The 72,089-nt window shown below is 33.5% G+C and overlaps 1 non-coding gene and 1 pseudogene across 1 annotated transcript; both read left to right on the top strand.

Moving 5' to 3' along the window:
• The first annotated feature begins 23,344 nt into the window (after positions 1-23,344).
• Positions 23,345-23,542, top strand: LOC149528902 (U2 spliceosomal RNA). The gene has a single exon (XR_016359402.1). It is a non-coding gene; the product is annotated as a U2 spliceosomal RNA (small nuclear RNA).
• Positions 23,543-58,527: 34,985 nt separating this feature from the next.
• On the top strand, positions 58,528-59,647 carry LOC149528901 (GATA transcription factor 4-like; annotated as a pseudogene).
• Positions 59,648-72,089: the final 12,442 nt, after the last annotated feature.

The raw sequence follows: 72,089 nt of genomic DNA, 5'->3' as shown, positions 1-72,089 counted from the left end.
AAGGGTTGAGATTAGGTGCAGGAACTGGTATGGATGAACTCCTAAATATTGCCCAATCTATAAAGAATGTTATTTCTCCAAAAAAAATAGATCATTTACTTAAAATGGATGTGGATAAATTGAGAAGACTTGCAGCTACTATTAAACCATTAAGTTTTTCTAAGAAAAGATCAGTGAATAAGAAGATAAGAGAAATTATGACTCAATTTGATAACACTGAAACACTTGAATAAGCTCAGTTACTTTCACTTTTTCTTACACAAAAGAAGTTGCAAGAGGCATTGAAATTGTTAGGTGTAGACACAACATCAAAGAAGAGAAGATTTTCTAGCATGCAAACTGATATGATTGAAAATGTTAAACAAGGTTTGAGAAACATAGGATAATACTCTCAAACTAAAGATAAGTCTATGGAAAGAAAAGTGATGTTGATGTCTGTTGTAAATAAGAATATAATCCAAAATAGAAAAATATCTTCAATTTTGTTTGAAATGGGTTTTGGTAGGAAAACAATGAGAAAATATGTTAAGGGAAGATTAATTGTGGATGACAGTACTATGGATAGAAATTGGACAATCATGTGTAGAGCACCTAATTCTAATAGGATTGAAGAGTCATTAAAAAATTTAATCATATCATTTTGGATTGATAACACTCATCCTTCATCAAATAGTAGAGATGTTATCAGGCATAGGATTGCATCTGGTCAATATGAACATCATACAAAACATTGGTTGGACACAACACAACATGAGTTATATGTGTCATTTTTTAGTGAACATCCTAATGTAAAAGTTGGGCAAACATTGTTTGAAAAATTGAAGCCATACTTTGTGAGGTCAAACAAAGTGTTTGAAACATGTTGTTGTCATCATAATATTGAGTTTGATCTCCACTATCAGGGATTTTGAAAGTTTGTAGAAGACACATATGGTTTTCATGATGTTCCTCCTAGTAAGAGGAGTGAGTTTATATCATCCATTCTATGTGACAAAATAGAAGATCCAGCTGGTCAAATAAATTGCATCAAAGGATTATGTGAAACATGTGGTGAATTGGATCTATTTCCTTTGAAAATTAAAAATATTGATGCAACAAAAAAATTGAATTGGAAAAGTTAAAAGTATGTCAAGAATGAAACAAAGTTGTGAAAAGAGACAAAAAGGTTGGAATATGTTGAAGAGGAGTTACCTATTCTAACATTTATGAACAGATTTAAGAATTTGATTCAACCTTATATTGATCATGCATTTTTTGCAAAGTGGCAAGCACAATAGTTTCAAACTTTGAGAGATAATTTCCAACTTGGAACGATTGTATGAGTTGTTGATTTTGCAAAGAACTATTCCTTTGTTCTATAGAAAGCAATTCAATCAAATTATTACTTTTCTAAGTAGGTCACTATTATGGTACATGTTTGTTATAGACATGCACAGTTAGATTTGGATGGTGTTCAGATTACAGTTCAAGGATAAGTAATTAAAAAGGAATATCATTTCTATATAAGTGGTGATAAAGAACATGACATTCACTATGTTGAACATTACTTCAATATCTTCTTTTCTTATTTGAAAGAAAGAAACATAAATGTTAATAAACATTATGTTTGGTCTGATGGATGTGCTACAAGGTTCAAATCATCTAGACCATTTTATACATTATGTAGATATCATTGCAATGAGAATATAAAACACATATGGAATTTCTTCGAGAGTGGTCATGGAAAAGGTGAACATGATGGTGCTGGAGCTTGCATCAAACATGCTCCGTGAAAGTATCAAATGAATTATCAAGGAGTTCATGTAAATGATTCACATGATGCTTTTGAATTGTGTAAGACACATTTTGCATTAGATGAGGTCGGGACACCATCAACAATGAATCGATAGGTACCATATAGAGTCTTTTGGGAGATAACAGGTATGGATGTGTGCATCTATTTAATTTTTATGCAATTAAGCTATACAATTTTATTGTTAAGTTTTATTTTTCAATTCATTGAAGTTTAAATTTAATTTTTCCATTTTTCAATTTAATGAACTTTTAGGTGTTAATAGAAAAAGCATGCATGGTTGCAAAAGGATAGGAAACACATATTCCTTACATTTTGTCATGAGTATAGATAATTGCAATTGGACATTGAAGATAAGAGAATATTCATGTTTTTATGATAGTTTCATTGATGTAGATTATGAAGCATGCATCAATCAAGCTTGTGGATACACGGGTGCATGGATTTCAATACCACTTGATGTTACTGATAAATTTCATAAAGATGATGAAAATTTTGATGATATTCCATTGATTTTTGATGATTATGATCATATCTCTGGATTGGTAAAAGTGGGTAAGTATCATAAAAATTAATTTTAACAAGGGTTATTTAATTATCAATTTGAAATGTGTTATAAATGTATTGTACACATACACATGTATACTTGTTATGCAGGAGATATCTTTGTACTGATTGCTAAGCTTGGAAATTATGAAGGTGTCAATTATCATTTATTGTGATGTACTGTAGAGACAAAAAAGTTATATGACCCTGAAGAAAGTGATAGAATGTTGTTTCGCATAGGTAACTTTATATGAATAAATAAATAAATATAGGTAACTTTATATTTATCAAATTTTAAAATACTTAAATTTGTGGTGCAGGTTCTATTGTGATAGAGGGAACATATTTGAAGCAAGACAAAATAGTCCAACATGGAATACACTTTTTTGATTATCAACCTAACAATAAGGTTTTACAATATAGCCACCCAATCATTTCTACTAGGCTTTGTCTACATCTAGTCAAAGTTAAGTATACATGTTGCAAGTGGAGACTAGATAGTGAAGATCATGAGAAGATATTAAATGTTATAAGTGTACATCATGGTTGAACTAACATTTGAGATTTATTCTATAATAATTTGAATATCAACTTCTTTTCAAACTATTGAATTAAATGTGTTTTTAATTGTACGACCATAGTCTTAGTTATCATTAGTTTATTAAAAAACTATATAAATTAATAATATTAATTGTACCATGGATGAATTTAATAATTTAACAACTTGATATAAATAGGCTAAGTTAGTTCAAACTTACAGAATCATTATCTATAGATATGTATTGAAAATAATTTAATATGTTACAATTCTTAAATATCAACTTCTTTTCAAACTATTGAATTTCATCTTGAATTAAATGTGTTTTTATGTACGATCATAAATTCTTAATTATAATTAGTTTATTAAAAAATCATATAATTTAATGTTAAATTAATTGTACCATGGATGAATTTAATAATTTAACAACTTGATAAAAATAGGCTAAGTTAGTTCGAACTTACACAACCATTATCTATAGATATGTATATATAAAAATTTAATATGTTACAATTCTTAAATATCAATTTCTTTTCAAACTATTGAATTTCATCTTGAATTAAATGCATTTTTAATTGTATGATCATAAGTTCTTAATTATCATTAGTTTACTAAAAACTATATAATTTATTAATAAATTAATTGTACCATGGATGAATTTAATAATTTAAATTCATTTATCAACTTTTTTTCAAACTATTGAATTTCATAATTGAATTAAATGTGTTTTTAAAATTGTAAGATTATAAGTTCATAGTTATCAAATGTTAGTTTATTAAAAAACTATATATTTTAATTTTAGAACTTTATTACATCTACGATCATACTCTTAAAGTTTAAATTAGTTTAAATTAATATGCTTATCAATTTTCTATTTTGTAAAAGTTTTCTAAAATAATGTATTGGCTTACCTAATTAGCATATTTTTAACCACATAAAACTAATATTTATCTTTAGCGGGTTAGTAATTGATAATTTAAGAAATATGTATCTTTCTAACTTCCTACTAATTGATATAACAAATTTGCATCTTTAATCAAGTACTAATTGATTTACCAAATTTATAAATCTTTAGTCCTTCTAATTGTTTATTTCATATAATGATTACAATTAAATATAATGATTTAAATTTACAATCTAAATCATTTGGGTCAATTTAGTAGTTTTAAGCACCTATATTAATTCAATTCAATCACCCTATTTAAATTATTATTCCTTTTCAAAAAATTTAATTAGGTTCATAGATCAATTTGGAACTTTTTTGAATATTTAACTATTGAAGTATTTGTATTTAGAGACGCTAATTTGATTATTTTATAATGATGACAATAAAATCTAATGTTTTAAAGCTATAATCTTATTGATGAAGAATGTTATACTATAAGTACTATAAAAAAAAATAACACACATGTATATATACATGTACACATCTCGAGATCATGTTTTATAGCTAATACACATATACACATCTAAAGAATAAACATCTATAGATATAATATATCTCTACAATTGAAATGCATACATATGCAAACTATAAATCTCAAATGAATACACATATATGTAGCAAAATATAAAAATTCATATATACATGTGACCATCTAACTACTGAAGTACTCAATAATCAAATAAATAGTGAAACATATGTATACATGTATGTCATCAAGGTACTAAAATATACATATGTGTATGTAAACTATCTCCAATATATAAATGCATCAAAAAATATATAAAGATCTACTACTAGAGGGACCCCTCAAGATGCATACAAATAGAATGACCCTCTGATCAAGTCTCCTATACATCCTCTCATTGAGGCACATAAACTGAACCCTACAAATATATATACATATGCATACATTAGAGTTCTATCTAAACATATATATACACATGTACATGTACATTCAAATTAAATAAAAACTTACATATATATAGATATATATCTAGTTTGAAAGATTTCAATAACTTTAAACAAACTATTTAAAACTCAAGTACCTAAGCACTACCGAGTGCCTCAATAGAATCATCTCTCTTGCATACATGATGCCCTGAACCAACTCTACATGTAACCATGTGCTCAGCGACCTGTGCCTGCATGATTTATTATAGTTAAAGATTAAATCTTATATATGTATATCTAAACTAAATTTTTTAATAAAATCATATTTTTTAATTTCATATATTTTTAAAATTAAAAGTAAATCATATATGTACCTAAGTCTCTAGAGGTGGAGGATGATCAATAGACTCCATCGTATCATCTACTGATACACCTGAGCCTAAAATTCCAACACCTACTGAACTACCCTCAGCACCATGTCCAACTGCTAGTAAATCTAAGTGAAGTGGACTGTGTAACTGGCTGGTAATGGTGTAGAATCAATGTTACTAGGTCATCCGAACAAAAAGTCCATGTACAATGAAATATCTAGGCTCGAATTAGTATCAATCTCAAATAGGCCTTGCAACTGCTCACCAAAATCATCAAGGCCCTTAGTTGTGATCTGGACATCTTGAACTTGTATGCCTAAGTCATCTGTAGAGTATTGTGAGCCTGGTACCAAATGTTCAAGTAAGTCATCTATAGAGTATTGTGAGCCTGGTACCAAATGTTGTGAGCTACGCATAGGTGTATCATCTATCACTAGTGTGGTGGCCTGTGTCTATGGGACTATTTTAGGGCTCTAATGTTGTCTAACAACATCCATCATTGAGTGAACTGGAATCCCCTATGTATAAAAAATATAACTAATAATGTGCAACATATCCTCCAAAAAATATAGTACAAAATCTTATGTCTAATGTCGTGAAAGACCACGAACATCACTTGGTAGTGGTAGCCCAACAACTCTATATGCATCATTAGAGGAGGTGCCTAAAGTGCTACTAGATGCCTTTGAAGATGGTTGACCAAGTGGACAAGGATGTTGACTATGAATATAATGACCAATAGAATCAGATGTTATACTAGCAGCCATAGATGTAATGTGTCCAATAGTGTCAATTGCTCCCCTTTGGGAAGCAATGACAACTCTATCTACAATAGGCACATGTGCTAGAGTCCTGGAAGGCAGTCTCTATCCAACAAACTATCTGACATCTAGAGGTGGCAGACGATGTGCACTATGATACTAGTCATGATCTACTATCTAACCATGCCCCTATCTAGAATAATCAGAAATATCCAAGTAGTTGACGTTGAGCCCCATGCAGAAGTCAGCATACAACTACTATGCAAAATAAAGAGTTATCTGGTTGTTATTAGGATAACGACCATGTGCAGCTAAAAAATAAGGATAGATCATGCTAGAAATAATAGGATCTCTACATTGTGTGACTTGGTAGCCTCTCACCCTACCCTATGCTCCCTCATATCTTGGAAAGAGCTCTCTTTAGATGACATCTTTGGGGGCCACCCTCTTGATGTCATCAATAGATGCATCTCCTGAAATCTCAGCCCTAAGCTCCCTAGATATGGAAGTTAATATGTCAGGAGTAAATGAATGGTGAGCTCTAAATCTAGTTATCAGATCCTATAAACTCCTACATATCATAGCACATATGTCTCTATAAATACCATCATCAGAGGACAATATGAATTGTTGTAGTCTAGAAACTTCCTGCTCTAAAAATGAAAATAAGGCATTGATATCAATGTATGTAGGTGGTGTAGTAGGACCTCTAGCAATAGCTATAGGTGTAGCCTATCCTAGAATAGGAGCCACACCAGGTGCCATAGTAGGACCTACACCACCTAGAGTTGCACCAAGAGCTGAAACATGAGCCGCATGATGAGCCCTACCTCGAGATACACCATGAGCCCCACCACAAGCTACAACATGAGCCCCACCATGAGTAATATGACAAGATGCACAAGGAGCTAGAACAAGAATTGCATCAAGTGCTACAATAAGAACTGCATCAACCTATGTCGTAGCAAGAGCCATAGCAAGAACTACATCAGGTCTCACACCATGAGCTATAGCAAGCTTATCATGTGAAGCCATATTTGTAGAAATGTATCAAGAGCTAAACCATCTACTATACAAAAAAATAATTATTTTTAATTAAAAATTATACATATAATTGAATGTACATCACACATGCCTAGATAATCTGTAACATGTACATATATGATCTGATAAAGTTTAAATATATATGATTGAATGCATATACATACATACATGAGAACTTTAGAGTTAGAGACATACATTCATATCCATCCATACATACATACATACATACATACATGTGATAATTTGAGTAAATTCATTATGTTGAGACATCACGTGTGGTGCCACAAAGGTTGGTCACATGTGAATCCTTCTAAATTTAGTCTTTAAATGTGTAATTAATTATAAATTTGAACACATTGGTCCATAAACCATCAATTAAAATATATATAAAATAATCTAACATGATCTCAAGATAAATTAGATCTTATATTATCCCTTAGATGAAATATTTGGAGTAGTTAAATTCTAAAATATATATAATAGTTTTTCTATTTGTAACTATTGATTACTAGTTGTATAAGAAATATAAAGGGTTCATCTTATTAGATGTTTAAGTAATATGTTTTTATAATTTACTAAGAAGTGCAATTCAAAACATTGAAAGTTATATGAGACCTTGATTCAAGTTTTCAAGATTAAAATACATTAATATATTATGGTCCATTGTGTTGTTTTTATAAGGAATTAATCATATGGTTTATGAGTCAATCTCATTGACCCATGTTTCAAGAGTAGTGATTCACATGAATCCATTTCTCACGAGAATGTCTTCTAAGTTTATCTTGATATTATGACATGTTTTGAAAAGATTTTCTATATTTCATTTAACAATAATTTATTCAAAATAAACTTTCAAACATGAAAATGTGTTAAATTAACTATATATATATACTTATTATTAATTAAAAATTAGCTAAGTCTACTATACACTTAAAATACATTATTATGTATTATGACATTGTACGTTATTTCTATAAGGAAAATACAAAAAATCTAGCTAATTTAAAACATTTTGAATTAATAATAAGTAAATATAATAAGTAAATAACATAAGTAAACTTAGATTTTCTATATTTCATTTAACTTAAAGATAATTTTCTTACCCTAAAATTTAACATGTATCATTTGACTAAAGATGTTGTAAATTATAATTTAGATTTATGAAATAAAAAATGCACATGTGAACTCAATTTTTTATCATACTAATTTTTTAACCATGTATCTCCAAATTTTCATATAGATGTTCAAGTTTAGGTTATCTCGAGGAAAAAAAAGTCAACTTTTGACACCTTTTTTAATCCCTTATTCTCAAGCTTTTATCCAAACTAGTTTTTAAATCATTTACAAGAATCTCAATTGATCTTTTATCAAAAGATATGTTGTTCAAGGTCTAATATGATGGCTAAATAATTTGTTATTAATGTTTCTAATAAGGTTCAAACAACCTTTGGGCTTTTATGATTTTGGTCCTTATGATTCAAATTGAGCTTTTGTTAGGAATCAAATTAGGGTATGGTTATCATGAATGTTAGGGTTGGGTTAAAGTTTATGGTTATAGTTTAGATTATATTATAGTTAGGGTTAAAATAGGGATATATTAGTTTAATTAATGTTATGATTTAAGCAAAATTAAGGTTAGAGTTAAGGTTATCAAGTAGGATAAGGTGCAAATTAGAGGGAAAGTCTTTGATTTATAGTTAGGGTTGAAGAGAACTTTAAAGTTGAGAGTTTGGTTATGCGTAGAGTTAATTTATTGTTAGGATTTTATTATACTTTGGGGGGTATTATGAGAGTTAAATTAGGGTAACGAATGTATCTCAAATGTAATATTATAATTTAGGATTAAGGTCAAATTGTTTTAATTTTATGTAAGTTACGCCTCAATTAGGTTTTGAAATAGGGTTTTAGTGTAAGGGTTATAATTAGGCTCAATTTTAGGGTAAGATTTAGGACCTTATGACATTGTTAGGGTTTAAATACGAGTATAATTTAGCATTATTTAGGGGTTAATATTAAGGTCCATGGTTAAGAATTTAGGATAAGGGTTTAGCATATAAAGTTTATGATTTGGTTCAAGATTATGATTTAGGATAAATTATCAATGATTATAATAAGGGTTTAGAAATTAAATTTTAAGATCAAGGTTAGGGTTAGGGTTTGGATAATGGTTAGGGTTAGGGTTTGGTTAGGTTAGGGTTAGGGTTTGGATAATTATTTTAGTTAAAGTTTAGGGTTAGAGTTAGGATTATGGTTAGGGCTATGATTTAGGATAGAGACCATGATTAGGGTTAGGATCATGGTTGGAGGTTAGAGTACAAATTATAGTCTATCAATTAGGGTTAGTATTAGGCTTTAGCATTTAGGATTTAGGGTTATAGTTATGATTAGGGTTAGGGTATGGGTTTAAATTTCTATTAGTATTATTTATAGGGTTAGGATATGGGTTGACATTGCTATTAGTATTATTTTTAGGGTTATGGTTTGTATTAGGGTTAAAATTTATGGATAGGATTATGATTAGGGCTTATAATTTAGGATAAGGGTTGGGGCTTATCATCTAGTATAAGGGTTTACCATTTACGATTAGGGTTAGAATTATGGTTTAGAACTTAAAATTAGTTTACAGCTTTTAGAATTAGAGTTTAGCATTTAAATTTAACATTTTAGGATCTTAGTGTACAAAGATTAGGGTTTAGTATTTAGGGTCCTGGTTTAACATTTATGATTTATGATTATAATTAGGATTCTAGGTTATCAGTTTACATCATTGTTAGAAGTATGGATAGAGGGTTAGGGTATGGTTTTACATCATGTTGTTTGAAGTATGGTTAGAGGGTTAGGGTATGGTTTTACATCATGTTGTTTGAAGTATGGTTAGAGGGTTAGGATTTGTATTAGGGGTTAGATTTTGGATTATGGTTTTAACATGCAGTTTTAATATTTATAATTAAAGTTAAGATTAAGTAAATTATGATTTACAATAAATAATGTTGGGGTTTATCATTTAGGTCTATAGTTCAAATTGTGATTTAGGAGTTATGGTTGAACATCTAAGATTAGGGATTATAATTTATGATTAGGGTTTTGCAGTTAGAATTATGACCAGGTTTAGTATTTAGAACTATTGTTTAGCATTAAGGTTTAAGAGTTAAAATTTAAGTTACATATAATCTTTACATGTTAGATTAAATATAATGTACATTCTTTATGTTTGTATATAATCAAGTTATATTCTTATAATTAACTTTTATTAATTAAATGTCTTGTATTCTTTAGGTCATACATGTTCTAAGTTATATGTTCTTATGTATGTATGTATGTATGTATGTATGTATGTATGTATGTATGTATGTATGTATGTATGTATGTTATATTCTTACCTATGCAAATTAATCTACATTCTTATATATGTATAGTTTAGGATCTCCCCTTAAGACATGTCATTGAATTATATATAGTTAATTATATACTTAGATTAAGGCATTAAAAATAATAACATATACATAAACATGAATATTGAAAACATACATGTGTCTATATTTAACATGAACATATTTACATGTACATTTATGAAATAAAATATACATTAATCTACATTCTTGTGTATAATTTAGGATCTACCCTTAAGACATGTCATTAAATATAGTTAATTACAATTAGTTATAAGACAAATTAAGATCAATAGTTAACATATGTACATATAAAAATGTGAATTTATTGAAAACATGTACATGGACCTACTTTTAACCATGAACAAATATACATACATCTATGTTCAAAATAAAAAATATATTTTAATCTACATTCTTACATGTATAATTTAGGATTTGGACCCTTAAGACATGTCATTTAATTACACTTCTAAGATTAAGACATTAAGATGAATTTGACATATACATAAACATGAATATTGAAAACATACATGTCTGATATAAGGCATTAGGTGAACTTGCGAACTTGCAAATTTTTTTGCTGATTCAGATCTGTCCTTTTTTGGCTCCAAATTTTCTCTGGGCTCTCCCGGCTAGCATGGTGGCAATGTCAGGGGGATTTGAGATCAACAGTAGCGGACAAGTGGATGTCCCTGTGTGTTCGATGGCTGTAGGTGGTATTTCTAATTTTGGTTCAGTTACATTGCAGATCCCTTCAAATCCTCCGGTGGGAAACTTGGTGCCTCTTGTACATCCTTCCTCTGCATTCAACAATAATGGTGACCTTGTGGTTTCGAACTCTACCATCAAAGCCAAATCATTCTCTAAGGCAGTTACCCATTTGACCGCAAACATTGATGCCAATGCCAAGTTTTTTGTTAATGGTTCTATTCACAATGAGGTCGCTAACAATGGTAAGAGCCCTCTGATTTCATTGGTTTCATTTTCTTTGTCTCCTAATTCAGAAATGGTTGCTGAGATTGTTAAAGAAAAGAATAGACTGAAGGATTGTGCTATTTTATTTGCTGCAGTTGAAATTGATAAATGCCCATCGCGCAAGTTCTTAGATGATTGGTCTCATAATTACTGGAACATTAAATTAGGGTATCATATATCTTCTTTTAGACAAATTCAAAGAGGTCTATTTGTTATTTTTTTTGCTAATCAGGAATCTCAAAAAGAAGTTCTGAAAAAACAATATTGGGTGGTCGGTTCGACCTCCTTCCGAGCATTAGCTTGGACTCCTGAAGCCATTCATGAAGAAGTTTTAGCTCTATCTGCCTCTAGATGGATTTTGGTTAAGAACATTCCACCATTTCTTTGGCATTTTTTGCCTCAATTACTGGAAACCCTAGGCAAAATTGTTTGGATGGATGATACTGTTAGACTTGTTCCTCACATGGATGCTAGGGTTCTAATTTCACTCCGTCCTGGTAAAGAAATTCCATTGGAGATCTCTATTAGTGTGTTAAATGATAACTTTGTGTGCCCTATCGAAGTTTTGGGTGGTTTAAATGCTTGTTTCCTTTGTAGGAAAGAGGATCATCACAGAAGAGATTGTCCTATTATTAATAAAAATTCTTCTAAGCCTTCTAGTACCTCAACCCCTCCTCCTATCCCCTCTGTTGATCATTCGTTAGTTGATCCTCCTGCTAAGAAGGTTCCAAATTCTTCTCATAGTATCCAAAGTGTCTCCCTGCTTGTTCATCTTCAAGAGAGGGCTTTGGAACCTAAGCTTGATGATGGCTTTACGGTTGTAAGAAACAGGAAGAAAAGAAAAAGAAATTCCTGCTCTATTCCTAAACCCAAAAGCATTAGTGATAAAACCGTCATTTCTCAAGCATTAGTTCCTCACCCCCAATGTCTTGATTCAGTTGAAATGCCTTCCCTCGTTAATGAAATTGTGTTACCAGCCTCAAATCCTCCATAATTGCCATCCAAAGTGTTTAAAGAAATAGATGATGATCATATTTTTGAAATTATTCCTACTTCAGGTTCGATTCAGAACGAATCTAATATGGACATGGATTCTTGTGTCTTAGATTTCAATTCATCTAAAAGACGTGGTAGGCCACCCGGTTCTAAAAATAAAATTGGGAATAAAAAATTTGGGGATAATCCTAGCAGTCCTAGTAAGTCTGTTGAAGATGCGTGTCTTACCTTTTTTAATTTATCCCAATGAATTGTTTGTCCTGGAATGTTAGGGGGCTCGAGTCTCTGGATAGGAAATTTTTTGTTAAGCACTTATTAAATTCGTTTGACTCTATTGATTTGTTTATGATGCAAGAGGTTAACGCTACTGGTTTCATTCTTGATTCTAATCTTAACTTTATCTAGAAGGATGCTATTAAGTTTTGTACAAATCACAGTAGGGGTAAAGGTGGAATTGCTGTCCTTGTCAATCTCATTTGGGGAAATCTTATATCTGACAATGATGTCTCTCCCTGTCAAAGGGCTATTTGGTTTATCATAAATATTAACAATTTCCCTATTGGTTTTTTCTCTATATATGCCCCTAATGAAGTTAAAGATAGAATTGCCCTTTGGAACTAGTTATCCAATCTCCTTGATGTTCTGTGGTTCTTTGGAGGAGATTTTAACATGATTGAATCCCAAGTTGATAAAATAGGGGGCATCCCTTTCAGATGGAAAGACTTTGAGAATGCCGATTGGTCTAAATTTATTAATTCTAAGAATCTTTTTGATCCTCTTGCTAACAACAAGGATGCTCATTCTAGAATATGGCACACATGGTGCAATTTTCAACAAGGGCATTCTAGGATATATTCGAGGTTAGATCCCTTTTATGCCAATAAGGATTACTTTTCTTTTCTCCCTGTTAATAATGGTAATGTCATTTTGGTCACTACTACAACCCTATCTGATCACCATCCTATCTTTGCTCGGATTAATATTAATTCTGCTCCTGTTCAACATAAGCCTACCTCTTCCAAATTTTTGTTAAACTCTAAGCTTCTTCAAGATGATGACATGCTGTGTGCCATTCATATCATCAGAAATATTAATTTTTGTAATCTTAAGGAGGTTTGTATGGTCAAAAAATGGAAAACTAATCTTCTGGCTTGGAAAAGTTTTCTTCAAACCATAGGTCAGAAATGTGCTAAAGATTACAGATTTACTAAAAAACATCTTCACTCTGATCTTCAAATAGCTGAGAATAATGTGTAGGTTGATCCCTCCAATCCTGCTCTGTTAAATCAGCTTTTTGCGGTCAAGGATGCCCTGAGTAAACATCAACAAACCAAAATTCAAGGTGGTAGAATTAGATCCAGGGTTAATTGGCTCCAGCAAGGGGATCATGGGTTTAAGTTTTTCTTTAATCTTCTAAAACATAAGCAAATCAAAGAATCTATTAATAAACTTGTTATTGACAATCAAGAAGTTTATGATCCTGAAAGCATCTCAATGGCCTTTGCTAAGTAGTATAGTAAACTTTTCTCATCTGAGGATTCTATGAAGGTAGATGATCTTAGAGTCAAATGCAGACCTCTTATTCCTTTTAAGCTAGATGCTAATGATGTTACTACTCTCTCTAAACCTATATCTATTGATGAGATCAAAAATTCTATTAGAGCCCTTAAGGATGACAAGGCTCCCAGACTCGATGGGCTTCATATTGAGTTTTATAAGGCTAACATTAATTGGATCAGTAAGGATTTGTATGATTTGTATAATGAGGCCTTATGTGCTAGTTCCCTTAGTCCCAAAATCAATAGGGGCATTATTAAACTCCTACCCAAAGATGGGGATAAATCTCTTATCAAGAATTGGAGACCCATAACTCTTCTTAATGTTTCTTATAAAATTTTAGCGAAAGCTTTAGCTACTAGATTGACTCACATTCTCCCTAAATTTGTTAGCAATACTCAAACTGGTTTTATTAAAGGTAGATACATCTTTGAGAATTTGATTACCACCTGGGAAGCCATGGATTGGGCCAAGTTTTCTCACCAAAATTTTTCCCTTCTCCTCCTGGACTTTGAGAAAGCTTATGATAAAATTGAGTGGAAATTTATTATTATGATGTTACAGTCCTTTGGTTTTCCTCCCTAATTCTGTAATGCTATTCAAACTTTGCTGCAAGATGCTTGTTCTCAAATTGAGATCAATGGCTCTCTCTCTGACCCTTTTCCTCTTGGTCATTCCATCAGATAGGGATGTCCCTTGGCTCTTGCTTTGTTTGTCATTGTTGCTGAAGCTTTATATTATATTCTTAGAGATAACACCCTTTCCCCAGAAGTTAGAGGATTATACCTTCCTAATAATGATGAGCTTATTAATAGTCATTTTGCTGATGATACCACTCTATTTTTTGAACTTAGTGACAACAATCTTAAGCATCTTCAAACCAAGTTGGATCTATTTTGTAGTATATTTGGTACACACATCTCTTATTCCAAGACTATGTGCCTAGGATGGGATGATCACCCTCCTGATTGGTTCTCTCAATACATGTATCAATGGGGAGGCCCTAATAAAGTTGTCAAGTATCTAAGTATACCCTACTCTATTGATCCTTCTCTTAAGGACATGTGGGCCTGGAGTAAGGCTAAGATTGTGAACAAACTTAACAAATGACACCATAGATCTTTATCTCTAGCTGGGAGAATTCAAGTTTGTCAAAAGCTTTTGTCTTTGTATAGTATTTATTACTCCTCTGCTTGGATGTTCAGTAATTATCAAATTTTTGAAATTCAAAAACTTATTAGGATGTTTCTCTAGTCTGATGGCAAAGGTAAAAAAAATTTCATGCGGTTAAATGGAATTGGTGTCATGTTGATAAGACCTTGGGAGGGCTAGGATTAATTGATCTTAGGTTACAAGGTATAGCTCTTTCTGCCGAATGGATTTTTCAATCTATGGAGGGTGATAGTCCTTGGAAAGTTCTTGTTAGACACAACATTGAGAGAGGTTTTCCCAAGCAGGCTAGATCTTGGAAAAATCTCCCTTTATGTGACCTTATTATTGGTAAGTTCCCAGTTATGGTCCAAGGGTCACCCATTTTCAAATCCATCTGGCGAGCTTGGGAGCATGTTCAGTAATTTATCACCAATAAGGATTTTTATAATGATAGTCACCTTCATGGAGAGAGATCCATCTGGTGGAATCTAAGCCTAAATAACAAACCCCTAGCCCTCTACCAGGGGTGTTCTGCCAAGTCCTCGGCTAAAGCTGGTATTACTCAATTTGCTGATATCTTTGAACATGATTTTCTTATTCCTTGGGAAGATCTCAAGATTAAATTTAATTTACCTCAGTCTCAGAAGAAAACTTATAATTTAATTTCTCAACCTACTAAGGATATTCCTTCTCTTTGTCATGTGGACTCTTATAGATACATTAAATGTAAGTGGCCAGATGGAATTGTTTTAGATAAGCTTAAAGCTAAGAATATTTATAAGATTATTTCTTATAATGAGGATATTCTTTCCTATGTCAATAAACTTTGGTATTGTTCCTTTGATATTAAAGTTTGGAATAAGTTGCTGAATTCTATTTGGAAAGGTCCTAATGAGCCAAAAATTCGATGTTTTAAATGGATGTTGTTAATTGATAGACTTCCTATTAGAAGAGATAATCAGCATTCTAATATTTGTAATATTTGCAAGTTACCTGAAACAGGTAGACATATCTTATTTGATTTCTTTTTTGCTAAAGAAATTTGGAATTTATTTGGTATTTACTATCCCATTAGTGTGAGCATCATTAAAATTGTTACTAGTCACACTAATGGGATTAGCAAGGATGCTAATTTTTTTTGGAATATATTGTCATCTAACATTCTTTGGCAGATTTGGAAATGCAGGAATGAGGAAAAGTACCAAGGTAAGCCCAAGGATTCTTTCTGAGTCTGTTTGAAAACTCACACATTTTAAAATCTTCTTGCAGGTGCAAACCACCATGATAATTGAAAAGGACAAAGTAAGAAGATTTCTTAAAGATGGGCAAGCTACTTCCTTTGTTCATGAACTTAAGCATGGCCATCAGTGGCAAAGGACTATGGATAATCTGTGGATGTTTGAGCACACGTGTTGGAAGCTAAACCAAGCTATTAAAAGGAATCATAACACTAGGAAGGAGGAAATCTTTATGCTGTCCCAATTTTAGGAACGAAAGAGTATTGTTTGGATGGAAGGCCCACTTGGTTGGACCACTTGGGTAGATGTGTACTATGATATCTTGTACTAGCCTTGTGCTATTCAGTTTTAGTTGTATTTGATGTTTTCTAGCTTTTCTTTTGCTACTGTGGTTCCGATTTGAGGCTATGCCTCTATTGTGATACTCGGAGAATTGTGTAACTTCTTTTTGATCTCTCTATATCTAATAGAAGAAAAACATACATGTCTACACTTAACATTAACATGTATACATATATCTATGAAATAAAATATGTATATTTTAATCTACATTCTTATGTATAATTTAGGATCTCCCCTTAAGATGTATGCCATTAAATATAGTTAATTACATAGTTTAGATTGAGGTGCACAAAGATGAATAACATACACATAAACATGAATAAGTCATTAAGATGAATAACATATATAGAAACATGAATAAAACATATACGTAAACATAAAAGATTAAGATGTATTAAAAAATCAATAACATGTACATTAACATGAATAAATTTATATTAATATTGAAAAAAAAATTCTATATTTTATTTTCTACACTATTGTTTTTTAATATTTTTTAATATTTTTCTAATGTTTTTTCTAATATTTTTCTAATGTTTAAATCCTAATTTATTTGCTCGTAGTTTTCTAATACAAAATTCTAAATTATTATTTTTAAATATATTTTCTAATGTTTTTTCTAATGTTTTTCTAAATTTGATTTCTAATAGATTATATTATTATTATTTTTCTATTGTTTTTTTTAATGTTTTTCTATTTTTTTTTATAATGTTTTTCTAAATTTTATATTATTATAAATTTTCTAATATTTTTCTAATGTTTTTTCTAATGTTTTTCTAATTTTTTTCTAGTATATTTTCCAATGTTTTTCTAAATTCATTTTCTAAAATTTATATTATTATATATTTTCTAATGTTTTATAATTTTCTTTTAAATTAGTGTTTTTAATAATATTTTTCCTAATGTTTTCTAATGTTTTTTATATAATATTTTTCTAATGTTTTCTAAATTAATATAATTAAGTTTAATATAAATAAACAATAAAAATATTAAATTAACATTAAAATATGCTCTGAAAACATTAGAAACATAAAAAAAGAAGAAGAAAGATATGCTTTAAAAACATTTAAAAATTTAAAATAATAATATATAGAAATACCTAAGATGAGAATATGAAGGAAAATGACAAGATGATGTTGACAAAGAGCACATGTTCACTCCAACACTTGAGTGAATAGTTAATGCCGTAAAAAATGATAAGAAATGGTTAAAATGGCATTTTTAAATGTCAAAAATTGACATTTTGTATGTTCCCAGCAAACATACGAAATTATATATTAGTATGTTCGCTACAAACATTGTTTTAATATATGTTCGCAGGGAACATATTTAGTGAACATATGATAAACCCAATTTCATGTTTTGCAAATTTTTTCCATTTTTGTTCGTCCCACTAAAGTGGAACCCATTATTGTGGGTTCACCTAATGTTTCTTGCTCAAATGCTAATTAGCATAAATTGGTTGCTAAAGAATGAAATTTTCCCTACTTTTCAATGGGCACCACCAAATTTTGTTTGTAGAGATAAGACTACTATAAAGCACGAGTTGATCTACCAATTAAGGTAGTGCCTATGATCAGAAGGAAAGCCAATCTTCATCCTTAGTAAAATGTGAATCCTTCATAGTTGATCCAGTCCATCCACACTTTGACAAAAGTCATGTCTGACAACCACAACTAACCACATTGGCTTTCAGATGGATTAACCCTTAGTGTTATATAGATAGGCATTGAAGAAAAGACAAAGGAAATTGAAGGTCACATGTCGCAAGTTGGAAGTTTGCATGAGAAAAGGAGGAAGATATTTTTCCATGTGGGTAGCTCATCCGAGCTTGATAGACATGATTCACATAGAAGATGGAACTTGAATGAGACGATGTTAGGGGATAATCATGTGAGTCTCCACCAGGTGTTCTCTACCATTGCCTTCTCCAAAGTTGCTAGTACTACCTCCCTAGCTACATCCACAAAGCTTACATAGAGCAAATAGTGTTAACAGTCAAAGGAAGGTAAAATGTTAATCACACATTCCTTGTGGAGCGGCCTCTTTTGTTCTTTAAATACTGTAGTGCACGAATACTACTTGTCTAAAATGCTCACACCTTTTGAGAACTAAGGAATGATGATGTGGCAAACCAATACATGGACATCTAGATGACCAACCAAAAAGTAACAAGTTGCAAATAGATAGAAAATCTAATAGTGACACAGGGTAGGGCACTCTAGATGTGGCATAAAAAATGAGTTGATAATGTGGTAGGAATGACACATGAAGCAATATCAATATGTCACTACTAACATGGTGATTGCTAATGAGGATAGTGACATAGCAACAATCTATCATATGGTGGGGACAGTGACAGAGATTTGGTGATGTGGTGGTGGGTGATAGAGTGGTGATGTAGATGGAGGTGCCACATTTTGTGACGTTTCTTTATCATGATGATGTGGCAATGTGCTAAGTTATCATGTGATATGTCGACCCAATCAGAGGATGCCACATGTTAGCGGTTCTATGCAGAGGTGTTAGAATGATTGAGTAGGAGATGAATGAATCAGAATGTGACACGTCACAAAAAAGTCAAACCTAGTTTGATCCAAATTGAAAATGGAGGGAAAATCAAAATTCAAAAAATAATAATTTTGTATTATTCTTTGATTTGAATGTGTGGGGTTTTTAAATCAAAAGGTTTTAATATGTAGTTTTGACCTTAGTGCAATTTTAAATTTTTGTGTTAGAATGAGATATAGACCTAAGACTCTTACTAGGGGCTTGATTTTCAAATTGAGATTCTAGGCAACTCCAATATGTAGATATAGGACTATTATATATTGTCAGAAATGGAAGAGAATGAAATTTCAATTTTTGGAGTTTTTTTTTGCATAGGAAGCCATTTGGTTCAATTCATGCAAGGTTTCATCTCAGATACCCATCTTTTAGTTTCATGTAGTTAGGGTAGTTCAGATTTGATTTCTGATGAAATGGTGAGTTAGACGAACACCAGAGGTAGCGGGAATGTAGTTAGAGATGGATACTTTCACCTCCAATTTAGTTTGATGAAGATATTATCAGAATTTCAAATGCATTTCAGATATTGTGGCAAAACAAGGGTTTTCATCATTAAGGAAGAGATATTTTCAAGTTTTTTACACAACAATGATGAGAATCATATCATATTTTGGTTGTAGAAATATGAGAGATGCATTGGAACAATAAGAAATGAAGATTCAAGTGGACACATGTCACTTCTAGATCAGATCTGAGATTTCATTCATTTCCTATATCTTTCTCTTTCTCATCCATTATAAGGGTTGGCAGTTTTCATAGTGAGACCAGTTGGTTCTAGTTCTAGAGAAAGTCTCTCATGGTTGTGATACCAGTTCTCTATAGGATTTCTCTTTTAATGAACAAGAAGTAATAATAATATAGATATTTATAATCTGTTAGGCATTTCTATGTTTCAAATTCATCCTTCTTATTATATTTGTTTCAAATAAATCAATAAAACTACAATAGCAAGTTAATCTTCATTTTGATATATTTTCTCTCATTAATGTTGTTTGTGATATTTTGTGTTTTGTAAACAAAGAGTATGAAACTCACTTGCAATCTGTTCTAGGTTGTATATGTTGATTTATTTTTCTTGTGACTCAAGGAGTCATGTAAGTTCTTGGTTTATCATCATAGGATTGCAAATCTCACAAAGGGATAGGTTGAGTATAAGATTCAGAAGGATGTAGTTGTCTAATTCACAAGGTGAATTGATAGATCAGGAATTCTAGATGTACAAGATATATCAATGACTTTCAGGGACATATGTTAGAGTTTTGTGGGATCACCCAATAAATAAGGCACTAGTTAGCTATAGGATCAAAGTGTTATGTTGTTCATGTCTTGGTTTATTAGAAAATCAACATCATTAATCAAATATATTTTCCTTTTCATGTCGAAGGAACTGAAAAGTGTTTCCTTCACTTAGCTTATCAATTTCTTTTGTCATTTTATTAGCTATTTCATGTCTAAGATCTTTGCATAAGTATAGAAGATATAAGGATCTTAATCTGCTTTGTTTTAGATTTAGTTGTATGCTTTTTGGAACACTAGTACCATATGAAGAATCTAATAGGTCCACCTGCCTAGGTTTTGCAGAGCTTGAAGTAGAAGAAGGGTCTAGCCTTATAGTTGGCCCCATGTTTGAAAGGATATGTTGCAGATGGGAAGTAGTTGCCCCTAGAATTATTAAGTTCTCATTAGGGTAATTTGAAACCATGACATTTCAAAACACCAACAAAATCAACAATTACATTTTCTGAGAATCGTGCATTTCATAAAAGGAGATAACACATTGATACAAGCTACCACTTCATCATAGAATAGGTTAACAATGGAGAAATCTACTTTGAGTTCTGTAAATCTAAATATCAATAAGTGAATGTTTTCTCGATGATTTATGGTCAAATTCAAGGTTCTTTTATAGGAATTTTTTGAAATTTGATGGCTAGGATTAATTAATCAATAGTCATGGACGATGATCCTTTTTTGATCCACATAATGGGATCTAATCAGTTGAATTAGTGCCTTTGTATTGTAGTGATGAGTTTAAAAATAAGACCATTTGATTTATTCACTTAACTAATAAGTCTAGCCATGGGAGTATTAGTCTTTGGTTTAATTAATTGTGTTAGAAGTAGTACATAGTTCCTATAGAGGTGGAGCAATCTCCTATTGAGGTGGAGATCATATTTGGATATTGGGTAGCAGATTAAACTCCTATTGAAATTTTGTGTACTTGTGCTACCTTTAGTAGTCTTGTTAGTTGAAGAAGGGGGAGGAGTTCTTACCTTTAGGGATTGGTCTCCTCCTTCCTACTCCTCTCATTCTTATTATGGTGATATGGGACTTTATAGTGGGCTACAAGACTTTTGACTAACTTTTCTAAAGCTAGAGGTTGAGCCTTGCCTAAACCCATGGTTGGAAGATATGTATGATGTTTGCTAATGTTGGAGGTAAAGTCTTGTTTGGACCTTGTTCTTCTTTTTCTTAGAGTTCTAATAGACATGGATGGCATGAGTTGTTCCCTTGTTGTTATGGTGATTTCCTATTTCATGTTTTCTTTTCCCTATGATCAAGTAATTGCTAGTAGTTTTAAACAACACATTATAATCCTCTGTTGTAATTTTTGGTAGCTATTGTGGGGGCTTGTCCTAAGTTATGCATTGACAAAATTGACCATGATTGGTAGCTCAATCACTTGTGGACCTTTGTCTTTGACATAGGGAGATCTAAATTATCTGCATCTTTCATTACTAGGCCCTAGTAATGTTCTGTTATTGGTGTCAAGAGAATGATCGTACTTCAGGTCAATACCATTAATTACTTCTTTTCTTAATTAAAAAAACATGAAATTAAGCTAGAAAATGCAAAACTGACACTAAATGGACATGAACAAAATATCTAAATATGCTTGATTTTATGCTAAAATGCTATTATGTAGCTCTCAAATACTCCTAAAACACTCAAAAACACTTCAAGATGACCTCGAACAATTTTGGCCTAGTTGTGTTATATAAATTCTAGATAATTTATGATTGGACTGGAGGTTCTTTTATACTAATTCTTAGACATTTGAGGAATAGGATTAATTCACCATTAGTTATAGCGATTGAGCCTTATTTGATCCATGTCATGAGCTCTAATTAGATTAATGGATTCCTTTGTACTTTAGTGATGAGTTAAAAAATAAGACCATTTGATTAATTCACTTAACTAATAAGTCTAGCCATGGGAGTTTTAGTGGTTGGTTTAATTAATTTTGTTATAAGTATAATTAATCAAATATTTTATTATTATTATTGAGCATTAGCATTTGATATGAAATTAATTATGTAATCTGATGAATGAGATTTAAAGTAAATGTACAAGATCAAAGACTATTGAGTGTATTGAACTATTTTACGATTATTACAATTACATGAATATTTTGATTTTTTGAATTTTAAATTTTTTTCTCTGCTATATAAAGTTAATCATAATATTAATCAAAGTTATAAAATTTAATTACTTGTAACATTATCCAATTTTAACTTTTTGATATTATTAAAGAATCACACATCATTATTATTTCTAATATTTATGTACAAGAGTATTAAGATCACCCTTTGATGTGAATATATATATTGTTTCCCTTTCCTTGGGGCAAACTAAATAATTCCAATGGATTAAAACCAGTCACTTCTTTTAACAGATATTTATCCCACATGGAGCAGAGGGATACTTTTTGGAAAAAGAAGGGTAAACATTTATTAAGACAGAAAGAAATACAACAAGGAGAGCTCAATCAAGGAGCTCAATCCTGAGCAACAAGTTCATCAAATTCTTGCACCATGTCAAAGGGAAGTTGTCCCCTATCCATAATATTCCAGCCCGGAGCATGACTAGAAGCCCATTTGGCTAAACAATCAGCAGCTCTGTTCCATTCATGAGGAATATAAGTAAACCTGATGTACTAAAAAGAGGTACTGAAGAGAATAATCTGATTAACAATAGTGGCCAGCTGCCAACTAACATCTTCAAGCTCCTGTGAGGAAAGCAAGTTCACCACCACTTAGGAATCAGACTCACAGATAATCTTGCTCCAACCTCACAAGCAACATTGTTGCACAACATATAAAGTAGCCTGAGCCTCCATGAGATTGTTAGTGTAATCACCCTTATGTACTGAAAAAATGAATTTAAAGTCACCATAAGATACTTGAAAAAGGCAAAAGGAACTATAAATTAAGAAGGAAGCAACAAATAATATCGTACCTTTCTCGACCTTTTGACTAAGATCAAGTGTAGTATCTCTTCTTATCAGTTTAATATTTGATACGTGGCTCAATGAGCCACACGATATTAAATTTATTCAGAGATAACGATTTCTACAGGTAGCTTGATATCAGGTCCTTCAAACGTCGCTTATGTATTGCGCCCCACAACCCCAACTCAATCATAAATTGATTATTTTGTTAGAAAAAGAAATAGAAATAATTATTGCTGTTTTTTTGGTTGTCTGAAATGAATCCTGGAAAAGAATTACGCCATAGAATTCCGCCATACTTCAATTATTTCAATGTATGGGTTTTGAAGTAATTCTGAAAGCGAATTCCGACAACTCGGTACAGTTTTTGGCCAAAGTTCTTCTACTTGTAACTTGATTTTGGATGATTAGTAATGGTTGAACACTGCACAGCTTAAGAAGGCGAGGCCAGTTTTTGAGGGTACTAAGAGCATATGATCCATATATTTCCCCTTAAAATTGAATAATTCCTTGTGTTTTTATTTCCAACTAAATCATCCTATTGACAATTCTTGGAACCATTTCCCACAAGTCAAGAATAACTTATTGGTTGGCCTCTTATTTTGGTCTTGACGTTAGGTTATTAACATGACTAACAAGCCAGACAACAATCTTATTAATAGTCCTTAAAATGATTTCAGCTTTTATCTTGTTCCTGCATTGGTGGTTATAATTAGATATGTGTTGAGTATTGCTGCATTTATACTTATAATAATTATAATAAGTTCCTTAATGAGTATGCTGTTTCCTGAGTTCCAGCTTAAATCAGATCACTCAATTGTTCACTAGAAGACTCTATTTCTATTAACATCCTATAATGTTTTATTGAAAGTAACCGTGAATAGAGTATTTTAAGATTGAATCTAGAAATATTCTTTAAACACTTAATAATATTCTATTGAAATTAAAAATATATTTATTTAATAATTGAGATCATAAATAGAATATTTAATTTTTATTTACATTTAAAATAGAAGTGGTTGAATTTTGAAGACAACAATATAAATATCATACAATATTATATTTTTTTAGAACAATAACATTTTAACTATCATAATATGTCAATGGATAAAAGATATTAACTCTCAACAATCTTTAAAATATAAATAATATACAACATTATATCTTTAAGAACAATAACATTATAACTATCACAAATGTCAATGTCTAACATATATTGATTAGTTCAGTTTGTAAGGTCAAAATTAAATTCTTACTCATATTTGGCATGATCACAACTCTATTTTTCAAATATGTAAGAGTTATTTCTATTAATCTTACATCTTCAAGAGTAATAACATTATAATTACCATAACATGTCAATTCTTATAAGGAATGGATTACTCTTATTTATTTTGTTAAAATTCAAATTTTATCTATGGTGACAAGACATGGACTACCTTTGTCTACATGTCAAAATTCATTTTTATAAATGAGTTTGTTTGCTTGCTTTTTATTAAAAAACAACAAAAGTGTGTTGGTCCATGGTATAAACAGAGAATAAGCCCAAAAAGGAGAGCACTAGAGAGAGTTAAACAACACTTTAACAATGTCTAGTGCCAAACATTAACTAAAAATAATATCTTAGGTCTATCTCTCTCATTAAAAAAAAGATCACAACCATCAAAATCATAGTCCCCATTGTTAAAGATCATCATGCGACAAGCCTCCATACAAGTTGCATACTTTAACCAAAACCAATAACAAAGGATGTACGTGAAACCTTTAAAAGTAATAGCAAGCACCCAATCACTAGAAGAAAATAAACAAGACACACACATCCTCAAAAGGCCCAGAACCAAAATAGGCATTGGAGAGTTTGTCCCTCTTGTACCATCATAACCAAAGGTCCAAAACCAACAAGACCACTAGTTCAGGTCAACATTCCCAAAGATCTTCCACCCAACTGTAAACTCCCTTTCAACCTTAGTAGCAAAAGGATATCTATCCAAACTATCCTCCCCTTCAATATGGATATCCTCCATCTCCAAAATAACTAGCTTGAACTCTATCTCAATAAGAAATAACCCCACCATCAAGTAAACCATAGGGAAAACAAAAAATATAAGCCCACCATCTGGGTAAGCGCTCATTACTCATAACTAAAGGGCATTGGGAAGCCCTTTGAACAAGGAATAAACATCTATCAAGTAGGTCAATGCTCTTCCCCATCAAAAATTTGGGCTTCTTTTGATAACTTGAACTAAAGTCCACCAAGAAGCCCAACCACATTGAGATCTTACACATTGAGACTTATTGCAAGAGATCTCCTTAATTTTACTTAGGAACATTGGTCATTTTCCCAGAGATAAATGATGAAAACTATCATTTTTAATAGGAATAAATATAATCATCCCATTTAGAGATTACAAAAAAGAAACATCCAAAACATAAATTCACTTAAGTAGAGTCTTAGCAACATCACTTTTTGACCTTCACAACAAATAGATTGTTAGTTTTTGTTTCAAGTCAAAGTTTAACCTTTTTTCAGCTCACTCAAGATCTTATTTAGTATTGGAGCAATCCTAGATAGACTTTTCCACCTATTACTCACCAGTGGCATTGTACTCCTCTACGAGTATCTCAAAGTCACAACAAATAGTTCTTCTTGAGGGAATCCAAACTCTTTTGGTATTGGGGGAGACGTTCATAGTAGTCCTAGCAAAGTCTAGTTTCCTTTCTCTATGAACAAGGGTTTTCATACTAATTAATTATATGGAGGCTCTGGTTATCTTGTTTGTTATGGAGAAATATTGTGTGGCATGATTATTTGTGACATTGATTCTTAGGTAGCTATGAACTTCCTAAGTAGGAGCTAAAGGATGTTAGTTGTCACTTACCTTTAGTTATTAATTTGATTCTCCACTTATGCAAACTTGCTGACTCTGATATTACTACATGCATCCCTAGAGAGTGGAATGGCAGTGATGATTACTTGGCTCAATGGGTTTCAACTCACATACATGACTGAAATATTGTTGAGAGGGGGTGATTGTTCCATGATTTATACTCACAAACATGACTGAAATATTGTTGAGAAGGGGTGATTGCCCCCTGATTTATCTTTTTTTTTTTTAATGAATCTGTTCACCAGAATAAGTTTCTCTAAAACTCTTTGTTAAATCCTCCTTTTGTATCTAGTTGTATTTCAATCAATTTTGACCCATCTTTTAATCAAAAATAAATTATTTAAAACTATTATATCTATGCATATCTTAATCATCAAAAGATATATTCTTATTTAAATTTTCAAAACGTATTTATTTTTAAACCATTGTAACAACTCCACAGTCAACAAAATTGATTATTTTTCTACAACATTCCACCCTTCAACTCCAAGAAAGCAACACACAGACAAACACTACTACATTCAATAAATAAGCAATCACTTTACATTCCACCCTTAACTCCAAGAAAGCAATAGACAGGCAAACATTATTACGTTCAATAAATCAACAATCACTTTTCTTATATTTTTCCCTTATGATAGAAGACATGTTCCAATTGCAAGAAGCTAAAATTTTGGAACTTATATATTGGTTGTACTAAACTGATTTCACCGAGCAACCTCCTGCACTTCAAACCGAAAACAAATAACACATAAATGCTTACTTAAAAGTCAGAGATGAGCTTTGAACGTCTAAGCTCCTCGCTAACTAATCTTGCCAGCTTCTTGTGATATTTCCATTTGGGAAGGCTGTAATATTTTAAAATAAAAAATGTCCTATGAATATTGGGCTGCTAATTACTTTTGACTCCTAAGTTCCACTACCTTCTTGTGGGAATTTGAGTTCTTACTGGCTGAAAATGTAGTACTAGCAGCAGGTCTGTATTCTGGTATAAGTTTTCCATGCTTGTAACTCATCTCACAGGCATTGCATAGTTTACTCGGACCCAGTGGTTCAGATCCCAACTGTGGGGTTTTTTGGCTGCCACAATGCACGCATTTTCCAACCTAAATCTTATCAATTGATGGAGTAGGATTTGCAAAAAGCATCTTATCAACTGATACTTATATCTCAAGTGGCAGGATTTGCATAGTGACTTAAAATCAATTGGTCCAGCTCTCCAGAGTTGCCTGATCTAGATACGACAGTACATGCATTTTATGACCTCTTTTGCTTCAGTCTTACAATCTCTCTTAGACACTTTATTTGAGGATTGGGGCTTTGCTTGTTCATAACTCAAGAAATCTGGATAATTGGGAATAGAAGCTGTAATAATTTTCAACACGTTATAATTTCATCAAACACAAAATCCTTTTTAATTCACTTGTTTGACATTTTGTCAAACACTTTGTAAGCAAGAGATATATTGCATATCTAAATTTTGATTTTCTTTCTAAATGCCAAACTTTATTAAATATGTTTGTAAAGAACATACTAAACATTTAACAATGAAGACGCAATTGTTTTTTATTTAATGACATTGATTACAAATAGGAAAATATGCATCTACATCAATATGACATTAGGGAAACAAATTCTAATAAAATTTTGATATAAATTAGATTACAATAGATTTTACAAACCCTACCAATGCCCTAAATATCTACTCTCAAACAACGCAAAATGTAGTAGATTAAAACCTAAAATTGCTCCTAAAATATGAATTTCCTATTGCAAATCACTGTAGCAATGTCAATCTAGCAGCATCACTATAGCAGCCAATAATAAAAGTATTCTCCAATTTAAGTACAAATAGAATTCTAGAATGAAGCTTTCCTAAATGCCAAATTTAGTGGATATTTCACCACCTCAAATGGTTGCAACACTGAAGAATTGACACTCTCTAATGGCTACCTAAAATCAGAAACCCTTAGTTTCTTCTCTCAAGTTGACATCAAATGCAATTCACAATAATTATATGCCTTACAATGAAACTTCCACCTCTATTTATTCTTTTCCCACACCTTTTTAGAAGGAAATATAATATTATTTAATTACACTATCTAGAAGCTTCCCCCTTTCCAAGGCAATAATTAGTTGTACTTCTAGAAAGTGCACTCTCTAGAAGCTTTCCCTTTTCCAATACAATAATTAGTTGTGCTTCTAGAAAATTAAAATAATTAAATATAAAGTTAGCTTTTTATTTTAGTTTATTTAATGAATTTATAAAAAATTAATGTAATCAATTTCTTCTTATTTCTCTACTTAGTCTTCAGAGAATGTAAAGGCTAAGAACTCCACTGAGATGCTAAAAAGATGGAAAAATTATAGTCTACTCCTCTTGACATTTCTTGTCCCCAAGCAATATCAACTCTGGATGCTGCAAAATTTTTTCACTCTCCCAAGTGGCATCCTCTAGTGGCAGGTCCTTCCACTTCACCAAGTACTCCCTGATAGTATGTCTCTTCAAATTCCTCTTCCTAAACTCAATGATAGCCTGTAGCACTAAAACCAATTTCCCCTCATTATTCAAGGGTGGAAACACTATAGAAGGAACAATCTGGTATTTTGATGCCTTTTTGAGATGTGACACATGAAAAATATTATGGACTCTGCTCTCTACTGACAAATCCAACTAGTAAGTAACTTCTCCAACTCTCTTGATCACCCTAAAAGGCCCATAATAATGTGGCTTAAGTTTTTTGGCACCACTCTTCTTGAGAGTGGACTAGCACTAAAGTTGCAACATCAAATATACTATATCACCTACCTCAACAGTCTTCTTAGTCCTCTCCTGATCAGCATATTGCTTCTGTTGATTTTGTGCCTTTGTTATATTACCCTTAAGAGCCTTTACAATGTCTTAGCTCTCCTATAATAAGTCTCTAGCACTGGGCACTCTACTATCTGATAGAAACAAATCTATGAAATTGTGTGCCTCATATCCATATAATGCCATGAATAGTAACATCTGGATAGACATGTGATAAGTGAAATTATAAAAATATTCACATAGATATATCCACTTAACCCAAGCCTTCTATTACCCTGCTATGTAATTCCTGAGGTATCCCTCCACCCATTTTTTTACTATCACTATCTAACCATCTATTTGGGGGTGCTAGCTAGTACTTGGAGTGAGCTCTGTCCCACACAATCAAGAAAACTACTACTAGAAGTGACTCATAAACCTACTATGTTTGTCACGTACAATCCTCTGAGGTAAACCATGGAACTTAAATACCTCTCTAAAGAATAAATCTGCCACCTATATTGTAGTATATGTAGTGTTGATTAGGAGGAAGTGGGAAAAGTTTGTAAGTTGATCAACAAAAAAATATGTACAATCTCTCCCCTAAGCTCTCGATAGTCGTGTGATGAATTCCATGGATAAACACTAACTTTCTATCAGGAATCAAAAGTGGCTTAAGTAAGCTGGCTGGATAAGAGTGCTTGTATCTATTCTCCTAGCAAGTAGGATACTCTTGAACATATTGCAACACCTCATCTTTGGGCCCTTTCCAAGAAAAAAGCTCACAAATCTGCTGGTAGGTTTTGTAAAAACTCGGATGTTCTGCCATAGGTGAGTCATGATAAACTCTCAAAACCATCCTTCTCATCTCTAACCCTAACACCAATTAAATGCATGCTTTGCATATTATGATCTTATTCAAAAGGGTGAAATCACTATTCTAGATCGATCCATCTATGAATCTTGATGCCTGTGTATCCTTTGCATACTATGCAAGGATCAAATGTCTCTAATCCTCTAATATATCAATCATCAAGGTCAAGTGGGGTCTTTGTGGCAAGGCATCTACTACTACATTTTGTGTGCCCTTAAAATAGGTAATATCAAAATCATATGCCTATAATTTACTTACACATTTCTATTTCCTATCATTAAGATCTTGCTGCCCCAAGAAATGTTTCAAGCTATTGTGGTTGGTTTTATGCTAAATTTGCTACCCACTAAATACTGCCTAAATTTGGCCAAAGAAAACATTATGGCCAACATTTCCTTACCATAAATTTTGAAGCTCCTCTCAAGCCTCCTAAGTTTCCTACTCTCATAAAAAAATCGGGTGCTTGTGCTGCATAAGCACTGCTCTAACACCTTCACCAGATGCATCACAGGGCAATTCAAAAGATTTGCTAAAATTTGATAATGCTAGTACTGGATAAGAAGTCATCAACTCCTTGAATTTATCAAAACACTCATGTGTCTCAAGAGTCCATAAGAAAGCCCCCTTTCACATTAAGTCCATCAAGGGTGCTACATGCTTGAAATATCCACTAACAAACCTCCTGTAAAACTCACACAACTCCAAAAATCCTCTCAACTATGTTAGGTTCACTGGAGTAGGTCACTCAATAATAGAATGAATCTTTTTAGAATCCATCCGTACTCCCTAAGAATTGATAATATGACCCAGATATAATAACTTTGATAATCCCAAATCACATTTGGACTCCTTTATATACAAGGATTCCCTATTGAGAATGCTCAACACAATGTCCAAGTGTTGCACATGCTCATCCCATATCCTACTATAGACCATGATGTCATCAAAGCAGAGTGATAAAAATTTTCTCAATTGATGCTAAAAGACCCTATTCATTGTGGATTGAAAAGTAGCTGGAGCATTAGTTAGCCCAAATGGCATAACTAAAAACTCAAAATGACTACAATGACATCTAAATGTCATCTTCTCTATATTTTTCTCTTTGACTTGGATCTGATGATAGCCTAATTTCAAATCAATTTTGGAAAAGAAACATGCTCCATGTGTTGGAAGTATTCAAGACTATGCTAAGTTACTGAGAGGGGAGGGGTGAATTAGTAACTTCTAAAATTTCTACGACAATTTCAATTTTGAATCTAGTAAATCATTTAATATTTATTTATCACATATCATATAATTGCATGCATGAAAAACAAAAAATATAAAAGCATCCAAAACACTTGAACACAATGATTTGGCAACCCAAAAAACTTCCAAATAGAAAATAAAACTAGGGTGGGGATAAAACCAACAAAACTTCAATATTGCAACATAAAGTTAGCCTATTAAAGCTTACATTGATCACTTATGATGATTAGCCCTATTAGGAGCAATTAAGACTGCTTGGTTCACCTTGTTAGAGGTTTTACAAACACAAAATGAAGTATGCACTCTATTAAGAGATTTAAGAAAGACTATTAAGTCTATCTTGTGAAAGGATTTTGACTAGTTTACCTATTAGGATGAAACAATAGATCTTTGAGTTAGAACTAGATTACTGATAGAGATACCTTAAATGTACTGAACACCTTTCTGTGATGAATATGTCTCTATTGCTCCTCTTTTGATATGGCCTTCACAGTTTACTCTTTATCCGCTACTTAGCTTCAACTATTCATATTCACATTCTTACAAGCTCATTACATTACATATATATATACCAATCCAAATTACAAAATTACAAATTTGGCCATCATGCAAGTTAACACCAAAATTACAAAGTCAGTCCAAATGAAGACGCTCGAGTTCTGAAGACTGACCAAGTGGTGAAGTTCTAATGTATGGTGTCCACTATCATTACTTGGCATCGTCATCCACTCGGTAGATATAGAGGCTTGGTCCATACTAATCACTTCAAGCTAGTCTTCAACTTGGTCTACACTGGTGACTCAGTAGATACTGTGTAACTTGATATAAACTAGGCTACTCGTTTACCATGACTATACTCAACAAACACTAATCATCATACTGCTCAGTTAACACTAGCTTTGCATTCCATAAATTACAAACTCAATAAAAACTATAATGCTTGGTAACCACTAAATTGCTCAGGTTGAATTGCTAGACTGAATCTACTTGGTTTGAACTATTGGGCTTCATGCTAACTGAATATACTTGGTAACCACTGAACTACTCGGTAGCAACTGGATTACATAGAAAACACTTTAAACTATTCAATGAGCTCAGTAGCCATAAAAAATTTGTATAAGTGTGTGTCACTAATAACAAACTTGACTAATATGTCAACAATATTCCCCTTTGGCATTAGTGACAAAAACACTTATTAGCCAAAATCTTATATACATCACCATGTGATACAGGCTTGATAGAATATACTATTTTGAGATTTTTCAAATTTTATCTTTGTAAGGTATACTATACATCATCTATTATATACATTCTCCTCATAGCATGTTTCTCCCCCATACTGTGTGTCTTTATATATAGCATACCATATGTCTCAATAATAATCTCCCCTTTTTATAATAATGACAAAGATTTATTCAGAACTTATCTACATGGTGACACCAATATGAGATTTTTTAAAAAAAATGTACCTTAAGAATAAGTGCCAAGGTTTTATCCCAATTTTCTTGCAAAGTCTTGCATATATGTAAAGCAATATATACTTCTGCAGAGAGTTCTATCATGTGATCTGCAATAGAGAAGTTGTTGTCAAGGATTAAGATTTTTGAGTAAACAACATGTTTCTGCATTGTATCCATGATATGAAGGATCATATTATGAATATCAATCAGTGATGACCAGATCCTTACTTCTTCTCTTAACAATTCTTCCTGCATGTCTGACAAAAATCTAATCTTCATGTGATATGTAGAGCTTGAACAAGTTCCAACTACTGAGCACTGGCTTTTAGATCTTCATTGATTTTTGATAATTTCCTCTTTATTTCCTTTATGAATTCAAAAACATCGCATAACTTTACAAAAAGTGATGCCACATTGGTGCAAAATGATTCAAGATTGGTCAAAACTGGTGAAAGCTCAACTTGATTGATAGCAATTTGTTGAGCAATGTGCTCAATCACTTTATTGTCAAATTTCTTTTTAGCTTTCTTAATTAACTTATCCTATCCATTAGTGTCCTCATTGAACTTTTGGGCTACTTCTGTTAATTGCAACAAAATAGGTTGAGAAGAATCTACCTCAATACCTATTGCCTTAGAGAAAATGTTTTTAGCATTATCAATAATTGTATACTCTCTATCTCTTTCTTCTCTCATTTTTTGTTGATTTGCCTTCTTCTAGAGGAGTTCACCAACTATGTGCATTTGGTCTGCAGTAAGATTATCAATGTCCCATTTGGGAATTTCTATTTTCTCATCTAAGTCTATGTCCTCCTCTATCTCCTTTCCTCTACCCAAAAATATTGTACTCAGTTGGGCCTTAGGTTCAACTATCCCTGTACTTAATGCTTTTATATCTACAATTGAAACAATTGTAGATATACTAGGACTTTCAGTGAAAATTGATATGGTACTAACCAATGGAATACTGACAAGAATGTTTGTTGAATCCAAAATTGAAGAAGTCAAAACTAAAGTATCCAAAACTGAAGTACTTACTGCTAAAGAGTTCAAAATTGTAGAAGATGCTATATTCATAACTAATGACTAGGTAGTTGAAGAAGTGAGAGGTTGCATCTCGATAGGTGAAGTGAAAGTCACTTCTACTATAGACACATTGAGTTGAATGGGAGCAAAGAGAGATTGGACATTTGAAGTGTTTGTGGTTGTCACAATCAAACTTGTTGAAGCTATCTTCAAGCTTGATATGTTACTAGTTTTCTTAGAGAGGAAGTGAGGCAATGACTGTAGTTGCTATCTTCATTGGGTCAGTCTCATCATCATCTATTTTATCTTCCTTGGTAGCTTCCTCCTCTTTATCTTCTTCATCTTCCTCATTGTCAAAATGTGTAGGCATAGTATAAGTTTCTTCTTCATCATCATCACTGTCATCATCATTATCCTTAACATCTACTGGGAAGTCACTTGATTTATGTAGATGATAAACATTCTTCCACATGCTTGTGGAATTCTTAACCACATGCTCTATCTCCTTGATCAAAATTAAACATGTATTAAATCTATGAGTCATTTTATCTTTATTTTTCTTCAAAGACTCTTTTACCTCAACATCTATCATGCTTAGTAGAAACTAAATTACATGGCAAACATTGTAGACTATTCAATGACCTCAGTAGCCATACAAAATCTAAATAAGTGTGTGTCACTAATAACAAACTTGACTAATGTGTCAACACCATGTAGCTCATCTAATAACTCATCAATCCATGGGATGGGGTACCTATTTTTGATAGTCTTCTTGTTCACAACCCTGTAATCTATGCACATCCTAAGAGTTTCATCCTTCTTCTTTGCCAGAACCACAAAAGAAGTGAAAGGCAACTTACTTGGTCTAATGTGTCCAATAGCAAGTAATTCCTTGGTGATTTTATCGATCTCATCCTTCAATCTCTTTGGATGTCTATAGGGTGTGATCATGATGGGTTTAACATTTTTCTCTAACTCAATAATATGCTTAATACCTCTATGTAGAGGTTTACCTAGTGGTGTTTCACTGAAAACTTTGTAGTTCTTGATTCTTAGTTCCTGTATGTCTAGGTGATATTCTAATTTTCATTGCCCCTGTGATGGCATTAAAGTGCAATGGGTTGTCCACTCAACCTAGTCATGTCTCAACAAGGTCTCCATGCATCTACAAGACATCATCCTAAACCCACTATCATGAATGGCATTAAGTATATGGATCTTCCCCTTTGACTAAAACTTCATCTCCATATATCTCAAATTGAGAGTGAATTCCCCTATGACATGTAACCAAGTAACACCCAAGACCACATCTATATCAACTATGTTAACAACATAAAAATATGCTTTGAAATCAAAATTATTGATCTTTAGGGGAAAACATGTAATAATCCTATCATATTTGAGGATGTAGCCATTAGCTACCCTTACTCTAAGACCCTCAAATTGCTTTTTCTATATCCCACATCTCTCAATCAATCTGAGATCAATAAAAGTGTGAGTAGCACCTATATCAAGCAATGTAATAACTCACTGACCAGCCAATACCCCTCTCATCTTCAATCATCCCTCCAGTTGTACACTAGTGAGACAGGTCTCCTTAAGTCTACCCTTAGTCTTATCATCACTTATATCATTTGTTCCTTCCTTTTCTTATATTGATTCCTTATTTTCAGATTGCTGGTATGAATTTTTCAGAATCGGAACGCAAATAATAAGCCCACATAACCCTGTTCACTTTTCCCTTTGGCCTCAAAGGATAATTATGGTTTATGTCCTAAGGTCCTTTACAATAACAATAGATTTGTTTCTTCCTTAAATCATTCAATGTGTCTCTATCCAAAGAAGCCAATGATTTATCTTTATATTTAGTCTTTGTTTCATTTCTCTTAGGTTTCTTGAAGAATGGTTTTTCTTTGCCAGATGATGCACCCTTTGACTAAAATTTATTTACTACGATTGGTTTTTCCATACTTCTAGTCTTCTTAATCACTTCTTGCAAATTGAATGGATAAAGGACTTTTACTCAACCCTTCAATGGTTCAAATAATCCCTTCATGAACAAAACAACCAATCTCCTATTTGATATATCTACCACCATAACTAATAGCCTCTAAAAGTCACCATTGAAATACTCTAATCTGCCTATCTTTCTCAACCATGCCAACTCCTTGAACTAGACTTTTGGATCCTTCCTATCAAATCTCTCTACCAACCTTTCCACAAAGTCTTGATGTGAAGTCACTTGGTTATGTTGAAGATTAACCATCCCATGGTACCACCAATTATGTGCAACCCTTTCTACATGTGGTGTGGCATATTTTATTACCTCCACTTTTGTCATAGGTCTCAGTGCTAAGAAGGTATGAAGTTTATGAATCCAAGCTTGTGCTATCATTCTACTACTACCATCAAATGTTGTCCAGGAAAGCCTCCCTATAACAGTCTTTAATTTACTATATTCACAACGAGATCTCCTATTCTATCAGACTGCACTGTAGTGTTCTCTTCTTTGGTTCACAAACCTCTAAAAAATTATTCCCTCTCGTACCTATGATGCCAATAATTCTTATTCATCATTAGCATCCATAAGGATATCTGCAAATGTCCCTTCCTCAGCTTCCTCTGCTGACTCTTGCACTAGTTTCTCTCTAAAAAAGCTACGATGTGTGGGCCTATTTGTAGTTCTAGAAAGAGTTCTATGAGCTCTAGGTAATCCCACTACACTCCTATTATCCCCTTGTTCTTGATTCCATTTTTCTTGTGGGTTCATGCATTCAACCATGGTGGTGAGTGCCTACAAAACCTAGGCCATCCTCTCTCATCTTGTAATCATTGCTCTGAAATTTTTTTTTGTTTCTTAATCCTCATTCCTATTGTCTCTTGGTGGGCTACGCTCTTGCCTGTCACCCATAGTGTCTGACTGCCTATCAAAATATTGTTCCCTGTCAATCAAAACTTGTCTACGAGTGAAAAATCTGTGAGAGTCAACTTGAGGTGGCTGTATGTGAATTATAAACCCTGTGGATGGTAGGATTTAGCTCTGATACCAATACAATAACCACCAACAGGTTATAACTTCATCAAACTCAAAGTCCTCTCTAAATCACCTATTTGATATTTCATCAAACACTTTCCAAGCAAGACATATATTGCATATCTAAATTTTGATTGCTTTCTAAATGTGAAACTTGAATAAATATGCTTGGAAAAAAAACACCAAACAACTAACAATGAAGATGTAATTGTTTTTGAATGACACAAATTACAAATAGAAAAATATGCATCTACATCAGTAAGACATTAGAAAATTTTTTTTTGATAAAACTCTGATATAAATTAGATTACAATAGATTTTGCAAAACCCTACTAGTGCCCTAATATGTACTCTCAAACAATGCAAAATCTAGTAGATGAAAACCTAGAATTGCTCCCAAAATATGATTTTTTTGTTACAAATCATTATGGCACCATCATTGTAGAAGCATCACTATAGCAACCAATAGTAAAATATATTCTCCAATTTAAGCACAAATAAAACTTTAGAATTGTTAGTGTAGTTTTTTATTTTTCCTATTTTGCTAGGTTTTTCCTACACTTTTAATAATCTCGCTTAAGTTAATAAAGCATGTCTTATTAGGTGAATGGTTGTGAGGTGTCACCTTCCTACATGTGAGCATCCATTAGCTATCTTGGGAAGATACTTTGCTATCTTTAGTCTGATAGATGGTTGCTCCTCATTGGTTGGTGTTGCCACCTCCTCCCTCTTCCTAGCCTATATAAGCATGCTACCTGGCTTGTATTTGTATCTCTTATTTTTGCATCCTCTTAATGCTATTTTGCTTCCAGCATTTGCATTACTCTCTTGGAGACTAACTCTATGATGCTATTTTGATTTTGTATCATTTGCATTCATAGTTTAGATATTTATTCTTTGCACTAGTTTTCTGGGTTATAGATCTTATCAGATTCTAATATGGTATCAGAGCTTTTCTATGTGCAAGAGTAGATTTTAGTTTCCTTATTTGAGAGATTCCGGGGGCGCAAATAAACTTTATTGTAGTTTTTCGAAAAACGAAGTATGCTCTTCTCTTGCATGTTTGGATGATCCTGAGAATAAAAAAAGTTTTGACAAAAACAATTTTTCTATGGGGTTTCAATCTCAAATCTGACAACCAACTTGCATATTTGGAGTTTTCAATCAGTTTTACAGGTTCCAGCATGCCATTGATGGACTTAGGAAGCTGATCCAGCATTTGCATGTCATATTCTGGTTGCTGGGGTCATTTTTTGATTTTTAGAGCCATTTTTTACTGTTAAAGATGTTTGATTTACACTACAGCAACATCTTCTGTACATCAGCAAGAAAAATGCTTTCTGGATTTTGTTCGCAGCCCCGAAAAACCATCTAGGTATCTTTTAGATTTTGCATGCAAGCTGTATATTTTGCAGAATCAAGCATGCAAAGCTACAACCATACCCCTCTCCATTGGTAGTCGTAGATTTGAACGCAATTTTCAAATGTCTCATTCTTTCTCATACGGACTCCGATTTTGATGATTCTTGTTATGAACTTGGCTATTTTTTTGTGCTCTATCCATTAGTGGAGTTGTTTTTTTTATTTTCATGCATGAATTCTTCAGAAATTGCAGATTCTCAGCCGTAACTGTGCACAGTTCTCATTTTGGAAACTTCGGAGGATCATAACTTTCTCATACGACCTCGTATCGAGGCGATTCTTTTTTTGAAAGTGCATGATTTTTTGAGTAGATTGAAGTGGTGCTATTTTTTTCCTTGATTATTGTGCCCAAGTTTTGCTTTTAGCATATGCTCTTCATGAGGAGGCCCTGTTGGTTTTTTCGCCATAACTTGAGCATACAAACATATTTTTTCGATCTAAAAAATGCATCGGAAAGCTAGTTCTGAGATGGAGATGATGGTATAGGTGTTTTTTTATTTTTATTGTAGTCTGGTTGCTTGTTTTGGCAGTCAAAGCCAGATGTTCTATTTTACCTTTTGAGAGCCATATCTCGCTCATTCGGACTCTTTTTTGGGCTCGCCAGATATCGTTGGAAAGCTGGTTCTGTGAGTTATTCAGTTGTAGAGGTCTTTTATCTAGATTCTTCTCCAAGTTCTTTCTCCTTCAAGTTTTGCATTTTTGCACTCTGGCAAATTACTTGGATTCTACAGGTTCTGAAATCTATTCTTCTATTTTTTTGGCTCACTCTTCTTTCTGACTTCTGAGCATTGTATGCTTCTATTCTATTGCATTCCTTTTTCTATAAATGCACTAAGATAAAGTGCCTGCTTTTGCATATCTGGGATCTTGTACACCTTGTGTTTGTTTGTACTCGCACTCAGTTATAAAGTGCCATGGTGGGTCATGATGTTTTTCCATTTTGTGCTCATCCACCTTTGTCAAGTGAAATTTTCTTCCACAACATTAGCCCATGCAGTGTGTCGGTGACACTGCCCTTTATCCTGTACTTGTACTTCTATTACACTGTTGGTGTTCCTAATTCTTCTTCTTGCAGATATTTTTGGCATTGCATTTCAGTGTTCCTGTCACCCCTCTCCCTATTCAACATTATGGGGGGTTCACCTGTTGGTTCTCTTGCTTCCTTGGTTCGGTTGAGTGATCTACGTATTCAATTTTTGTTCCTATGTACTAGGCAGATGTAGTGGCTAGGCACCTATGCATTTCGGTGAGATGGTTCATCTACTATATAGACACTCATTCATTCCAACTTTTGGACGTCACCTCTTCGATTGATCAGCTCTTCAGACTTTGTCTTCTCTACCTGGTCATGCACTATTTCAGTGGGGGTTCCAGCAGTTTCTTCTGACAGTGTTTGCAGCTTCATGCTCTTTCTTGTTCCTTTCTTTGGGACATTTCCTAGATTGGAGGCTTAGTTTCCTTCATCTAGTTCTTTTTCTTGTATTGTGTACCTGATCAAGCCTTGTTGCCGGGACCCATTTTCCTGCTTTCATAACTTTGCTAGGTTAGCACCCACCTAAGCTTCGCTTATGGGGGGGTGTTAGTGTAATTTTTTATTTTTCCTATTTTGCTAGGTTTTTCTTACACTTTTAATAATCTCGCTTAGGTTAATAAAGCATGTCTTATTAGGTGAATGGTTGTGAGGTGTCACCTTCCTACATGTGAGCATCCATTAGCTATCTTGGGAAGATACTTTGCTATCTTTAGTCCAATAGATGGTTGCTCCTCATTGGTTGGTGTTGCCACCTCGTCCCTCTTCCTAGCCTATATAAGCATGCTACCTGTCTTGTATTTGTATCTCTTATTTTTGCACCCTCTTAATGCTATTTTGCTTCCAGCATTTGCATTACTCTCTTGGAGACTAACTTTATGATGCTATTTTAATTTTGTATCATTTGCATTCATAGTTTAGATATTTATTCTTTGCACTAGTTTTCTGAGTTATTAATCTTATCAGATTTTAACAAGAATGAAGCTCTCCTAAATGCCAAATGAAGCTCTTCTGAATGCCAAATTCAATGGATATTTCACCACCTCAAATGATTGCAACATTGAAGAATTGATGCTCTCCATTGGCTAATTGAAATCAAAAGCCCTTAGTTTCTTCTTCCAAGTTCGTATCAAATGCAACTCAGAATAATTGGATGCTTAACAATGAAGTTGTTGCCTCTATTTATTCTTTTCCTTCACCCATCTAGAAAGAAATAAAATATTATTTAATTAGTTGTACTACTCTGTAGAAGCTTCCTCTTTCGAATCCAATAATTAGTTGTGCTTATAGAAAATTAAATTAATTAAATATAAAGTCACATTTTAATTTAATTTATTTAATGACTTTATAAGAAATTAATTTAATTGGGAGAATGTAAAGACAAAGAACTCCACTGAGATGCTAAAAAATGGGGACATTATAGAAGCATTAACAAAGAGAAGTCTTTGAACAATCAACCACAACTAAATTAGGGTTAACAAGGGGAAGACTCCTGCTGCCCCTACTGCTAAATGAAACTCTTGCCCTAAAACATCTTTTCTTTCTTGAAGCAGTCACATCACAAGCAGGTATATTTGTTTCATGAGTTTCCAAGCTCATCACAAATTTGTGAGCTACACCAAATAAATCCTTGGTCTCTGCACCAAAAAAAGGACCAGTGGTTTTTGTACTTTTTCTAGTGAAGATTCTTGTATCAAGCTTGAACACTTTTGAAGCTCTGCCAATTCATTTACTGGTTGCTGATTCTCCAATCCATTTTGTGGTGGTTCAGCACATGAATATTGGAAAATTTAGGAAGAATCTTTATCAGCTGAAAATTTAGGACTTGCATTAGGGCTATACTCTTCCAAGTTTCTTGCAGACCTATATTTCATACCACAAGTGTTGCATGGTGTTACTGAATCCATTGTTCTCTGGTTGCCACAGTCGATACATTTCCTAGCATTCCTTGCATCTTGCCCTTATATCATAACCCCCTTAATAGAATTACAGTCTGTTTGCTTGACAAGAGAATAATCTGAACACTCATTTTGGCTGATAATAATCTGAACTATCATTTTGGCTGCTTTTAATATAAAAACAATGTAATTGAACTTGTAGATCTTGGAGTGTCAGCAAGGAGGGTAATATAAAAACAAAGTAATCTGAACTTCTAGATCCTGGAGTGTCAGCAAGGAGGGAGGAGTGAGGACAGTTTTCCATTACTTAAATACTAGAATTTTTTGTTTGGCCTCAGACTTTTGATGCAAGATCCTTTCCAAATCTTTCCTCACTAGAGGGCTTAGAAATTGGAAATGTAGAACTTGAAGAGGGCATAATTATTCCAGACCACATGCATTGCATCGTCTATGAGTAAGTTTCTTACCGCCATAGTGTGAGAAATATAGATTAAAATCAACTCACAACTTAACCCTAAACCTAAAAATTATACTCGACACTTTAAAAATTGCCAGATAGCTCGACACTTGCTTGGTGCCGAGTGACAGGCAAGAGGTGCCAAGTGAGCTCGGCACAAGAAGAGCTCAGCACATAATAAATTGCACAGCACCAATGGATGCCGAGTGAGCTCGGGTCCAACTGAGAAATTATAACTTAAGAGATTTCAACGTGAATGCATTCACTATTAAAACTAGAGAGCCAAAGCTTTAAGCTTTCAACCAAACTTGTCAAATGCAATGAAGAGAGGAAGAACAATAGATTCGAGTATGCCTTCTTGCTTAGTATTTAACTTTGATTTAAAAAAATACAAGATCTGAGAGCATTCGGCTTCAACCAGAAAACCCTAAATTTACCCTAAAACTTTAAACGACTTCAATACTTCAAACTTTAAACTTGCAGCTCTAATGGCTGCATACAAAAAACACCTGGAGCAATCACTGCTTCACAGGTCGAATCCAATGAACAATAAACTTACAGAGTGAACAGAGAGAAGACATGAAACTGCAGGCACGAAATAAACAAACTCTTTTCTTTGCACTCTGACGACTGGATCTGCTGATCTTCTTCCACTGCTCTTCTCTGCAACTTCTAATCTGATCTGCTTGATCTGCTCTCCATAAATGAATGAAAGAATAACATTCCTTTTTTGTCCTATTCCATTTTCCCTCTCAACATTCAAATTTGAAATCTCACCTACCAAAATGAATGCCTGCCGTCCATGAATGCCTGCAGTGACCTGACAAGGTAGATAAGCGTGGGACTCGAGGACAACCTACAGGCGTTGATGTTTATTTCCAACACACAGTTCATGTAGTTAACAAGTTTAGGTTTGTATTCTGCTGGAAGTGTTCCTTGCTTATATTTCACCCCACAGGGATTGCATAGTGTATGACGACCCATTGGTCCACGTCTCCACTGCTGAGTCTTTTGGGTGCATTTTATGTCAGCTGCAAATGAACTCTCACGTCTGGATCCTGGTACAATTTTTCTGGGTGCCACAGTACATGCATTTCATGACTTCCTCTTCTTCAATCTTCTGATTTGTCTCAAAAATCTTGTTTGAAGATTGGGATTTTAAATTTTCGGAACTCATGAAATCTGAAAAATCTCAGACAGCATCATTACAAGAGACAGAAACGTTTGGACATTTTACCATAACTGGATTAGGGTAAACAAGGGGAAGACTCCTTGTGCCCCAATTGCTAAACGGGACTCTTGCCCTGATACTTCTTTTCTTACTTGGAGCAGTTACATCACGGATAAAAGTAGGTATATCTGCAGAACAAGAGCCGTTTGGCAGTGCCGGAATGCTACTAGAGCTTCTAAACTCTTTACAAAGTTGTTCTACGCCATGTAAATCTTTGGTTTCTTTTCCAAAAGATGGAGAAACCGGTGGGTTTGGCACGTCTCCGAGTGAAGGTTGTTCGATAAAGCTCGCAAGCCAGATAAGCGTTGCCAAATTATCACTCTGATCCACCAAAAATGCGAACCCAATATTCATTTAAACATCTCAGAAATCAAAAGTCTGCTAATTCCACAAAAGAAGGAATTCGAAAACATTTATGTATCTCCAAATATTCATTTAAACTTGAAAAGGATCTGAGAAATCAAAAGTCTGCTAATTCAACAAAAGAAAGAATTTGAAAAACATTTATGTATCTTCAAATATTCATCTAAACTCGAAAAGGATTTCAGAAATCAAAATTCTGGTAATTCAACAAAAGAAAGAATTTGAAAGCATCTCACCGCTCATAATCTGAGTCATGGAGTTGTCATCAGTATTTGCGTGATTCATTCTGTTCTCCAGTCGATCGAACTGGGTAGAAGAAACTTCCTTGCTGTTGGCTTTCATGGTTCATTGTTTATCCTCAATGATCCCTCACGAAATTCCCTCAACACAAAGTCGGTTGAGCTTGAAGAAATGATCTCAAAAATCTGATCTCTGCTAACAGTTCAATTTAAATTCTAAGGAAAACACATTACATTAGGTTTCTGTCAACTCCTATGAAATCCATCAGCACACACTTAACTTCAGAAAACAATCAGAGTTCTATCTAGAAAAATATCATAATTTTTTTTTTTTTTTACATATTCTGGATCATACAAACCAGTTATATTGCTGCCTTCACGACACCTGAACTGAAGTTATGAGAACATGACTTGTCCATTTCAGCATTTGACCTTCATTGTTCTTTAAAAAAATATAGTTAATTCTATTTGGTCATGGATATGCCCTTTAGAAAATGTATCAAATTTTAATCAAAAAAATATGAATATGTCTTTTCTATTAATTTAAATTTTTAAAGTTTTAATCAAATTTTTAGCATCTGTTCTTTATGATTTGCATAGAAAGCAATTTTTTTTGTTAGAAAGTAATGGCTGTGCTTTTGTTTCTATCTTTTGTGCATTTTTGTCAGGAGCTTATACCATGTTCTTAGGTAGGACAAAATTTGAGGACTTATTTGTTTGGTGCTTAGGCCATGTCCTAAGTTATTTCCATCTTTCATGTGTTTTTGTCAAGAGTTTACATAGTGTTCTAAGGTAGGATAAAATTTAAGGACTTATTTGTCAGGTGCTTAATGTCCTTAAGTGAGGGTTAAATTTTTCCACTTATTTGTAATAGGGTAAAATCTATGAGCTTATTTGTATTAGGATAAAATTTACAGGCTTATTTGTATTAGGATAAAATTTACACAGCTTTGTAATATTAAATTTATTTCACTTTATGACTTGATCTATGCTCTTGGAAATCTATATCCCCTTCCATTAGAAGGGGGGACCCTATACAATGCAAGTTGTCTATAGTACTGAGAACTCTTACAAATCAGTTTAAGTGTAAAAGAACCTCCCTATAATCATTAAAAAGAATAGATTGAAAAAATACCCATAATATATTAATTAAGATTGAAACCTAAAGACTATGAATGAAAACACAACCTTCTTTTTTGTAGGCAAGGATTAGGGAACATAAATAGAGCAGAGTAGTAAATCAATCATATAAAATGGTAAGTACTAAATTTATTTCATTTTGCAGTAGGCACTTTTTTCCAAGTTTTCAACCAAAAGATATCATTTCTAATAAATCACTTATAAAAGATGAATAAATATTAAATATATTTCTCTTTTAGATCCCTCTACGCATTTTAGACATGATTGATATTTAATATTTCTATATGTATGAAATATACTTTTCTTTTAGATAATTGTTAATAAAAGACATCATTTCCTATGCATGAGATCCCAAGGATGGTAACTTCAAAGGAATCATGTGTTGGAGAAGTTATCTATCATCTTGAAAATGTGTCTTCACCTCAATGAGGTGGTGGAAACTTTAACATTGAATTTGTCTATGATATTAAAAAAGTGTCTTTAACATCAAAGTTGTCTATGAAAAGTAATAGCTTGTTTTTTTTTCCATGTTTCATGCATTTTTGTCAAGAGCTTACACCTGTTCTTAGGCAGCATAAAATTTGAGGACTTATTTGTCGGGTGCTTAGGCCTTATCCTTTAGTTAGGGTAAAATTTTCCCACTTATTTATATTAGGGTTTATAGGCTTATTTGTATTAGGATAAAATTTACACGTCTTCGTATATGTCTTTACAATTACATCTTGTATGTCTTTTGTTTACCTTTACATATACTAGGGAAACATTTTTACTTTTCTAATAAAAGACATCATTATTCCCTAGTTAAGAGATATGAAGATGACATCAAAAATGATTGCATCTAGGAGAAGTTATCTATGGTCTTGGAAATTTTTCTCCCCTTCCATTAGAAGGTGGGACCATGTACAAGGTAAGTTGCCCATAGTATTAAAAACTCTTGGAAATCAGTATAAGTGCAAAAGAAGGATCTCCCTATAATCATTAAAAAATAGATTAAAAAAATTCCCCTGATATATTAATTAAGAAGATCATGAATGAAAACACAACCTTCTTTTTACTACACAAGAATTAGGGAACATAAATAGAGAATAGTAGTAAATCAGTCATATAAAATGGTAATTACTAAATGCATTTCATTTTACACTAGCCATTTTGTCCCAAGTTTTCAAATAGAAGACACCATTTCTAATAAATCATTTATACAAGATGAATAAATATTAAATGTATTTCTCTTTTAGATCCCTTTATGTATTTTTTGTTAGGTTCTCTTTCATAGAAAACATCCCTTTCTAGTAAATTAGTCATATATATTAAATGGACTTTTCTTTTATATAGTTGTACCCATTTTGCTTTACGTATTTAATAAAAGACATCATTTCGTAGGCATGAGATCCAAGAGATTGTAACTTCAAAGGAATCACGTGTTGGAGAAGTTATCTATCATCTTGAAAATGTGTCTCCACCCCCATGAGATGGTGGGAATTTTTACATCAAAATTTTCTATTATATTGCAAACCTGTTGTCACGACTCATCATATGACTTCTTTGTTTGTGCCTACATGGCGGTTAGGTGGAAACATTGTTATTTTGACTAGGTCAACTATTGTTTTTTAGACTTGATAGATTAACTCATGGATTAGATTAATCTTGTCATTTGATATGTTAACTAGACTGGAAATTAATGTTATTAAATGATTTTCTAACTTATATAAATGAAAGGTTAAGTCATCTTACGATCATGTTTATGATATTATGGAGATGTGATTTATGTTTATACTTTTATGAATGTGTATTTATTAGAGTTATGATGTTCATAAGTGATTTTTTATTATCGATTGACAGATACTGACTCCTTATGTTTGCGAGTGTTTGAATGTCTGCATGTGTCGAAGGCGAGGGTGTGGTTGAGGTAGAGAATGTTAGCCTTTCGAAAGGGGATACACGAATAATCCTTCTAGCTTACACACACCACTTAGAGTGTATTACAGATTTAGATTATGTTTTGTTTAATCTTTTATTTAAAACTCTTTTAATAATGATACTTGATCCAGCAAATGTGATGAGTGTATGTGTGAAATGATACTATCTTTTTTTTAATTTATTATTAAAAATAAATAAATAGAGGTGAGATATGTGTATGGGCAATTCCATTAATTTAAAATTAAGTCCTTATTTCTTTTATAAATATATATTTGTGCAAGGGTTTCATGAATTCTAGTTTCGAAAAATAAATAAATGTGAGAACTACTGAAAACAAAAACATAGAAAAAGGAGATTAATTTTGTTATGCAGTAAAAGGAATAGATAGACCCACGATGGAGAGCATTCAATGAAACATTTATGAAACATTTATAGCAAATAATGGAAGTAAAAATCACGGCTGGAGAACAGGGACTGCAGAAGCGGTTCTGAATTTTTTTTAAAGGAGATGGTTTTTGGGATATCCGGCAGAGGGAGAGAGACCAGCAACTAGGGGTGGAGACGGCTTTGGAGGTGCACGGGTTGAGAAGATAGGATTGGAGAGACCAGCAGTCAGCAGGTTCTTTTTCCTTGTTTCTCCATTAGCAAATTCTTTAACTTGCTGTGTGCTACTTTGTTGGGCAGTGTATTCATTTATTGGTTTTATTTTTCTAATCTGTGGGTGTTTGAGAAATTGGCTGAGCATGTAATAGGGTTTATGTAATGTTTTCTTTCAACCGTCTTCAATACATGCTCTCGCTGATTGCCAAACTCTTGGGAAGATTTTATTCTTTTACCACACTTGTATGAACCTTAGTGCGATGTCAAGCAAATCTCCTACGATCTGTAAGGATCTTATTTTATAATTCTTCTTATAGATTTGAATGTTTTCATTTTGATTGCTGAAATGAGTTGTTATTTCTATGTTTAATTCAGGTATTGAATGGCCTTTTTGATGATAGGGAAAAAAAAAAACGCATAATGACCTCTAGAAAGTATTAACAATAAAACCCTGTGTACCCAAAATTAGTAAAAAGGGGTTTTTGTCCATGAACACCTCAGAATACTGAGAACATCTGTTGTACCTGTTTCTTCATACACATGTGCTGTTGAGTTAAACTTAGACTACTAATTTGTGTTCTCTTGCTGATATAAAACCATGTTGAGAACATATTTTTACATATTGCTTGTGAACAGCCTTTTCTTTTACATTTTGGACAAATAAACTTGGAAAGGGAGAGCAGAATTTCACTAGTAGAATTGCTATGAAAACTCCAGATTTCTTCAATTCTTAGAAAATTTCTCTATAAGCTCTTGAGTCAGTCAATATATGCTTGAACACAATTACTCTATGAATATTTATTCATTGTTCGGATTTTTTTTTTTAACCATCTGTTGGAAATCAGAAACTCAAAGTTGTATATGTTGATGTGTGATTTCATCATTGTCTACTGTCAGGTTAAACGTTTGTTAGAATAATATCCCAGTAGATGGGTGTGCACAACTTGAATAATATCATCATTCAACAATAGAGCGTTGTGTTGATTATAACTTAGAAATAGAATGCTATTATACTGTTAAATATGAATTCTTAAATAAGATATTAACTTGCTGGTTAGAAATTTTTAGAAAGAATGTTTTTATTACTGAATAAGAAGTTAAATTAAATTGGATATTCATTAGTTCGTGCTGAATATATTCTTGTATACTTATTTTATTCATAAGTGCTGATTAGTTTCATTGAACAATGGATAACTTCACTCCATGAGTAATTAAAAGATTGTATATCCTTGCAGAGTAGTAATCGAACTTAATAGAGTAAAACTTTGTTATTCTATTATTTTAGTCTATGAGTTCCAAGATATTAGATTTAGTCTCCGCATAGATTTAGCAATGGAAAGTACTTAAGCATAGCTTACCATCATTATGAAGATGACTGAATAAGCTTATATTCCAACTTCATGTTAGAACTCAACTAGTTGATCAGCAAAGTATACTGTTTTGAATGAGTAAATACAGAGATAGATAGCTGATGATAGCTAATAGACTGAGTATTGTTGTTAAAAATTTCTTATGGAAGGGTGTAATCTGTTATTGGGAGGGTGTGGATGGATGCATACTGTGTTTGCTTCTCTCAACTTACCTGTGAAGTGTTGCGTGGTAGGATTCATTATGTTTTGACTCTCCATGCATCATGTTGACAAATTTTGTGCTTGGCCAAGCCATCTATTATTATTTCAGTTGAAATACTGTTAATTCTGACATGGTGTATGGGTAGATATGCTAATAAATATGTTCTCTTATTTTCTGCATATGTGATGATATGTAGAATGTTATTTTATTTCCCTATCATATTTCTGTGATTACGCTACTTAGCACATGGATGTTTGTAGTAAGTTTCACAGCTACACTGGATCCATCTGATCCGTCTTGTTCCGAGAAGCTAACTTTTTCGAGCTAGGGTCAAGGAGTTCTTCATGTCAGGAAGAACCCCAGGAAAGAAATTGCTTCATGGTTGGCATGGTAAAAGCACATGGGCCACACCTCCATTTCAGATAGAAGATAGACGTTGTTTTTCAGTTAAGGATCAGATCACTTAGAAGTAGGGCAGCGAACACTTGGAAGCTGTAAATGCCTACTAATTGATCACTCATCCTTTCTAAAATGATGTATATGCATCTTTTGTAATGTACCTATGTACCATCTTCAGTTACGTTGACATTTCTTTGAATGTTTATAATGAAGTCTTATCTTTTGTGCATAAATAATTCCAACAACATTGTTATTGGAGTTGTAATGAACTTTGTAATCTATATTAGTTGACCAAATGAAATGTCACTACTTTTAACTCCATTGCTGATGTGTATCCTTCTTTTTCTAAATTTCTCATTTTTTTGGATGATTTGGCATAAAGTTGTAAGAGTCAATTTTTACATTTGGTATCAGAGCCTAAGGTTTAAAACCTAGGCCTTGGGGCTACTATGCTAATTAGCGCAAATGTGTGCGGGTGTTTGAATTATCACCATGGCCACAAGAGCTAACTGTAGAGGTGAATCCAATAATGGTCCATGAGATGATGAACCCAATCAGAGACTTGATCAGATTGTGGCACTCCTGACTCAATAAGGGGCATTGTTGCAACAACAAGGACAAAGGATGGATACCTTGGAACAGAATGTTCGAGGTAGAGATGTTGATGAGGAGGCAAGGAAGCACGAAGAGGATCAATGGTTAGAAGCCCTATATCAGTAGGAAGAGGAACGGAGGAAGAAACTTGAGGATGACCAGTTGGTTGAGGCACTTAGGAGGTCAAAGGAAGAGTAGAAGGTGGAAGCTAATCGACAAATGGCTATGAATAACCTAGATTAGGTACAGATTGTAGCTGATTTAAGCAAGGACCTCAAGAAGGTCACACCACCCACTTTTTATGGTAGAGCTTCTAGAGAAGATGTTGAAGCATGGATTACAAGCATGGAAAAGTATTTTCTAGTGCGAAACTATACATGGAAGTCTCGAGCAATTTGGGTTACTTTTTAGCTCATGAGTGAGGCAGGTACTTGGTGGGAGAATGTCATGACAGAAAAGAAATTTCAGCATGGAGAGGTAACTTGGGAAGAATTTCTTCAACATTTTCGCAAGCGGTGGTTACCACAACTCTACTATGATAAGAAATCAGTAGAATTTTATAAATTGGTCCAAGGGAACATGAATGTCACATAGTATCATGAGCGCTTTTGTCATTTGGTGAAGTATGTTCCGCAGTATCAACATGATGAACTATTTAAAACTTAAAAATTTGTGATGGGTTTGAAACCTAAGATTTATAGTGAGGTTGAGATGCAGGAACCTGAAATGATGGACTTTGCACTATGTAAAGCTCTTAAGCAAGAGCAAAAATTGAAGGATGCAACCTCATCTAAAACCATCAACTAGAATTATAAGAGGAAGTTCCAGGGTAATAGAGGGTATCAAGATAACAACGGGTACTAGGATGATAGGTATAAAGGAAATGGGAAGAAACAACAGATCAGAAATATGGAAAAAGGGAATTAGAATGGTAATAGGAACCAGAATAACAAAAACAATAGGAATGGAAATGAGAAACATGGAAGGAACTAGAATAATAGGAATGATCATAACAAAAACGATGATAGGAAGGGTCCTAGAACTGGATGCTTTGTCTATGGTGGTAATCACTTTGCTACTAAATGCCCACAACGATCTGATAGGAAGGAAATTCCATCACAACATCATATTCATGCTACAATTGATCATCGACAAGAAGATTTTCAAGGTACACCTATTCAACTAATTGGTACACTTTTTGGTATTACTGTTTCTATTCTAATTGATACTGGTGCTACTGAATGTTTTGTAGATCCTAAAGTAGTAGCTAGATTACCTATTAGAGCTAGTTTTATGGCTAAACCATGGACTGTAGAGTATGATAATAGGGCTAAGCGACAGGTAGGGCAATGTCTTTTCTGCAGTGAGTTGGAACTTTCCAATTTCCGTATAGACGTCAATCTTTATGTCACTCTTTTACATTCTTATGATGTCATCTTGGGCATTAACTGGTTAAGTGAACATAAGCCTTAGTATATTGTAAGGATAAGGTAATTGAATGTTGCAATGACACAAGGCACTCAGTGATACTGAATGGTGTCAAAAGACCAATTGAGCTAAGACACATCTCTGCTATGCAATTAAAGAAAGAAAGGAGAAAGGGGTGTTAGTTGCAAGTGGCATTTGTTAAGGATTTGGAAGAAGAAACCCCACCCCGTTTAGAGGATTATGCAATTTTAAAGGAATTTAGTGATGTGTTTCCAGATGATTTGCCAGAACTACCTCCACAAAGGGAGTTCAATTTTTCTATTGATTTGATACCAAGGGCTGAACCTCAATCAAGGGTTCCTTACCGCATGACTTCCACTAAGATGTATGAGTTAAACACTCAATTATAGGAACTCTTAGACAAGGGTTTTATTAGACCAAGTGTATCACCTTGGGGAGCACATGTATTTTTTGTCAAAAAGAAGGATGGTACCTTAAGACTATGCATTGATTACCATATGCTAAATAAGGTTACCATAAATAATCAGTATCCTTTACCCCGTATTGATGAATTTTTTGATCAAATGAAAGGGACTACCGTCTTCTCAAAGATAGATCTAAGATCCGGATATCATCAACTTCAGATTAAGGAGGTAGATATATCCAAAACAACATTTAGGACAAGGTACAGGCATTATGAATTTGTAGTCTTACCTTTTGGACTAACGAATGCCCCTACGGCTTTCATGAACCTGATGAACAGTGTGTTTTGGGATTGTCTTGATAAGTTTGTAGAAATTTTCATTGATGACATTTTGATATATTCTAAGACTATGGAGGAACATGAAGAGCACTTGCGTATAGTTTTGCAATGCCTTAGAGAGAAGAAACTTTTTGGAAAACTCTCAAAGTGTTCATTTTTTCGAAAGGAGATTCATTATTTGGGACACATCTTATCAGTAGATGGTATTGCAGTGGATCCAGCAAAGATTAGAGCCATTCTTGAATGGCCAGTACCTTAGAACATTAGAGAGGTACGAAGTTTTATGGGGTTGGCAGGTTATTACAGGAAGTTCGTGGAAGGGTTCTCAAAAATTGCAGCATATATCACTTCCTTGCAGTGAAAGGGAAAATGGTATGAGTGGACTGAAGCACGTGAGAGAGCATTTCAGTTGCTGAAGCAAAAGCCTACATCCATTCCTATATTAGTGATTCCAAATCCAAATGGACATTTTGTGGTTATGATAGATGCTTCAAGGGATGGATTGGGAGGTGTACTTATGCAAGATGGTAAGGTAGTCGCCTATGAGTCCAGGAAGCTTAAACAGTATGAGGTAAACTATGCACCACATGATCTCGAATTGACTGCAATAGTACATGCCTTGTAAATGTGGCGGCATTACTTATTAGGGAAACCCTTTGAGTTAAAAACTAATCACATGGGGTTGAGGTACATATTTGCTCAACCAAATCTTAATGCCAGACAGAGGCGATGGCTCGAGTCTCTTAGTGAGTATAATTTTGGCATTGAGTACATAAAAGGGAAGGAGAATAGAGTGGCAGATGTACTGAGTCGTAGATGACATATCACCTCTATTACTACTTCTAGAACTCGCTTGAGGGAGTACATTCTTTAGTATCTTCCTGGAGATACTCACTATGATTGGGTGAAATCAGTTTTGGATGTTGATTCTTTAGATTCTCGGTTTGAGGATTATTCTTTTGATGATGATGGATTACTTAGATACCAGAACAAGATATATGTTCCTAATCATGAAGGGTTGCGAAGGGTGGTTCTTGAGGAGATGCATTGCACTCCATTTTCAAGGCACCCTGGGGTAAAAAAGATGATGGCTGATTTGAGACTATTATATTTTTGGCCGGGACTAAAACAAGATGTGGTAGAATATGTGGCCTAGTGTTTGGAATGTTAGCATGTCAAGGCTAAACATGTCCATCTGACAGGACTTTTGTACCCACATGGGATTCCGTAATATAAATGACAAGTTATCAGTATGAACTTTGTGCAAGGTTTACACATGATGCGATGCAAGCATGATGTTATCTTGGTCATAGTCGATAAATTAACTAAAGTCACCCACTTTATTCCTGGTAGTTTGAAAGGTGGTTCTCCGGTATTAGCAAGGAAATTTGTGCAGGAAATATTTCGGTTACATGGTATTCTAGAAACCGTTATTTTAGATAGGGACACTCATATGACTTCTCGGTTTTGGACTACTTTGAACTTTGCTTTGGGTATGCAGTTGAACTTCAACACTGCCTATCACCCAGAGATAGATGGTCAAACCGAACGAGTTAATCAAGTGTTAGAGGATTTATTATGGATGTATTGCATGGATCAGCAGTACAAGTGGGAGGAGTATTTTCCATTAGTGAATTTTTCTTATAATAACTCCTATTATTCATCTTTGGGCATGGCACCTTTTGAAGCCATTTATGGACGTAAGTATCACACTCCTATTAGCTGGGATAAGATAGAAAATCGGATTATAGTAGGCCCAAATATGTTAAAGGAAATGGAGGATCAGATGGTCTTGATCCGTAGTTGGCTAAAGGAAGCAGTTGATCGGGAGAAGAGTTACGCTGACAAGAAACACACTTTTAGGCAATTTTAGATTGGGGATAAAGTGTTTTTGAGAGTCAGACCGCAAAAAAGTTCCATCTCATTCGGCAAGAGTTCAAAGCTTGCACCGAGATTTGTAGGCCCTTTTGAGATGTTGGAGGTTATTAACCCAGTTGCTTATTAGCTTTCTCTGCTATGCACACTTGCCCATATTCATAATGTTTTCCATGTATCTCTTCTTAAGGCATATCACCCCGACATGTCTCATGTGCTTGACTAGCATGCGTTGCAGGTTCAGGAACTGGGAGTGGTGGTAGTTCAGCCCACCAGACTCGGTGAGCAGCATACCATCTGGGTATGAGATCGAGATGTCCTCTAGTACAAGGTCCAGTGGGATCAATTTGGTGAGGATAGTGCCACTTGAGAGGATGCAAATGACTTACAACAGTCTTATCTATTTTGAGTAGCATGTTTACTGTTTATCTAGACTTTAGTTGAACACTGTTATTTTTTATTTTGATTGACATTGGGACGATGCCTTTTCCTAGAGGGGAAGGATGTCATGACTCGTCATATGACTTCTTTGTTTGTGCCTACAAGGCGATTAGGTGGAAACCTTGTTATTTTGACTAGGTCAACTATTTTTTTTAGACTTGATAGATTAACTCATGGATTAGATTAATCTTGTCATTTGATATGTTAACTAGACTGGAAATTAATGTTATTAAATGATTTTCTAACTTATGTTAAATGAAAGGTTAAGTCATCTTACGATCATCTTTATGATATTATGGAGATGTGGTTTATATTTATACTTTTATGAATGTGTATTTATTATAGTTATGATGTTCATAAGTGATGTTTTATTATTGACTGACGAATATTGATTCCTTATGTTTGCGAGTGTTTGAGTGTCTGTAGGTGTCAAAGGCGAGGGTGTGGTTGAGGTAGAGAATTTTAGCCTTTTGGAAGGGGACAGATGGATAATCCTTGCAGCTTACACACACCACTTAGAGTGTATTACAGATTTAGATTAAATTTTGTTTAATTTTTTATTTAAAACTCTTTTAATAATGATACTTGATCCGGCTAATGTGATGAGTGTATGTGTGAATAGATACTATCTTTATTTTAATTTATTATTAAAAATAAATAAATAGAGGTGAGATATGTGTATGGGCAATTCCATTAATTTAAAGTTAAGTCCTTATTTCTTTTATAAATATATATTTGTGCAAGGGTTTCATGAATTCTAGTTTTGAAAAAGATAAATAAAGGTGAGAATTACGGAAAACAAAAACATAGAAAAAGGAGATTAATTTTGTTATGCATTAAAAGGAATAGATAGACCCACAATGGAGGGCATTCAATGAAACATTTATAGCAAATAATGGAAGTAAAATTCATGGCTGGAGAACAGGGACTGTAGAATCGGTTCTGGAATTTCTTTAAAGGAGATGGTTTTTGGGATATCCGGCAGAGGGAGAGAGACCAGCAACCAGGGGTGGAGACGGCTTTGGAGGTGCATGGGTTGAGAAGCTAGGATTGGAGAAACCAGCGGTCAGCAGGTTCTTTTTCCTCGTTTCTCCATTAGCAAATTCTTTAACTTGCTGTGTGTTACTTTGTTGGGCAGTGTGTTCATTTATTGGTTTTATTTTTCTGATCTGTGAGTGTTTGAGAAATTGGCTGAGCATGTAATAGGGTTTATGTAATGTTTTTTTTTTCAACTGTCTTCAATACATGCTCTCGCTGATTGCCAAACTCTTGGTAAGATTTTGTTCTTTTACCACACTTCTATGAACCTTAGTGCGATGTCAAGCAAATCTCCTACGATCTGTACGGATCTTATTTTATAATTCTTCTTATAGATTTGAATGTTTTCATTTTGATTGCTGAAATGAGTTGTTATTTCTATGTTTAATTCAGGTATTGAATGGCCTTTTTGATGATAGGAAAAAAAAAAAACACATAATGACCTCTAGAAAGTATTAACAATAAAACCCTGTGTACCCAAAATTAGTAAAAAGGGGTTTTTCTCCATTAACACCTCAGAATACTGAGAACATCTGCTTTAACTATTTCTTCATACACATGTGCTGTTGAGTTAAACTTAGACTACTAATTTGTGTTCTCTTGCTGATATAAAACCATGTTGAGAACAGATTTTTACATATTGCTTGTGAACAGCCTTTTCTTTTACATTTTGGACAATTAAACTTGGAAAGGGAGAGCAGAATTTCACTAGTAGAATTGCTATGAAAACTTGAGTTATGTGATGATTCGTATTATGATGATTTAAAACAATTAAATACAGTTAGAAAAGCATGGTTGCGTTGAGTGTTATATGTAGCTGAATTCACATTTAGTAAAGTATCGAAAGTTATATGTTTTCTCCACGAAAGAACTCTTAAATTTTGTCCTAAACACCATGTACATAATGCATCTCGTAAACTCCAGATTTCTTCAATTCTTAGAAAATTTCTCTATAAGCTCTTGAGTCAGTCAATATATGCTTGAACACAATTACTCTACGAATATTTAGTCATTGTTCTGAATTTTTTTTTAACCATCTGTTGGAAATGAGAAATTCAAAGTTATATATGTTGATGTGTGATTTCATCATTGTCTAGTGTCAGGTTAAATGTTTGTTAGAATAATATCCCAGTAGATGGGTGTGCACAACTTGAATTATATCATCATTCAACAATAGAGCGTTGTGCTGATTATAACTTAGAAATAAAATGCTATTATACTGTTAAATACGAATTGTTAAATAAGATATTAACTTGCTGGTTAGAAATTTTTGGAAAGAATGTTTTTATTACTGAATAAGAAGTTAAATTAAATTGGATATTCATTAGTGTGTGCTGAATATATTCTTGTATACTTATTTTATTCATAAGTGCTGATTAGTTTCATTGAACAATGGATAACTTCACTCAATGAGTAATTAAAAGATTGTATATCCTTGCAGAGTAGCAATCGAACTTAATAGAGTAAAACTTTGTTATTCTATTATTTCAGTCTATGAGTTCAAGGATATTAGATTTAGTCTACGCATAGATTTAGTAATGGAAAGTACTTAAGCATATCTTACCATCATTATGAAGACAACTGAATAAGCTTATATTCCAACTTCATGTTAGAACTCAATTAGTTGATCAGCAAAGTATACTGTTTTGAATGAGTAAATACAGAGATAGCTGATGATAGTTAATAGACTGAGTATTGTTGTTAAAAATTCCTTATGGAAGGGTGTAATCTGGTATTGCGAAGGTGGGGATGGATGCATACGTTGTTTGTTTCTCTCAAACTGTCAAGTGTTGCGTGGTAGGATTCGTTATGTTTTGATTCTCCATGCATCATGTTGACAAATTTTGTGCTTGGCTAAGCCATCTATTATTATTTCAGTTGAAATACTGTTAATTCTGACATGGCGTATGGGCAGATATGCTGATAAATATGTTCTCTTACTTTCCGCATATGTGATGATATGTAGAATGTTATTTTATTTCTCTACCATATTTCTGTGATTAGGCTACTTAGCACATGGATGTTTGTAGTAAGTTTCACAGCTGCACTGGATCCATCCGATCCATCTTGTTCTGGGAAGCTAACCTTCTCGAGCTAGGGTTGGGGAGTTCTTCATGTTAGGAAGAACCCCGGGGAAGAAATTACTTCATGGTTGGCATGGTGAAAGGGCCTGGGCCACAACCCCGTTTCAGATAGAAGATAGACATCGTTTTCCGGTTAAGGATCAGATCTCTCAGAAGTAGGGCAGCGAACACTTGGAAGCTGTAAATGTCTATTGGCTGATCACTCATCCTTTCTAAATGATATATATGCATCTTTTGTAATGTACCTATGTACCATCTTCAGTTATGTCGACATTTCTTTGAATGGTTATAATGAAGTCTTATCTTTTGTGCATAAATACTTCCAACAACATTGTTATTGGAGTTGTAATGAACTTTGTAATCTATATCAGTTGACCAAATGAAATGTTGCTACTTTTAACACCATTGCTGATGTGTTTCCTTCTTTTTCCGTTTTTCTCATTTTTTTGGATGATTTGGCATAAAGTTGTAAGAGTTGGTTTTTACACCTGTCTCCATCTGACACCAGTTGAAGAGTAAAAAGACAATCTCCTTATAATCACAAAATAAAAAACTGAAACATAAAAATTGTAAATGAGAAACACAACCTCCTTACCGCTACACAAGGATTAGGGAACATCAATTGACATAAGGCTAAAGTCATCCCACACCAGAACTTTACTTCTCACTGTTGCTGAGTTGACTATCCATCAGGATTGCACAAAAATTCCAGAAGTTTTGTTGTAATTGCAGGATGCAAGGCTTGAATTGTAGGACTCCATTGCATTGTATGAGAAGGAACCGAGAAGACCCTTAGTTTTGTATCAAAAAGTTGGCTTCTCCATCTTTTTATATTGAGGAATTTCTTGCAAACAGGAAAACAGCCTGGTAGTTAAATGCTATACAACGAAGCTTTCCAACAGAGTAGCTCTTCCAATCCCGACCTTTAGAGTTTGCTGGTACATTGTAGTTGAGATATAGGGTAGGTAGAGGTATGATCCTTTCTGAAGCTTTTTTTCGTTTCTTTTCTTTTTCTATTTTAGTCAAACATATTTCATTAATGGAATCTTAATGATACATTTGAAGGTTAAACATGTGCATGGCAATAAAATGAACTAGCAAGAGAATAAGCATTTTACTAGGGTTTGTGTAACTCCTTGTAACAAAATAGTCTGATGACTCTCTCCACTAAATATATTGGTTACCTTGATATGTCCTACCAAGGTCATTTTCCATAGTATACACTGTTGGGTACTTAGTAAATGGCCTGATGTAACACACCATTAAGTTGAAACAGTTATTTATACACAATTTTTGATTTTGAAAACATGTCGGGGATATATTTTCTTAACCTGATATGACATACCCATTGTAGGGTATAGCAGGTTTTGGATAACATGGATGATGACATGGCTGATATCTTTAATAGCGTTGATGACCTGCTGCACATTAGCGATGAAGAACCTATTGATGGCTACAATTTTGGGGACATTTTCATTCCTGTGAGTGCCTTTCTAGTGATTCTATTAATTTAACAACGAAAAGGCTATCCATTTTCTCTATTATAAATAATATTTGATGTCTCAGAGCATATCAGTTTGTTTTTCGTTAGTGTTTCTGATTACAATTTATGGTCTAGCATGAATTTAGACCGTGTTAGTTTGTTTTTCATTAACGTTTCTTATTACAATCTATGGTCCTATCATTGTTTCCATTCAGCTCTATACCATCCTGATGATAGATAACCATATATGATCCTAAATATTATTGCATAAGAGTAACTAAATGTGAAATAATCTCAGACATGGCTTTTCTCTTTGTTTTTGGCATAGTTAGAACCGGTACCCCTTCTCACTGGAGACTGTTTCTTTGACCTTGAGGAGGAGAACCAGAGCATATAACTTCTGATTCCAAAAACAAAGTGGAAGAAGAACAAGGTACAGAAAATAACTCTGAAAATACCATAAGTTCTACTATGAGCTCAGTCTCAAGTAATAGTTCCTGCAGTGGGGAAAGATCTTTTCTTTGTACTCCAGGAAGGACAATACCAGGAAAGCCATGGAGCAAAATGTCAAGGCTTTCATTTTCAAGGTGGGCTTCTAAACCCATTCTCCTATTGCTTCTTCTGTCAGTGAGAATGGCAGTGGGTATTCTACACTGCCCTTTTCTCCTATTCATGCTGCTTCAATGGAACCAAACAGGTTACTTTTCTTGTGAGCAAGTAGAATGCCGGTCCTCACCGAAATTCAGTGCAGCAAAGAATGCGATTAAAAGGACATAAATGGGGTCAGAAAATGCACGCATTGTGGTGTGACTAAAACTCCACAATGGAGATGTGGGCCACTGGGTACTGAAACACCGTGCAATGTCTGTGGTGTGACACACAAGACTGGTGGACTTTTACCAGAATACAGGCCTTCTGCAAGCCCTACATTTTCACCTGGTAAACACTCTAATTCCCACAGCAAGGTGTTACAGATAAGGGGTCGAAAATGTTTCACAGGACAGAAAATGTAATTTATTTGTTAGGGGAATAAACGTTCCATTTTTTCCAAGGTGGTGTTAGAGATGGGGTCTGTAGGGTAAATATAAGTATTAAGGGAATAAACAGTCAAATTCTTATAATGAGGTGTTGTAGGGAAGGTTTCCAAAATACTTGATGGAGTGATAATAGTCGTTTTATATTAAGTTAATTTAAGTTCTTATTTTGGGGATTGTACATAAGGTTTTGCTATTAGAAAGAGAAGCATCAACTGTTGCAATGCAGTCGATATAGGTCAATGTTTATGGAGTGATAATATTATATGTAAGAGAACTTATATTTGTGATGTGTGAGAGATGAGGTCAGTACATTAAATGAAATTTGTCAGGAAATGAGTATTCATATTTACCTTTCCATTAGTGTTGGAGAGAGAGAGTGTTTGGTGTTGGAGAGATAGAGTGTTTGAAAGAAAATAAATTTATTTTCTTGATCTTTATTATTATTAGTCCTTGCATGTAGGCTATGTACTATTAATAATATCACTTTTTGAATAGATATTCTTAATGAGTTCTTAAATATAAAAATTCTAACCAATCTCTAGGAATTAACTTCCTTTTAACTATAGTTAAAGAAAAAATTTTAAATAGGAAAAAACTAACAATTTTAATAGTAAATTTTTAACTACAGTTATTTTAAATAATTTTTTTATTCAATTGTATAATCAGATGTAAAGAATATTAGATTTATTATTATTATATATTTAAAATATTTCTTATAGTATATTTATATATTTTTAAAAAGCTTTCTATTCTTTGGAACAGGCATTTTATTAGTTTTTATTTTATTTTATTTTAAGTGTAGATTTTATTAATTTTTTTCTTTACTTATTATAAATTATTGATATTATATATTATTTAGATTAATTTAGATTTATAATTATATAATTTAATAATAATATAAAATGTTAATAAAATAATAATAAAATGAGGCAAGAGCTTACAACACAATGGTAAATTGCAAGCCTATTATCAAGAGGTCTTGGATTTGAATCCAATTACAAATTAATAAATAATAATAATAATTAATAAAAATTACATAATAATTAATCTTGGCTTCGGCCTCTTATTGATCCAAAAAAATAAAAAATAAAGACAATTAAATAATATAAAAATAGATCCATCCTTTTATTTCTAATGTAACATTATTTTTAAATATTAAATAAACTATTAAACTTATATTTAATTTTAATAGAACTATAAATTAATTAAAGACTATGTTGTTGTTTTATATTTATTATTTTATTATAATAGGGAAAGTACTTAGCCACTACATGGCACTTGTTTTTTTTTTATGTCTACAAGTATGATTTGTAGTATAGTTAGAGGTAGTTCTATATTATTATAAATAATTTTCATAAATTCTTTGGTATAGTCAACCAAATCTGAGACTACCTTTCTTTATTTCTTTAATAATCAGTATTATTTTTTGTATTGAGCAACGCACATAAAGTTACAAGAGAAGGCTATCAGAGGTAATTCAAAATATTAGCAGAATCACCAAAAGCCTCAATTATAAGATTGCAAAACATGAATGAGTGAGACACCTTCAAGATATTATTATAATTTCTAAGTATATTATCTAGGTAAAGTTTCATAACATGATCTCTAATTTATTGAAGTTGATATATTACCTTTACATTTCCTTGCATAAGACTTGTGTATAAGAGAAAAGAGACACCACCTATCAAAATATGTTAAAGTTTGAGAGCACCAAGTACCTAGTAATTCTTATAAGGAAATATAGCATGAGTCTATTATTTAGCTGAAATGTCATGAATTGATCCTTGATTTACTGAAGCTGGTCTCTTACCTTCACATTTTTTTTAGCATGAGACTTAAGTTTGAGAGAAAATAAAAGTCACCTATAAGAACATGTCTGGAGATGACCAATTGTCTAGTAATAATTATTAAAAAATAAAGCAATATATTATCTACCATAAATTCTATGACTTGAACTTAAATTTGTTTAAGCTAGTCACTTTCCTTTACATTTTTTGAAGACTTCATTTTAAGACAAAAGAGGACCCACCAATAAAAATATGTGAGGGTAAATATAGAGAACATTGACTATCTAGTAATAGTTATTATAAAAAATAGTTGTCTATGCTTTTGTTGAAATTTCATTACATAATCTTTAATTTGTGGAATTTGGTCTCTTTCCTATGCATTTTTCTTGCATAAGACTTAAATCTAAGAGAAAAAAGAACCCACCAATAAAAATGGAATAGAGTAAAGCTTGAGAGCATCATCTATCTGGTAATAGTCACTAAATAGAATAACAAGTCTATTATCTAGCTGAAATTTCATGACTTTATCTTTAATTCCTTGAACCTTGTCTATTGCCTTTGCATTTTTCTTCCAAAAGGATATTGAATCAAAGTGAAAAGAGAAAACTAGCCAAGTTATTTGGAAATGATAGTAGAATAGCCAAAACCCTTAGTTATAGGGCTACCAAAAAGAGCTAGTCTAATATGTTCAAGATATTACTAAAATGGCCTAGTCTATTATCTACCTCACATTTCATTACATGATCTTTAATAGTAATAGTTATTAGTTAATATAGGAAAGTCTATTATTTAGTTGAAATATCATGACTTGATCCTTGACTTGTTGAATTTTATCTTTTGTGTTTACATTTTTCTTTGAATAGAGTTGAATCTAAGAGAACAAAAAAGTTACCTATAATAATATGTTAATGTTTAGCTTTAGAGAACTAAATATTTGGTAATATATATTAGAAAATATATTAGTATATTATCTAGCTGAAGTTTCATGACTTTGTCTTCAATTTGTTGAAGATGGCCTCTTTCCTTTGCATTTTTCATGCATAAGACTTAAATATGAGAGAAAAGAAATCTCACCTATAAGAATATGTGAGAATAAACCTTAAGGGCCCTAGCTATCTAGTAATCACTATAATAAAATAAAATTGTCTAGTATCTAGTTGAAATTGAATGACTTAATCTTTAATTTGTTGAAGCTGGTCTCTTTCCTATTAATTTTTTGTGCATAAGAATTGAATATTAGAGAAAAGAGAACACATCGATAACTATTAGAGTAAATGTTGAGAGGACTATCTATGTGGTATTTGTAGTGCCTACCCTCGTTCACATCTTTTTTGCATATATTGTTGCTATTATTATTAGACTATGATGGACTAGTTTTATGTTGATGGATTAGAGGTATTGTTTTGACACTATCAGACATTATGTTATAGATTCAGAGGTTATGTGATGAGATCATTTAGACTTTACATTTCATGCATACATGATGATCATTATATTGTTTTCAGCTATTGTTGATGGTTAGTTGATAGTTATTATCTTATGTGTTTTATTATGGATACTTACCCCATACTTGCATGTGTATGGTGTGCGTGTTTGCTCATATTGTATGGCATTTCTGATGTGGTTAAGAAAGGGAGTCGTAGTCACCTGCTTAGTCGGGATCTACACAATGCACCACTTCCTGCCATTGTTTTTTTAGCTTAGCATTATATATATTGTATGTAAATGCATGGTTTTTTTGTAGGTTGCAGGTACCGGGTATCGACTTCCCTGAATTGCCAGGATGAGCGTACCCTATTATACTATCTCAATGATAAGAGAAGGGAGATAAATTCTCAAGTCCAAATTCCAAACCCTTAAGCCAATTGTCCTAGTGAGGTGGGACAAGTATTTGGATATTTTACCCACCGAATGTGTCGGATGACATGATTCGTGATTTTTAACCCTTTAGACTGATTTTGTGTGAATTACTCCATGATGGGTTTTCATATTTTATCTTGGAGGTCTATGGTGAATTTTATATTAATTAAGTCTTAATAAATAGATTTAATTAATAAATTAATTATTTGAGAAAATTAATATAAAATATCATGTTATTTGATATTTTGATTATAATTAATTGAATGGGAATTAATTGAGAAAAAAAAATTAAATAAAAGTAAATTAGAAATTAAAATTAATAATAATTATAAAATAATAATAAAGTAACAAATAAATAATAATAATAAAAGTTATAAAAATTAAAATGAAAGTTATAAAGATTAAAATGGAAGTTATAAATATTTAAATAGAAATTATATAAAAAGTGAATTGGGGTTATAAGCTTGCATGGGAGTTAACACACTTTTCTATTTCTCAAGTGTCAACAACACGGGGGTTAGTGCATCAATTAAGCACATGGTGTCTACAACCCTATGGCTCATCTTGAAGTTTGGAAAAGACCTATGCTTAGTTGGTGACACCTTCCAGCTGTTTCTAGAAGCATTCTGGATGTTTCCTGAAAGCTCTTTATATTCAGGCATTCCTAGAAGCTTAGACATAGCGGTTGGAGTGCAAATTGGAGCATTGGAGGACTCGAGAACTCTGAAGAAGGGAGGAGCTTGCTCTACGGGATTTCTAAGGAAGAGCAATTTAGCATCAGAATCTAGGTAGATTCTTGTGATTTTACTTATGCTATTTCCACATCATGCATTCCTTGTCTTCTTCGTGTCTTCCATATGTCTTCTGAGGAATTTAATAATTTATTGTGCATTCTCAATATGGGTAGATTAATTTATTTGAAAATTTTATATGCATGGATCTAAAAAGAACATGGGGTTAGGGTTGAGATTTATAGTCAAACCCATTAGATTAATTATTGAAAATTTTTTTGGGAGATCAAAAGTTTATGGAGGAATTCTAAAAAATTGAAGTTGTATTGATATATTGTCAACTTTCTTATACTTACATATGTATGTATGTATTTATGTATGCTCATATACTGTGATATTTTTAATTTTGCATATATTTGTATATATATACATACATATATATATATACCTTTATATACATATACATATATATGTATATATAATATATATTTGTTAAAAAAATGGATAACATACCCATGGGCGAAAACATTTTAAGAAACGTTTAAAACCAAATTGCAAATGGAAATCGCGTTAGCGATTTTAAAAAAATAATAAATATGTTATACATTGAGTCGGGGGGGAGACGAGACCCACACCCCCACTGCGGTCATAGTGTACTGCCATCGTCAGTATTGCGACAGCAGTGGTACGCAGCACCACTGACGTCGTAGGCGCTGCGACCGCAGGGTCTTGCGTATTGGCAGTTATGTTATGTGTTGTTTAAAAAAAATGTTTTCCATATTCAATTTTAATTTTGGCATTAATCGAATTTTTTAATTCAATTTTTTTAAATGATAAAATAATTTATATATTCATATATGTATTTATATGTATATATTTTAATAATATATATATAAGTATGTATATAATATGTAAATACGATTATTTGTTTTATAATTGTAAAATTGATAATTGATTTATATCAAAGGCTCATGATTTAAATTAATTGTTTTATTAAGTATATTAAATATTGATTGTTAGATTGGTGGGGGACGTTTGGATTATAATTATAATTATAGAGTGGATTTGTAGTCATTCTAAATGTATAAATGTTCTTTCAAACTCTTTCTCTAAACTTGGAAACATAAACTGAGACTTTTGCATTTAAATTCAAATTGTAAATTTAGAAAAAACTAAAATATGTGTTTGCATTGTGTATTCTTTATGCTATTGTTTTGGGTTTTGGGTTGACTAGTGTTGACCAGTTATACGACATCTACCTAAGGCTTGGGGGGGTTATGTGATTGTGATGTCATGATGATGTTTAATCTCGATCTTTATAAACCCAACCATGGTTATGTGATGGAATGCTCTATGTATTGGATGTGATTACTGATTGTTATAGCTGAGATTCTTAATGAGACACTTGACTTAACCATTATTTTTGGTCATCGATCAGTGATCCTTGGTTATTTTCTAGTCACCATGTTGGGACTGTGATGTGGATTTATTCTTGATGATGTCATGATGTGACATGTTTGACTCAACCATTTTTGGAGTCTTCGATCAGTATAATTGGAATATATTTTGGTTATTGAAAACCATTGGATACTTTGATTATCAGTGATACTTCAGTTGCCAATAGAGAGCGTATGTGTTCATGATTTTCTATGGATGTTGCTCATGGAGATTTGATGCTTTTATGCATATTTGATGATTTTATTATGGATTATCTTTTGTGATTTTGAGATTTATGATTTCATGAGCATTACGGTAGGATATCTACATGTAGTGATGGGAAGTGGCTTGCAATGGGGGCCGGGGCTCTAAGAGGTTGCCAGGGTAACTCATTGTAAGTTGGATTAATAAGTGATAAAACTTACACCTAATACTAACTGAATGAACCTAAAAAGATAAGAGTTTTGTTCTCGCCCATGCCTTGAGTGCTTGTATAGGCTAGGATGGGAGTAGTGAGAACACATGGTTGCGACCTTGCATTCCGTAGTATGCCTTGTCAGTATAAGAGGATACTAGTGGCCGCATGAAATTAGTATGGACCTGTGGAGTTTAGCTAACTGCCAGGGTAACTTGTACATGATAATTGCGATGACACTTTCTCGCTTGCATAGGAGGTTCCTACATGTCATTGTGTGCCTCTGGGATTAGATGTCAGATTTTGTGTTTGGAACCTTTGAGTTAGTATACTTTTAGGATTCCTAGACTTATAGAGATTTGTGTTATGTGTTTTGTTAGCCTGTTTGGGACTTGAGATTATCTCCTTAGCACGGTGGAAGTGGACCACTTAGGTACCACGTGGTCGGGTGGTAGTGTATTTTCCACTCTTATCATTTTGAGATTCATTGAGACATCGTGGTTGATGCGTCCTTCATGATGGTGGATATGTATCCTTTTCATTGATGATTAGCATATGTTAGATGATGTTATCTTATGCTTATATTTGCATGTTAGATTACTTTCTACATATGATGTTGTATATGTTAGGAGTGACATTCCTACTATGTTAATACTGATGATCTTTTCGATGATTTGGAATGTTACGCACGGAGGGATGGCTAGGATCCATGATGGTCTAATGATGCTATTAACAGTTGGGAGGAACCATGCACTTAGTTTACTATGTTTGATCTTTATGATGGATGTATACGTCTTCTATGATGATGTATCATGCGATTATCTTTACTTTGGTGTATCATGGATTAGAATAGGATGATGTACCTTATTCTATGTATGTATATTCTTTTGAGCTTGTCATACCCTGTGACATGTACAGAGGATGAATAAGCATTTGAAATGTAATGTACAAACATTGGAATTATCATTGTTATTTCATGTGGATGTTGTACTAGATGGATTAATGTATGTTAGTTAATTTGGATGTAATTCAATGTTAAGGGATCTTAAAGAATGTAATCTATTTTGTATGTTATGTTTACTTTCAGATGGACATTACTATTGCTTCCATTATTGTGCATAAGTTATACGTGGTATTTACTTTCATGGAAAAAAAAATGCTACTAAAATTAGTGAAAATTCTAGGTTAAATCTTTGGATCCCTTGGCGGGGCATTACATTTGGTATCAGAGCTCGAGTTTCTACATTGCGAGCTCTGGGTATTTTGGAACAACTAGAACTTTGAACTGTTAAGTGTATCTTTTCGAACTTGAACTAGGTGAATTGAAACAAAATAGAACTCAAACTACTACTTGAATATTTTTCATACTTCAACACTTAGTTTCAAAACTGAAAATTTTTATTTAAACCTAAACATAGAACTGAACTTAGTACCTTGTATGTAGGATGGTATCTGGGACTAGGTCATCTATAAGAGGTCGTGGTAGAGGCCGTGGTCGTGGCAGAGCTATTAGTGTCCATGAGTCTGCCCATGAGGGATCAACTCATGTAGAGAGCAGGGAAGAGCACTCTAGTAGGCAGCAGGAAGAGAGCCATAGAGAGGACCAAGCTGAGTCTGAGGAGGTTGGTTTGAGACAGATGATGCAAACTATTCTAGAACATCTACCTCCTGTTCAAGAACAACCCAAAGTGCACCAAACAGAATAAGAACATAGACCCAGATCTAGAAGTCCGCGAAAGGATCGTCAGAGGTCCATTGTGTCCACTGAGATGAAGGATCTTTCAAGATCCAAGGTTAAGCCTTTCAATGGGCAAGGTTCTAGTTATGTGGCCAAGCAGTGGCTTATTTCCCTCGACAGGATTTTTTCCATGCAAGAGTTCGATAGCAATGTAAAGGTAAGATTTGCGATCACTAATTTAGAGAATTTTGGGGCCACTTGGTGGACGATTGAGGAGAAGAAGTTGGGAATCGATATGAGCAGTGTTACATGGGAGTTATTCCTAGAGAGTTTCTGAGAATGATTCCTACCAGAAGAATGGAAATAGCAAAGGGCTGATGAATTTCATAATCTTAGATAGTATACTTTTTTAGTGACCGAGTATGAGCGTAAGTTTTATGAGCTCATGTCTTTTTCAGGGTTCAGTGAAAATTCAGCTCAGTTGACACAAAATTTATTAGGGGTTTGAATAACTGTATTATTGGGGGAGTTAAGGTATTTGAGCCAAAAACCCTCAAGGATGCGGTACATCGAGCTATCCTTGTTGAGAAAAGTGTCAACCTTGGTCAAGGTGGTTTTGTAGGAGCGCCAGCAGCATCAGGATCTAAAAGCAACTATAATTTAGGTGGTAACAAGAAGTTTTCTTTCTCTAAGAGAAAATAGTATCAGCAGCAGTCTCAGCAGACACAACAACAGAAGGGCTTAAATTCTCAAGCTCAAGGTGGTGGCAAGGGTTCTAACACCAAGAACAACTGCACTACTCAACATAATAAACAGAATCAGTCCAATCAGCCAGCTCAGAGTAGCCAATCTTTTGTGAGCAGGAACAGTCCTCAGCAATCAAATGTACCACCTGTGGGAAGAGGCTCTGGCAAAAATACAAAATGTTTTTCATGTGGTCAGATTGGACATTATGCAGCTCAGTGTCGTCAGCGAGCACCTCAGTTTTTAGGACCTAGACCTACAGCTTCAGAGCCTACAGTGGGTGATGTAGGTAGAGCTCATAGAGTTTTTGTAGTAGTTGATCAGCGTCAAGCAGATCATCAAGGAATAGTAGTTGAGACCACAGGTGCTATTAGAGGTATATCTCTTGCAGTATTGTTTGATTTAGGAGCTACAGATTCATTTATTTCACCATCTATAGTTTCTAAGTGTAAGCTGGATGTGGTGAAGCAAGATCATGGTTGGCAAGTGGAACTAGCCTCAGGTTTTAAGGTCTCCACAGACTCTGTAGTTCATAAGTGTGGGCTTAGCTTAGGAAGCATTGATATTACAGTGGATCTTCGAGTCATACCCTTTGGTTCCTATGATGTGGTGATAGGCATGGACTGGCTTGGATCTCATAGAGCTAGTATAGATTGTAGGAAGAAGATTATTATGTGCCAAGATGACTAAGGGAATGATGTGCAGATAGTTGGGATACCAAGGCCTATATCTCTGCGGATGATTTCTGCTATGCAAATGAAGCAGAGTTTTCGTAAGGGATGTCAGATATTTGCTGTTATGGTAAATGATCTTGATGAGGAAGATCCCATGAGGGAGACTTTAGATCACCCGATTTTGCAGGAGTACGCAGATGTCTTTCCAAGTGAGGTTCTAAGCATGCCTCCAAAGAGGGACACTGACTTTAGTATTGATCTGATTCCTAGAGCGGAGCCTATCTCTAAACCTCCTTATCGCATGACTACACAGGAATTGGGTGAGCTACGTCTTCAGCTAGAGGAACTTCTAGCCAAAGGGAGCATTCGACCTAGTGTATCACCATGGGGAGCTCCAGTGCTCTTTGTGAAGAAGAAAGACGGTTCGTTGCGCCTTTGTATTGACTATAGATAGTTGAATGAGGTGACTATTAAGAACAGGTATCCTTTACCTAGGATTGATGACTTATTTGATCAGATCAAGGGAGCTACAATATTCTCCAAGATTGATCTTAAGTCAGGATACCACCAGCTTCGCATTAAGGAAGAAAATATTCACAAGATCGCTTTTCAAACTCGCTATGGGCATTACGAGTTCACAATGGTACCTTTTGGGTTGACTAATGCTCCATCGATTTTCATGAGTTTGATGAATGGTGTGTTCCGATCTTATCTGGACAGGTTTGTACTTGTGTTTCTTGATGACATATTGATATATTCTAAGACTCAGAAAGAGCATGAGGAACACCTGCGGTTGGTATTGTAGTGTTTGAGAGACAATCAGCTTTATGCCAATGCAGCTAAGTGTGAATTCTTCAAATCGGAGATTCAATATTTAGGGCATGTTATTTCAAGTAATGGTATTTTAGTGGATCCTGCAAAGATTCAGGCGATAATAGATTGGCCAACACTGACTAATGTGTCATAGATTCATAGTTTCATGGGTTTAGCTGGTTATTATCATAGATTTGTCCAGAACTTCTCTAGGATAGCACATCCTATCACTTCTCTTCAAAGGAAAGGAAAGAAGTTCGTATGGAAAGAGAAATGTGAGGAAGCTTTTTAGAAGCTCAAGGAGCTTTTGACCAGTGCACCGATTCTAGCTGTACCTGATCCAGAAGGTGATTTCATGGTGTGTATAGATGTTTCTTTGTAAGGGATTGGGGCAGTGTTGATGCAGAATGGATGGGTGATTGCGTATGAATCACGCAAGCTCAAGGATCATGAGTTAAATTATCCTACACATGATCTTGAGTTAGCAGTAGTAGTTTGTGCTTTGACTATATGGAGACATTTCTTGTTGGGGCACAGATTTGAGCTACATAGCGATCATCGTAGTCTACAGTACATTTTTACTCAGCCTAATTTGAATGCTCGCAAGAGGTGGTCGATGGAGTTTCTATGCGAGTATGATTTTGAGGTTAAGTACATTCAGGGTAAGGAGAATGTGGTGGCAGATGCTTTGAGTCGCAGGAGACTTGTGGTATTATTGATGACCCTTAGTGTGGATTTGAGGAGTCGAATTCTTCAGGCAGTTCCTACGGATTCCTGGTATCAGGAAGTGTGCAGAGAGATAGATTTAGGAAGATCTTTGGAAGGAAAGTTTGTAGGTTATGTTTGAGAATCAAATGGTCTTTTAAGACATCTTAGAAGGATATATGTGCCATTTTTAGATGAGCTTCACACCTTGATACTGGCAGAAGCCCATTGTACACCTTACTCAACACATCCAGGTGTCAAGAAGATGCATGCTAATTTGAGACGTTTGTTCTTTTGGTCTGGGATGAAGCAAGATATTGTTGGTTTTCAGTTAAGGCAGAACATCAGCACCCGGCTAGACTTTTGCAGCCAAATCTCATTCCTTCTTGGAAGTGGGATATCATCTCCATGGACTTCATTGTAGGGTTACCTATGACTATTTGACGTTATGATGCTATCATGGTCACCATTGATTGGTTGACTAAGGTGGCACATTTTTCACTGATTAGGCCTTCTGTCATGTCCCTTTTTCAAATAATTAAAAAATGATAATCTTTGCTAAGGCAAGCAGGCCCAAGAAATTGAAGTTTTGGAAAAAGGGGGTTAATCTTTGGAAACCGTTGGACTAATAAATGAAAATTATTATTAAAATATGTTTCATTAACCTATCTTGGATGTGATTTATGGTTATGCCCTCTTTTAAGGGGTTTGGAGGCATTTTGGGCTGATTCCAGAACTTGATTTTGCTCATTTCCTTGTTATTCTTCAGAGGCTGCCAAACTCGTGGAGAAGGAGACCCAAGAACGAGAGTTTATAGGTTTCCAGGGAGACCCAAAAATAGGAGTTTGCAGGTTTTTAGGAAGGCTAAGGATGGGAGTTTGAAGCCATTCCATGTGCATGCTCATACAGAGTTTGCCTTTGTGCTGAACAGTGCAGATTTGTGGGTTTTCGGGTGTGTTTTTTTGTATGAGTTTGGTGTTTTCAGTTGAGTATTTCATATCAGTTTGGGTTGCTGCTGCATTTCAGACTTTAAGGTGTTAAAATAGAGCTGAATATATGTATTGGGATGTGATTAAACTTTTGAGATAGATTATTAGTGTTTTTGTGGTGTTTTCGGGCATTTTTGTGTTAATTTCGGGAGCCCGATGAGCATAGTTTTTGTCCTACATTTGAGAACTATTGTGTAAAGGCTATACGGATCTGAAAATGTCATTTGTAGGCTTTTATGCTGCTGAAATTTCTATAAAAATTTCCACTTTCAGATTTATTAATAATAGGTGAAGCTGTGAAGCTTTTGGCACAATTTCTGGCATACCCGATTTGGGGTTTCTTGAGAAATTTGGTGGATTTTTGTGATATTAGTTGTTTGATCCTAAAAATCTGATTAGAGGCATGAAATATCATACAAAACCAGTAAAGGGACATTTAAGTGGTGTCAAATCCATGATCTTGCCAGCCTGAGGGTTTGTAGAAGTTTGCATGTCAGTTTTGACAACTACCCAGATCTTGCATTTCAGTTTTGAGAACTACCCAAATCTTGCATGTCATAATTTATGGTTGCATGTTGCTTCTAA

This window comes from Cupressus sempervirens, chromosome 11, assembly GCF_028749045.1.
Source record: "Cupressus sempervirens isolate cs-2001-9-10 chromosome 11, ASM2874904v1, whole genome shotgun sequence".
Lineage (NCBI taxonomy): Eukaryota > Viridiplantae > Streptophyta > Pinopsida > Cupressales > Cupressaceae > Cupressus > Cupressus sempervirens.
Note: the sequence above shows the minus strand (reverse complement) of the source record. Positions and strands in the feature narration are given on the sequence as shown.